This window comes from Gastrolobium bilobum, unplaced genomic scaffold (genome assembly GCF_033153095.1).
Source record: "Gastrolobium bilobum isolate Gb01-03AN ecotype WA unplaced genomic scaffold, APGP_CSIRO_Gbil_v1 utg1099, whole genome shotgun sequence".
NCBI classification, from domain to species: domain Eukaryota; kingdom Viridiplantae; phylum Streptophyta; class Magnoliopsida; order Fabales; family Fabaceae; genus Gastrolobium; species Gastrolobium bilobum.
In genome coordinates, this window is record NW_026897765.1 from 106,480 (window position 1) to 178,568 (window position 72,089).

At 33.8% G+C, this 72,089-nt stretch overlaps 4 protein-coding genes and 1 non-coding gene across 5 annotated transcripts; 2 read left to right on the plus strand and 3 right to left on the minus strand.

Moving 5' to 3' along the window:
* The first annotated feature begins 27,339 nt into the window (after positions 1 to 27,339).
* On the plus strand, positions 27,340 to 30,270 carry LOC133310016 (rop guanine nucleotide exchange factor 7-like). Its single transcript, XM_061510904.1, has 8 exons — positions 27,340 to 27,471; positions 27,577 to 27,705; positions 27,843 to 27,997; positions 28,685 to 28,759; positions 28,839 to 29,129; positions 29,215 to 29,571; positions 29,675 to 29,854; positions 29,996 to 30,270. The coding sequence occupies exons 1-8, from the start codon at positions 27,351 to 27,353 to the stop codon at positions 30,179 to 30,181; spliced, it is 1,494 nt and encodes a 497-aa protein (XP_061366888.1). The 5' UTR covers positions 27,340 to 27,350; the 3' UTR covers positions 30,182 to 30,270.
* A 1,192-nt stretch (positions 30,271 to 31,462) lies between these two features.
* Positions 31,463 to 31,534, minus strand: TRNAP-AGG (transfer RNA proline (anticodon AGG)). Its single transcript has one exon. It is a non-coding gene; the product is annotated as a tRNA-Pro (tRNA).
* A 968-nt stretch (positions 31,535 to 32,502) lies between these two features.
* LOC133310018 (non-specific lipid transfer protein GPI-anchored 5-like) lies at positions 32,503 to 33,279 on the plus strand. Its single transcript, XM_061510906.1, has 2 exons — positions 32,503 to 32,885; positions 33,144 to 33,279. Exons 1-2 carry the CDS (start codon positions 32,543 to 32,545, stop codon positions 33,158 to 33,160), a joined length of 360 nt encoding a protein of 119 aa, XP_061366890.1. The 5' UTR covers positions 32,503 to 32,542; the 3' UTR covers positions 33,161 to 33,279.
* Positions 33,280 to 34,533: 1,254 nt separating this feature from the next.
* Positions 34,534 to 38,019, minus strand: LOC133310017 (uncharacterized). Its single transcript, XM_061510905.1, has 6 exons — positions 37,437 to 38,019; positions 37,014 to 37,095; positions 36,005 to 36,180; positions 35,643 to 35,703; positions 35,484 to 35,531; positions 34,534 to 34,919 (listed from the first exon to the last, which is right to left on the minus strand). Exons 1-5 carry the CDS (start codon positions 37,557 to 37,559, stop codon positions 35,515 to 35,517), a joined length of 459 nt encoding a protein of 152 aa, XP_061366889.1. The 5' UTR covers positions 37,560 to 38,019; the 3' UTR covers positions 34,534 to 34,919; positions 35,484 to 35,514.
* Positions 38,020 to 56,943: 18,924 nt separating this feature from the next.
* On the minus strand, positions 56,944 to 66,989 carry LOC133310020 (uncharacterized). Its single transcript, XM_061510907.1, has 9 exons — positions 66,908 to 66,989; positions 66,746 to 66,805; positions 66,297 to 66,384; positions 66,032 to 66,195; positions 60,290 to 60,686; positions 59,785 to 59,968; positions 58,952 to 59,667; positions 57,811 to 58,723; positions 56,944 to 57,060 (listed from the first exon to the last, which is right to left on the minus strand). The coding sequence occupies exons 1-9, from the start codon at positions 66,987 to 66,989 to the stop codon at positions 56,944 to 56,946; spliced, it is 2,721 nt and encodes a 906-aa protein (XP_061366891.1).
* Positions 66,990 to 72,089: the final 5,100 nt, after the last annotated feature.

Below are 72,089 nucleotides of genomic sequence, written 5' to 3' on the forward strand. Positions count from 1 at the left end.
GTCATCAATGGCCCTCTGGTTTGATAACTGCCTCCAATTTGAGGCGTAACTAACTGAGAATCACTTAATACCTGGATTTTCTGCGCACTAAGCTCCCTTGCTTGTTGTAACTCGACTATAAAGGCTTCATATTCTGCCTAATTGTTTGATGTTTTAAAATTTAACTGGAGTGAGTACTCTATCGATATTCCATCAAGGCTTACAATAATTATCCCGGCTCCACTTCTCTTTGTGTTGGGGGAGCCATCAACATAGATTTTCCAAACATCTTGATTTAGCGAATCCTTCTCCTTAATAAAGGTGAGCTCTCTGAAAATTGGCTAAGGCCTGGGATTTAATTGCCTTCCGAGTTTCGAAGGCGATATCAAACTTTGATAGTTCAATTGCCTAATTCATCATTCGCCCTGCCAAATCTGGTTTATAAATAATTTGCCTAATAGGTAAATTCGTCCTTACAACCACCGTATGTCCCTGAAAGTATATTCTAAGTCTTCTAGCAGAGATCAACAAAACGAATGCTACTTTTTCCAACTTTTGATACCTAAGTTCTGGTATTTGCAATAACCAACTTGTGAAGTCGATTGATTGTTGACCTTTCTCATCTTCTTGTACTAATACAACACTGACTGCTATCTCCCCTACAGATAAATATATTATCATTGTTTCTCCTGGCCTTTGTTTTGAAAGAACCGGTGGGGAAGCAAATTGCCTTTTTATTTCTTAGAATGTTGTTTCACATTTTGAGCTTCACCTATATTGCACTTCTTTCCTTAATAATCTGAAGAAAGGCAATGTCGTTTCTGCTTATCGTGGCAAGAATCTAGTAAGGGACGCCAACCTCCCAATAAGCTGCCAAATTTCCTTCTTGTTTCTTGGTGCTTGCATATCTATCATGGCTCTACACTTATCCGGGTTTGCTTCAATACCTCTTTGGGTTAGCATAAAACCCAAGAACTTCCCCACAGGGACACCGAAGGCACATTTTATTGGGTTTAACCCGATATTATGCCTTTTCAGTTTTTCAAAGGTTTGCTCCAAATCATCTACATGTGTAGAAGGCTCCAATGACTTTACCATCATATCATCAATATACACCTCCATATTTCCTCCGAGTTGGTCTTCGAAGGCTCAGTTCGTCATCACATTATAGCAATAATTCGCCTTTTCCGAGATAAAGGCAGTCTTCTCTTGATCAACAAGATACAATGGGATTTGGTTATATCCCGAATACGCATCCATAAAGGATAACAATTTGAACCCTGAGGATTTGTCTACCAACTCATCAATGTTTGGCATAGGGTACGAATCCTTCGGACATACTTTATTTAAGTCGGTATAATCCATACATACCCTCCACTTACCATTTGGCTTTTTTACCATTACCACATTGGACAACTAGGTAGTGTATGGTATTTCTCTGATGAACCCAGCTTCCAAAAGTTCCTTGACATGATCCTCCAATACTTGCTGACGTTCTGGGCCGAGTTTTCTTTTCTTTTGAGCCACAGGCTTGGCTCCCGAGTACATTGATAACTTGTGACAGCAGAATATAGGATTTACCCTAGGAATTTCTATCGACTTCCATGCGAAGACATATTTATTATCCTTAAGGCATTTGATTATTTCAGCTTTAACCTCGGCTTCCAGATTTTTCCCAATCTTGGCTACCTGACCGAGTTCTCCTATCATTATTTCCTCAAGTTCCCTATCAGGTTTAGGTCTCGGCAACTGAGTCTTATCTCTCATGTCAAGCTCCACTATGTTAACAGAACTCTTCTACCTTTGCTATTTTATTTTTCCTACTTGATCACCATCTCTAATCCGGGTTGGGGGTGAAGGTCCATCCTCAATGGCCCTAATAGACCTAAAGTAACATTCTCGTGACTCCTTTTGATCTCCTCCAATGGTAACCACCGTATTTTGTTTACCAACCATCTTCAACTTCTGATGCTTGGTGGATACCAACATATCCCAATTATGGACAGTTGGCTTTCTCAGAATGACATTATAAGGCGAAGGGAAGTCGGCTACAATGAACCTTACCCTTTCAGACTTAATGCCTTCTTCGATCCCAGGGTTAATCTGAGGTCAATATACCCCTTAGGAGAGGTGTGATGGTCGTTGAATGCAATTAGGGTGGTTTTAAAAGGCTTCAAATCTTCTTCATCTAAATTCATCTTCTTGAATGCATCCCATTGGATTATATCACCACAGCTGCCATTATCAACAAATATCTTCTTAACTCGGTAATTAAACAGTGTTTCAGTAATCACCAGGCCATTACATGCTCTGGCATTACGTCTTCCAGCTCTTCTCTTGAGAAATATAAGAGTGGTGGTTTCGATTTACTAAGGTCTTCCTTGAATTTAGGTTGTTCTCTGACTGATAGTACCTCCCTCAAATATCTTTTTCGAGCACTTAATGTATCTCCTCCTCCTCCTAGAGTTCCACTGATCACATTACATTCAAATTCCTCTTCTACAAATTCATCTTTATCTTCAACTGGTTTCTTACCTCTGTTTTCCTCTTTTGGTTTCTTTTCTTTAGTTGGACTAAAATTATGGCCCTTTCTTTTTCTGTTGTTTCTCCATCCTTGTGTCTTAATTAGATACTAGCGTAATTTTCCATTTCTAATATACTTTTCAATTGCATCCTTTAAATCTCAGCATCCATCGATAGTATGATTTGGTCCATCATTGAATGCACAATATCTGGTTTGGTCTAAACTGCCCTTATTCATCACATGCCGAGGTCTTTCTACCATTTTCATCTCTGTTAAAGCTACCTCCCTCCATATTTGGGATCTCGGCAGGTTGAGTGGAGCATATTTCTCATATCTTCCTCTTCGTGGGGGTCTTTCCTCAGGTTTTTTACCTCGAAAATCACTTTGCCTCCCATTTCCAGATCTCTCCATTCTACCTGGGCTTCTCCTCTGATCAACATTCTCTATCTTCATTTGTTCCAACTCAAGGTACTTCTTTGACCGAGCTGTGAATTTCACCAGCGTTCTAACCGGGTCTTTATAAATGGATTTCGCTAGCCAAGAGGATCCATGCAACCCGGCTACCAATAGGTGTACATGAACGTTTTCTGACAATTCTTGGACTTGTAACGCTGCTTCTTTAAAGCGGTCCAGGTATTTCTGAAGGAATTCGTCGGGTTGCTGTCTTATTTTTCTCAGGGGAAATTTTGACTTTGGCTTCTTTTTACTAGTAGCGAAGTTTAACAAACTTCTCCCACCAAATTCCTCAAAAGACCTGATTGATCCCGCTGGTAACGAAGAGAACTACATCTGAGTTGCCCCCGTCAAAGTTGCTCCAAATAGCCGTGTAATCAACGGTTCCTCCACATCTTTGGTATACATAGCTGTATCAAAAGTATCCAAATAGAATTGAGGGTCCTGACTTCCATCATACTTTGGCAATTCAGATAAGTTAAGGTTCTCTGGAAAGGGTGCGTTAACAGTTCCATCCATGAAGGGGCTATAATTGTATTGTCCTCTGTGATATTTCCTCCTGTAGACTCCTGATACATCATTCGGATTTTTTAATTGCTTAAATTGATCATATGACCAAGTATTTGCAGCTCTTATATGCACTTCGATGTCATTTTCTCGGATGTTGACTCTTCCTCCATCTTGCAAATGGCCATCTCTATTGTTTGTGGTCTTCAGATTATTTCTTCTTTGTCGTAAGCCGGGTTGCTCATTCTGGGTTGCTCCGTTTATTGTGCTTTGGGTCTTCCATCCCGATTGCGACTCACATTATCCATCCTCCTTCGATTTCCTTCGTTGACATATCTCATTGGACCGAGGTTATTTTTTCCCGGTCATTCCTTTGCTCAGTAACCCCTCGATGAGGGCTTAATATCCTCAAATCACTCATGATATGAGTCGTAACCTGTCTAGGATCCCAGTTCCTAGTCTGCCTAGTCTTGCTTCCAAATCTCGGATACGTTGAGCGTCCTCTTCTCGTTAGAGCTAATTTCGTCTTTCCATATCCTCCATCCTTTTTAGGGCTGCAGCCACACCTAGATCAGTAACACGTTGGTCTTGATTAACTTCAGCTATGATCTGTACTATATTACAAGTGGTTGTAATCCCTGCGCATATGGAGCATTCTAATTCACCGCAGGAGTTGATGTCGAATCAGAATGCACGTCACTGATGTGAACAACATTATGATCAATCGTCTGTTGATTCTCGGGAGCTTGTTGACCCGCTGGATCTTCATGTATCATGGGAATTTGTCATGGCTCAGCATTTGGCAATGGTGGTTGTCGATGACCATTCTTGGTAATGCATGCCATGTTTTTCGCGAGATCTGAAATGCTCAGATCCCAACAGACAACGTCAATGTTCTGTCTAGGTGACAGCGATGTCTAGTCTAGGGCTAGTAGATCAATATGGAATTTTGTGCTCTCTCTAGGTATCTATGAATTAGATACCTTGGGAATAGCGAATCACCGTACACAACTATAGGCCTTAGCCAATAGGGTGGTATGTGTGCATAGTGATTGCAGAATAGTAATAGAGAGAGATAAGTCTGTACTTGTGGTTTTTACCTTCTATTTATAGCATTTACCTAAAGGTTTGAACCATTTGGGGCCCTTTCTTCAGGGCCCAAATCTCTATCTGCACGGTAATCAAATATCAACCTTTTATTGAGCCCTTAAGATATATAGGCCTCAGGTGGGTCCATAACAAAAGTGGGAGAGAGAATTAACCTAACATAAATAAAGATGAACACATATCAATCAACTATTGAATATTCCTTCATAAGGAGGAAAGGCCAAAATCCACATTTATTTTACTTGAACAACTAAAAAATAATAAAGTGGATTAGAAACTAAAGCATCAATTATTTCCTTCAATTATTGGCTTGATTATTTGCCTTCAGACTCCCTCATCTTTGGTAAGAACTATAAAAAATTATTGCATTCTATTATATATGATACATTTACAAACAAATAACTCACTATCTTTATATATTTTTATAACAATGGATGCTTTCTTAGGGAAGAAGGGTTCTACTTTGAAATTGATTAGAATGGACCAAACTCTTTCACATTCTTCTCTTGCTTTTTATCTCTTTCTATCCTTGCAAGAATGCTCAAGCTCTACATTTTCTCTTTGAATTGTCCCATTAGTTTTGTTTAGTTACCAATACAATTCAATTCTTATTTCCTTTTTCTAGCATTCGGGTAATTGACTACAAAGTTGTGAGGGGATTAATCATCATTTGTTGAAATAATAGAATATATTCTCCTACATTTTTTTAACTTCTTCTTTAACTTTTTTAAAAAAAAGGATAAAATTACATTGTTGTAATTTTACATGGTAATGAAGATCTTATTTATACTCCATAGGTAAAATGGTGTTTTGTTTGAATTAGGAATAATATATATAAAAACCAACTGATGCTATGAGTAGATCAATACGCTCATGATAACCTCAATAACATTAAATATGTCTACTTTTAATTTTTATAATTCTTTGGCTATGTTAAATATCTAGCACATGTTCTTAAGCTACATCATGTCCCTTTGCTACTCAACATTTTTTTTTTAAAAAAGGGCCATCTTATGCTAATAAAAAATTCTCTACACAATTAAGTGTTACAGTTCACACACAACACATTGTTTGATGTAGATTCGTACCTAATCCTTTCCAAAATTCAAATCGTAACGCTTTAATTAAAATTGACCAGATCTTCGTAACAGTCAAGAATACAACACACCATTAAACAAGTTACAACAAAATATAACATTGAAATACAGTATAGAGAGTTTTAGAACAACATTTCAAGTACTCTTTCTTAGAGATATCAAAATGGATCAACTCGTCCAATTAAACCCTACATCAAGCGGGTTAGGGCTAAAAATCCTATGAGTTAGCGCCAACCCATCCAAAATTAAAACTTCAAAAAACTTCATTTTTTATTGGAATCAATGCATTCAAAATTATATTAATAAATAAATATTTATAGTTTCATAAAGTATTCTATACAAATATAAATCTTTCATAATTTAATTATTTTTCCAATAGTCTTTGAACATTTGGTTTTATATTAAAATCCTCGCTTATTATTATATCCTACAATAATAATATTTATTATCAAGTAATACTCATAATAAATATTTTTATTAATCAATAAATATTTTTATTAATCAATAAAATTTTTAATATACATAAAAAATTTAACGATTTAATTTTTTTAGTAAAAATTAGTTAGACATGATCTGTATAGCTCTCTTAACATTTTTGATATAACAAATCAAGTAATGCAAAAATTTTAAATAATTTTTTTATAATTTATTTTTTTACTATACTTTTATACTATTATCCAGTGTTAATAAAATCGGACCGACCTAGCCGGATCGATCCGGGAACTGATAAATCGGTCATATAACCAATCCGGTTGAAGCAACGGACCGACCGTGCATCAGAACCGGTGCGACCCAGTCCGACCCGGCCGATTTTTATGAAAATCGATGACTCGACCCGGTCCCAAAAAAAATTTCCAAAATTTTATAAATAAAAAAATCATAATGAACATATTTGAATATTTTTTTGCTTATTGACTTACATAAGTTATAAGTTATGTACCTACAACACTAATATTATCTCAATTATGCACTATGCAGAAAATTTTGATTTGATTTATAGTTAGAGATGTCCTTTTCTGAACCTACAGCCTCATATCACAATCATTACATTTTTGTTTGATCCTTTATTGGATAATAATATGTGATTTATTATTTTTATATTAAAATATTTGAAATTTTTATCATTTTTTTTAGATATTTGAGTATGCTTGTAATTTTTTAATATAAATTATAAAATTGCATATAATTACCAGGTCATGCGATTGAACCAGTGACCTACTGGTTGGACCTGGTGACCTACTGGTTGGACCCAGTACCTCGACTGGATCAATGACCGGGCAAATTTTAATAACATTGCTTTTAATATTTTTAAAAGTATAAATGGATGTTTGTAACTGTAGAAGCTAGCTATTGTACAACTATTATAGATTTTATAAACTTAATTTTAATTTTATAATTAGTAAACATCAAATTAAAGATATAAGGTTACAACATTTAAGTTTACAACATTTCTAACTACTCCTTGACGTTACAACATTTATACAATACATATAAGTACAGTCTAATCTATAGGTATAAGTTTCTACGTTGTCCAGAAGAAATATAGTCACCGCTCCTTGAGTACCCATTACTGTATAAAATTTCTAGTGGTCTTCATAAAAGTAAATATTAATCGTCCATCCTTCGCCGGGTAAGGTTAGGCTAGGCATGATAGTTCTCCGAAAATGTTAGCACAAAACAAATAACGTGAGAAAAATTTCAGTAATATTGAGGTTTCTAACTATAACCATTTACAGCCGTAACAACGAAAAATATCATTCTCTCTAGTATGTTTCGTAAAATGAAATAATATTAGAAATAATAAATCATGTAATATTTAACTGTTAGAACCTATTTTTGTCCTATATTTTGTGGTTTATAACCAAGAGAATAAAGGGAAGAAGAAAAGGAAGAGAGGCATTTTTGGAAAGATTTGCAACATGAATTGGAAATGAGTAGGGTTTGCTCCAACTGCGATATATCATTAATCCACTGTCCGATCAAGCTGAAATTTTTTTAGTAAGATCTTGACTCATTGTACATCATATTCAACGATGGATTTGTTGATTGGATGCATGTACTATTCCCAGAAAATTCAAAACCGAAACAGGTTTCCCCGGCAATTTTTACGGCAAGCAGCCATATTGTGAGGACCATTTCTCTCAAATGAACCATCCGATCTTTTTCAAATTTGGTCAGCATGTTCCTCGCATATGATACTTCAATATGACTGGAGGGATTTTCAATCTAAGCCCTTTAGTGTGAGATATGGTGGTCGCAAAATGGTTGTTCACATTGAGGGAAAAAACCATTATTCCTAAAAAGTCCCACATTGCCTATCTCTTATCTCTTCCTCTTCCCTTCCCCCTCTATAAATACCTCTACCCCTTCCCTTAAATTAACAGAAAAAATTGGAGAAAACCAAATTAACTACATCAAATTGGAGAAAACCAAATTAAAAACACCAAATTGGAGAAAACCAAGTAAAAAAACACAAGACAAGGGCTTGGTTCAAAACTAAGGTAGTGTCATAGTACAAAATTTTAGTTACTAATTTTCCTTTTGTAGAAAAATTGGGGTGTTTCTCCACAACTTAGCTCCATACACCAAGTTTTGGTCATCTTTGAAGATAATTGGGGTGGTTCTTCACAACTTGGTTCCATGCATAATCCTCACAGCCATGAGTTTCTTCCCATTGTTTCTACCGTGCATCATGAGAGAGTTGGTGAGCCTCTCAACAATAGGACACTGGGCTTTCCTGAAACGCTTAACCGAGTACCTACCAGCAGTGTGAGGAACATAGGTTGCATGCTTGGATGGCACAACTCCAATATAATCAGCCATCAACGGTCTAAGCTTGATCCTAAGTCTCTTCAGTGTTTTGGTCATCTTTGAAGTAAGTCCATTTACTTTGCATGCTTCTATGTTCTTGATTTTATTTTATTTTTTAGGAATTTTCTTATGCTTTTCATGTTTTATTAGAAATTTTCTTATATAGCTTAGAAATTATATTGGTGATTAATTTAGGCATGATGCTTTGTTAATCTTATAACCCCTTTTTTATCTATTTTAGTCCCTGCAAAATTAATCTTAAGTTTAAAATAAATCAACACATAAACATTTTCTACAGAACGACGTAGCTTTGAGTTCCTTATTGTACCGAGGGATACGTCGGAGCGGGACCCACCCGTCAAGCACAAAAATAAATTTTCAAAAATTAGTTTCTTTTTCTTTAATTAATGTAGTTCTCAATCAACACATAAACATTTTCTACAGAACGACGTAGCTTTGAGTTCCTTATTGTACCAAGGGATACGTCGGAGCGGGACCCACCCGTCAAGCACAAAAATAAATTTTCATAAATTAGTTTCTTTTTCTTTAATTAATGTAGTTCAATTCTTTGGGGTGAAATAAATGGTTAAAATCTCATTAATAATTTGCACATTTAGTATAAGATAACCGTTTTTTTAATGGACGGTGTAGGATGCTGATACCTTCCCTACTCGTAATCGACTCCCAAATCCAATTTTGATTTCAAAGACCCTTTTTATCAAATAAAAAGGGTTTTTCCAATGTTTTCCCAAATAAACCTTGGTGGCGACTCCATTGTTTTTAATCGTTCAAATCTTTCGCTGTCACGTCGCGATTCGGTCGCGACATTAACTAAAGTTAATTAAATCTCGATTTTGTGGTCTCTCAATTTGAAAGATTTTGTATGGCAAAACTTAAGCCATGAAAAGGCATTCCATACCCTATAATTATTTGATTCCAAATTTTATGGGTCAGTTCACAGCAGTATCATTCAGTTAAAATTTACATATTTTTTTAATATTTATTTGGTACCAAATAAATTCTTGTTATTATAGCTTATTGTAGAATAATCTAAAACTAAATAAAAGATCAAGGTAAAACTACAAATATGAATAATATTAAATAAAAGAAGAATCTTAAGAAAATATTTTGGCATACTAACAGAATTACAAATTTCTAAAAGTAACTTGAAAAGAATAACTAAAAAAAATATTTTACCCTCTCAATATTTTACCTTTTTTTTTTTTTTTTTTGTTCTGTTACGCGATTCTTCTTGCTCTTTTTTTTTTTTTTTTCTTTCCTCGTCCCCTATCTCTCGGCTATTCTTATTTCTCCTCCCTCTGTTTCTTTCTCTTATTCGATCACACAGAGTGCATGAATATATATAGATGAATTCATTGACTGACTAATCATTACACATACTTGAATTTTAACCAAACTATTAAGTTCCATTAGATTCTAACTAAATTTTAAAGGAAGTAATCATGACATGTTAAAAAAAATCTTACCATTCTTATCTCTTCTTCCATGTTATCCTTCCATATGATTTTAATATTTATTTGTTAATTATTTATTTATTTTTTATACTTTATCTATTCATATATGTTATATATTTTAATTATTTTATTATTATCATATTATATATATATATATATATGAGTAATAATTTATTCATGCAATAGGAGATAATTATTATCTCCTACAGACTCATTTATGCAGGTGAGGTTCACTTTGGGAGAAAGAGAGAGAGAAAAAAAGTAGAATGAGACTAATTTTGAATTTGTGTGTGTAGGAGATAAAATCTTTCTTATCTAATATAAAAATAATAAATCCCTATACATATATATATATAGTGCTACTAGCCAATGTTACAAAAATTGGACTGACCCGGCCGGGTCGACCCGAAAACCGGTGAACCGGTCATGTATCTGGTTCGGTTTTCATATTGGACCGGCCATGTTATAGACCCGGTGCGACCCGGCCAGTTTTCGTAAAAAATCGGTGACCCGGTCGGTTCAACTGGTGACCCGGCTCGGTCTATAAAAAAAATTAATTAATTTTCATAAATTAATGTCTTCTTTTTTCTTACTCTCAAACACAAATGATTTGTTTTCTTTTGAAATATTTGAGTGATTTGTAGCTTATTAACTTACATAGATTATGTACCTACAACACTAATATTATCTTGATTATGAAATATGCAGGGAATTTTGATTTGATTTATAGTTAGAGTTGTCGTTTACTGAACCTGAAACACTAGTATCATAAATATTATATGTTTGATTAATCTTTTGTTGGACAATGATGTGTAATTTATTATTTTCATATTAAAACATTTGAAATTGGTATTTTTTTATAAGTATTTAAGTATATTTATAGTTTTTTAATATAAATTGTATATTTACATATACTTACCGAGTCATGCGTTGAACCACTGACTCATTGGTTAAATCAATGACCCAGTAACCTAGTACCTTGACTGGGTCAATAACCGGGTCGGATTTAATAACATTGCTACTAGCGCTTCATCATTTTTTTTTATTTCTTTATTTTGTTATTATTTTTTTTAACTTTAATTTGAAAATTACAAATTCTCTTAAATTCATACCACTGTAATTTTTTTTAGCACAAGTATCCACCGGTAATCTCACATGTTCGACTCTTCGAATTGCTTATGGACTAATTTGGTGTCAGAGGAAGAGAGTAGTTAAGAATTCCTCCTCCTAACAAATAGGTTATCGGGTTTCGAATTTGTGTTTTTAAATTTATGGAAGCCTTGAACTGCTACCACTCGGCCAACACCTTATTAGTCCTTTGTCATTTATATACAAAAGGATTACTTCTCTCATATAATATGAGAAAAGTTTTCTCATGTTAAGAGATAAATAAAGTGGGCTCCACCAACTTTTATAAAAAAGAAAAAGAAAAAAGACACGTTTTTCGAAGAGAGAGTGATATGAGAGATTCATCTTATGCTATATAAGAGTATGATTTCCCTATACAAAACCAAAATGAATGTTTAATCTATTACATATTACTATTCGGAGCAACTGTTACATAATCTTTCTCATTTAGCACATTTAATCACGAAAACGGTCAAGAATGTGCTGATTCAAATCCATTTTCTTCCAATCAACTCTCCTTTTATTGAGGTAATAGGGTCCACGCGGTCAACTTTAATCAAATTGTACTAGATTTTGATAAATAGTTTTAAAAGTGCAACAAATCGAGAATTTTTTTAAAAAGTATAATTATTTTGATCAGTCACCTTGGAATTAGATAGAAAAAAAATTATTTTTACATCAGACATTTTTTCATTAGCTTTTGACTAATAACTATACATATTAAAATCTAACAAATTACTGATGAAAAAATATAGGATATATACTCTTTACGTAAAATTCATTTGAAAGTGATTTTATTAATACTTAAGCATAAATACATTGAATAGAACTGTTAGTGAAGGTCAGATGCATCACACAGTATAAAATTTTACCCCGTAGAATAGTCATCTGCCATGGGAGAGATAGATAAACAAATAAACAATAAAGTTTTTATGTCATTATTACATTCATACATAGCCAATATCAATTAATTTGATCACTATTTCTAGCTGTTTGTAGTAGATGATTCTTTTGCAAGTATTATATATATATATATATATATATATATATATATATATATATATATATATATATATATGACAGGAAATGGTGTGCAATTTTGAAATTTGACACCGAATCATATCTGATTATTTTCGCCAATCAACCGTTAACATTTATTGGGAATCAAACTTATTAATTAATATTAATTTCCAATAAATGTTAACCGTTGATTGACGGAAATCAACATATAGGATTTGATGTCAAATTTCAAAGTTTGACACCGATATCAAATGATCTTGTCCTATATATATATATATATATATATATATATATATATATATATATATATATATATATATATATATATATATATACAATAGTGGACCTAGAATTTTTTTTTAATGTTTGCACACTTAGAGTAAAAGGATAAAAGAAAAAAAATTTAAAGAAAAATTTAAATATATTAAAATACAAAAGAATATAAACAAAAAAAAATGAAAAGTAATCAAGAGTCAACTAAATGGTTACTATAAGACATTTTGGGTCCTCAATAAAAATTACGGGCCTCAATTTAATCTCTTAGGAAAAAAATCTACACGTGATCCTTCAGAATTCAAAAATAGACCCAGATAATAAAAGCCAGGGTCATCTGAAATTCAAAAAGACTCACATTAATCCCTCAAAAGGACTAACATGGGTCTATTTTAAAATTTAAAAGAATCACGAGTCAACTTTTTTTTTAAGAGATTAAATTGGGTCCTGTAATTTTTGTTGATGACCCAAAATATATTTTATTTTATTTTCCCAAAAAAATTGTGTGTGCACTTGCGCACACTTGCACTCAAACAGGTCTGCCACTGTATATATATGTATATATATATATATATATGTGTGTGTGTATATATATGCCTTATCGTTTCTCAAGCTGCTTGCGATAATCTTATCTCCGACTAGTAAATCATAACCATACAAAGATAGATCAATGGTGATAAAGGAAGAGAGAGAAAAAGAGAATCATAACCATTCAAAGGTGAATCAATTAATATAAGAAAATAAATAAATAAAACGACGTAATTTTGGGGTAGCCGGAGATAAAGTTATCTCAAGTTGCTTGAGAAATGTTTTTCACACACACACACATATATATATATATGTATATATATATATATATATATATATATATATATCAAAATGATTTGTCATGTGACTGGATCTAAGGTTTAATCCAGTCAAAAAATTATAACTTTGTGCTACCGATAATACAATAGTTAAATTTTTTAAAAGAGAAAAAGAAATATAACTTTAATATTATAACTATGTACTATTCATAATACACAGTTATAATTTTATTACTGCACCAAATCTTGTATCAAGTCACATGACATCCACTTAACCCTATATATATATATATATAGGGTTCGCTTTTTATGCAGTCACTGCAGATAAATTATCTGTAATAAGCCCAATACGACGTTGTTTTGGGGCGAAAATCATGATATTTTTGTAATTTTCATTTATTTTAGGGTTATTATAGTCTTTATAATTATAATTTTTTAATATTTCAATATCAAAACGACGTCGTTTTGGGAGTAAATGCAGATAATTTATCTGCAGTAACTGCAGAAATATTTTTTTGATATATATATATATATATATATATATATATATATATATATATATATATATTGGTTTACATTTCGGCAGCTGCTGTAAGTGCAGCAGTCAAATACTTACCATATATATACGTGAAAGTATTAAATGTGAGAAATCATACCATACAAAAGGGGAAAGCAATAAATGTGGGGAATCATACGGTAGAAATATGGGGAAGGATCCATTTATAAAATATTTTTACAAATTTTTGCAAATAATACTATGTACTTCCGGAAGTACATAGTGTAACCTAGTGTACTTCCGAGAGTACATAGTGTAGTTTGTAAATAAAAAATTTGTAAATATAATCCTCCCTATATATATATATATATATATATATATATATATATATATATATATATATATAAGGAAAGTTATATTTACAACCTATTTTCGTTTTCAACTTCTTGCAACCATATCTTAACCGTTGATTTCCGTCTATGAACGGTTAAGATTTTCGCAAATCAAATTTATTAATTAATTATTAATTCACAATAAATGACAACCATTGATTGGCGGAAATCAACGGTTAAGATATGATTGTAAGAGTTTGTAAACTATTTGGGTTGTATATATAACCCCAATATATATATATATATATATATATATATATATATATATATATATATATATATGTATATATAGGGTTTATCGTTTCTCAAACTGCTTGAGATAATCTTATCTCCGGCTAATAAATCATAACCGTACAAAGATAGATCAATGGTGATAAAGGAAGAGAGAGAAAAATGGAATCATAACCATTCAAAGGTGAATCAATTGATATAAGGAAATAAATAAATAAAATGACGTAGTTTTGGAGTAGCCGGAGATAAATTTATTTCAAGCTGCTTGAGAAATATTTTTTCCATATATATATATATATATATATATATATATATATGAGATTATATTTTCTTATGCAATAGGAGATATTTATCTCATGTTGCACTCACAATTTATGTGGGTCCCATTGCACGAAAAAAGACAAAAAAAAAATTAAAGTGAGACCCATGTCTTTTTGAGTGTGTATGAGAGACTTGTTGTCTCATGTGACATGAGGTTAATATTTCTCGTAGGAGAAACTTGTTGTCTCATGTGACTTGAAGTTAATATTTTCCAATATATATATATAATTGTTAAGATTGCAATGAATTATTAAATAGCACAGTAGGGGAAGACCCGCCAATTAAGCGATGCAATGACATAAACAAACCCTGACATTACCCGGTGTGCCATGGATTAGCAAAACTCTTTTTAATTTACAAAATTATCCAAACACCAAGAGCTTTACCTCTTCCCCATATGCTGCCATTGTATTGCTGAAATCAAAACCTAAGAGCAAAATATTATGATTGTTAGGGTCTGCTTTATGAGTTATGATTAATATTTCATGGCTTTTAGAGAGTAACAAGTACTAATCTTGACAAGAACGCATATGGATTCATATTTTTCAGAACTGAGGTTGTTCTTTCTCAGTGTGGACAAAATAGAGGGATTGTTGAGGTTGGTGTGCTTTAGACCCTAAGTGGTCGTTTGGATCGCCTTCTCCACCCGTAAAAGCTGCTTTATTTTAAAAAATAGAAGTGCTTCTAAAAACTTTTTTATTATTTGGACATCAACTTTTAATAAAAGCATAAGCTAAGAAAAAAGTTAAAATGTTGCTATTTTGAAAAGTTAAAATTTGTTGATTTTGATAAAAGAAGAAGCTAAAAGCAATTGAAAAACTCTCGGGACCAAGTTTACTTCTAAGGTATCTATGGAGTAGATCTTTAAAGAAGGGAGGTAACTCTATTCAACTAATAACGGCGTGAGCCAACGTAGTGTGTATGTATAGTGACAGCATAACAGTTAGAAAGAGAGAGATTATATCATACTTGTAAACTTTACTTCCTATATATAGAGTTTTACCTGTAGGTATATGAATTCTAGGCTTTCTATTTATAAGTCCAATTATCCTCTTGCACAACTGTAATATAATTGCACTTTGTTGGGCCTTTATATATATAGGCCTTATGTAGGTACATAATAGTTTCCTTCAACACTCTTCTTGGTCTGAGCCAAAAAAAAATTTTGTTTGGATGTGTACAGTGTCTGATTTGTTTCTTCGCAGGGTTCTTGTTAAGCACGTTCCCTTTCGCTCCAACGAGGTCAAGCCGTCGCATGCAAACGCACAATTGTTTTCAGAGAATCGCGTTCTGAAGAATCACAACAAGGGTTTCATGATCGATACCGTTAGTATGAGTGGCGAGAAGCAGAGTTTGGTGGATTTTTGATAGAGACAAGTAAGTAGCAGCTGTAGAAGGAAGAACGGCTAGGATTAAGAGTTGTCCATCTTGGGCAATAGATTACATTCAATAGGAGTAGAGTACTTGTATAGGAGTTGCATATAAACGGTTGAGTCTGTTAGTAGAGCTTCCCACGTGGTTAGTTGAGCCAACGTGGCATTAGTTTGTTGAAACACATAAGTAGGACACTTTGTAACAGATGTCATTCATTGAATAATACAGAAAACACTTGTCTTTGGTTCGTATACTTGGTTCTCTCTCTGATACAGATAACTACACTGTATCATTGGTGCTTTTATTGTTGTGGATTCAACAACCATCGTCTTGCATGCAAGGAAAGATGAAGATGCAAGAGCTTGCCGATGAATTTCTGCAATATCGTGAGCAGAATAATCAAAATAATCAACGGATTGAGCAACTGTTGATTTCCATGGAGGCTAGGTTTCAAGAATTGAAGAGCAGTTTTAGGGAAATTCTACCTCAGATTTCAAGATCATCTTCTGAGAGTACTACTGCCACTGATCCACCTCCACAACATCGTGGTGTTCAGCATGCAACTTGGAACGCGGATGATCCTAGGCATGTTTTGAAGTTTGTGAAACCGGAGATACCTAAATTTGATGGTAAAGAACCAAATTCTTGGATCTTCAAGGCTGAATTATTTTTCAAAATTCAACAGGTACCATCACCGATGAAAGTGGAACTTGCGGGTTTGAGAATGGACGGCATGGCTGCAGATTGGTTCCAACGGATCTTCAATGGAGGAACCGTTCAATCTTGGGAAGAATTTGTTCGAGCAGTTCGTGAACACTTTGGACCATCAACGTACAAAGATGTTCGTGGAGTTTTAGCTAAGCTGTTGCAGAAAAGTTCACTAGCTGATTACATGGCGGAGTTTCAACGATTAATGAATCAAGTTTCCAATGTAAGTGATGAATTTTAATGACTTTCTTTGTGGCTGGATTACAACCTGATATTCAAGGAGCGGTACAACTTCGTTGGCCATCTTCGCTTCATCAAGTTATGCAATTAGCAATAGCTTATGACAGTCATCATGGGGAATTACGTTCCTCGATAACAAATCAACCGAAGAAGTTCTTTTCCAAGCCTTACACAGGGAGCATAACAGAGAAGTCAGTAGAGAAGCCTCTTGCGTTACCAGCTGCTACTAACTTGCCAATAAAGAAAATGTCTTCAGAGGATTTACAAAAAAGGAGGGATTTGGGTTTATGCTATACATGTGATGAGAAATGGAACTCCAAGCACCGTTGTAAAGCAAAAATGTTGCTGTTGATAGTTGATGAGGAAGAATCAGATGGTGAGATGGAAGAGGAAATTTTATGGCGCGCAGAGGATAATCAAGTAAATAGAGTGGATGCTGCTTTACACTCTCTCTGTGGAAAGGTTGATGCACGTTCTTTGACATTGATAGCTGTGGTTGGCAATAAAGAAGTGCAAGTATTGGTAGATTCCGGTAGCTCACACTGTTTCATTTGCAGAAATTTGGCAGAAGAGTTGCAATTGCCAATGATAAAATCCACGAGGATGAGGGTGTTTATGGGTAATGAGGAATTTTTAAGTTGTGAAAAGAAATGTCCCCAAGTGCAGCTGAATGTGCAGGGCCATTGTTTTGAGGCTGATTTGTTTGTGGTGGACTTATTTGATCTGAACATAGTTTTGGGCATGAAATGGTTGATTACCTTGGGCCGTGTTACTCACAATTATGCTGAGCAGTCAATGGAGTTTACTTGGAAGAATGAGTTGATCATGTTAGAAGGTTTGAAATCCAATGCTAGACCAAGAAGAGCCGACTCAGATGAAGGTGGTTTACATTATACAGAGGCTTCATGTCATTCACTTCCAGCTCAGGAGTTGCACAACAATGAGAATAAGGTACTTTCTGATCTTCAATTACTGCAAGACAAAATTCCTACTATTGTTTAAACTACTTTAATTAGTTGTCAGCATGTATTTGAGATTCCAAAGTCCTTGCCTCCATTTCGGGATAGAGCTCGTGCCATCCAATTGGTGGATGAGTCAAAGCCTGTTAAGGTGAAGCCTTACAAGTATCCTTATCATCACAAAATCGAAATAGAAAAGCAAATCGAGGAACTGCTATCTAATGGTTGGATTCAGCAAAGCCACAGTGCCAGAAGATGCAACTTGGGAGGATGCCACTGAGCTTCGTCGGGTGTATCCAACCCTCAACCTTGAGGACAAGGTTGCAGTCGAAGAGAGGGCAGATGATAGAGACAAGGAAGTAGCAGCTGTAGAAGGAAGAACGGCTAGGATTAAGAGTTGTCCATCTTGGGCAATAGATTACATTCAATAAGAGTAGAATACTTGTATAGGAGTTGCATACAAACGGTTGAGTCTGTTAGTAGAGCTTCCCACGTGGTTAGTTGAGCCAACGTGGCAGTAGTTTGTTGAAATGCATAAGTAGGACACTTTGTAACAGATGTCATTCATTGAATAATACAGAAAACACTTGTCTTTGGTTCGTATACTTGGTTCTCTCTCATATACAAATAACTACACTGTATCAATTTTGTGCCGAGGAAGCAGCTGATTGTGGTGACTCCCACCTACAATCGCGCTTTTCAGTCGTATTTCTTGAATAGGTTGGGTCAGGTGCTGCGGTTGGTGCCTCCTTTGATTCTGTGGGTTGTGGTGGAAATGAAATCGGCTTTTATGGAGACTGCTGAGGAAAACGAGAGTGACATATAGGCATGTGGTGCGCACTAAGAACTCCACGAATGTTAAGGACAGAGGGGTTTATGGCGTTGTTTTGTTCGAAGGGAAGCTGAATGCACCATAGTCATTTTATATTTAAAAGTGCTTTTTTATTTTAACATTCAAATATCATTTTTACTTAGAAGTACTTTTAAAATATTGCATTCAAACGTAAAATAATTATGACTTTTAAAAATAATTATTTTAAAAAAAAGCAATTCATAATTTTTTTTTTCTCAAAAGGCCATCAAACAGACCCTTGTGATAGGTAGCTTCATGGAATCCTGTATCATTACAAGGGGAGGGAATCTGTTGGAGATTGTTAGGATATCAATATTTGTTAGGATATTATACTGTTAGATATATTATACGGTTAGATTGTTATATTGCAGATTCTTTAGTTTGTTACTAGATAGTTAGATAATTTAGATAGTTGTTTTTATCTCTTATCATTTCTCTGTAACAAAGCTCTGTAACAAATCGTGTATCTGTTTTGCCAATTGCCTATTAAAAGGCTGCACACTTGAATAATATCAACAGGTTGCATTACCAAGTTTATCTTGGTATCAGAGCGCACCAAAATTAAACAACGCTTCCGCAGTGTGAGGAAAAGTGCGAAAGCTTGCCCTACGGAAGATGGCCAGCAGCAAGATGAAACCCTCGGATCCTGGATCGCCATTTCATCTGGCAGGTTCGGATAATCCGGGAATTTTGCTTACAACTGTAATGCTGCGTGGAGAAGCCAACTATGAGAATTGGGCAAAGCTCATGAAAAACGCACTAAGAGCGAAAAATAAGTTAGGTTTCGTTACTGGAACCGTAAAGAAACCAGAGGAAGATGACGGGGAAGAATGGCGAGCGTGGGAGATGTGCAATTCGATGATCAATGGTTGGATACATAATACCATTGATGCGAATTTGCAGCCATTCATCAAATGTTTTGATGAAGTAAAAGATTTGTGGGATGATTTGAAGGAGAGATATGCCGTGGAAAATTCTCCACGTCGATATCAACTCAAGACCAGTTTAGCTAATATAAAACAACTTGGAAATAGTGTGGGTGAATACTATACCAAGTTAAGAGCTGTGTGGGACGAACTTGAAGGGAGTAAAACTCGCAAGACGTGTGACTGTGGAGACAAGTGTGCTTACGCAAAGGAGATCGAAGAAGAGAAGGAACATGACCGTGTTTATCAATTTCTCATGGGACTTGATGAGGCTGTCTTTGGCAATTTACGTTCACAGATTTTGAACACCTCACCTTTGCCAAATGTCAACAAAGTGTATGCAATTGTTACGCAAGAAGAAACTCATCGTAACATTGCCCGCCATCAGGAAGGACGAGAAAATGTGGTAGGATATGTAGCTCAGGTTGGATTGAAAGACAAGATGGAAAGTCATGATCAGCACACGATCTCTGGCAAACAAGCCGAGAGAGTGCCGTGTCCTCATTGCGGGAAAACCAACCATGATCCCTCACGTTGTTTGAACGTCATTGGATTTCCAGCAAACAGATTTGGTGGACGGGGACGTCGAAGGGGACGATCAGGAGGAAGACATCAACAAGCTCATGCCATGCAGACTTGGGAAAGCTCTCAACCAGCCGTAGCATCCTATCAAGGTGATGCACTTCAACAAGCTGCAGCAGCAGCTTCTTACCAGAATAATGTGCCTCCGCAGGTCACAGCGAATTCAATGTTGACACCTGAAATTATGAACAAGCTCATTGCCTTGGTTGAATAGCCATCCAATGATAAATTGTCTGGTAAGATTACACACTTTCAATGGCTTATTGATAGCGGAGCCTCTCGCCACATGACGGGATCCTTGAATTTGTTGACTAAAATTAGAAAGATTAATCCTTTGTCCGTCACTTTACCAAACGGATCTGTTACTCTTGCAGAAAAAAAAGGAACAATGATGTTTAATGCACAATTCAAACTATCCAATGTGTTATATGTTCCCCAATTGAGATGCAATCTGATTTCTGTTTCACAGCTATTGCGAAATAATAGCAGGATGGTAACCTTTACTGATAAAAATTGCCTTTTGCAGGACCAAATACTGAAGAGGGAGATTGGTTTGGGTGAGCTCAAGGAAGGAGTGTATGTGTTTCAGCCCAAGCATGCTTCGGCTTCAGCAGTTCGAGCAGAAGAATCTATGGAGCTGTGGCATAGTAGACTAGGTCATGCATCTTATGATATGTTGTCTTTGATTACAGGAATTAATATTTCGTTGAATAAAAATGTTACTGGTGCGGCATGTGATGTTTGCCAATGTGCCAAACAAACTCGATCTGTGTTTCCTTTGAGTACTTCACGCAGTAAAGAAAGTTTTTATTTGGTTCATTGTGATACTTGGGGACCCTACAAGTCTCCTTCCTCTTCGGGTGCTTACTATTTCTTAACTATTGTCGATGATTTTAGTAGAAGTGTGTGGGTATATATGATGGCCGAGAAAAGTGAATCTTATGATCGAATGTGTAAATTTATGGCTATGGTGCAGAATCAGTTTGGGAAAAATGTCAAAATAATCCGTTCTGATAATGGAACTGAATTTAAGTCTAATAAAATGATGCAACTCTTGAGTGAAAAAGGCATTTTACAACAAACAACGTGTGTACATACTCCCGAACAAAATGGACGCGTAGAGAGGAGACATAGACACATTCTTAATGTCTCGCGTGCTTTATTATTTCATGCAGGTATGACAGCTGAGTTCTGGGAAGAAAGCATTCTAACAACTGTACATCTGATCAATAGAACACCTACAAAGGTTCTTGGAGGAAAGTCACCACATGAGATATTGCATGGAACCCCACCAGAATACACTTACTTGAGAACATTTGGATGTTTGTGCTTCGCTAACTTCAGACCCAAACCCAATGACAAATTCGCTCCACGCTCTCGACGATATCAATATTTGTTAGGATATTATACTGTTAGATATATTATACGGTTAGATTGTTATATTGCAGATTCTTTAGTTTGTTACTAGATAGTTAGATAATTTAGATAGTTGTTTTTATCTCTTATCATTTCTCTGTAACAAAGCTCTGTAACAAATCGTGTATCTATTTTGCCAATTGCCTATTAAAAGGCTGCACACTTGAATAATATCAACAGGTTGCATTACCAAGTTTATCTGAATCATTTTGCGACCCTATTTTTCTATGATCCCCAGTTATAAGGCCAGTAAAAGAAACTATAGATGAGCGTCCTTGCCCCTGCCACCTATATACAATCCAATGGACTTGATCAACTTTGGGCCTTTGCATGTTAACATCTGCAAAATCCAATAAGTTGCTTTACTGGGGATAAAAAGAAGTTGGTGGTATTGGTATAGGAGAGTTATAGGAAAATTTCTTTTATATATCGGATATATTTAAGTGGGTATATTTTTTTCGAAAAGAGAAATTTTCTTTCCATTTGATTCATATATTTTTTAAGTATTTCCCATTAAATCTTATATTTTTACTTTTTTTGAATAGATGTACAGTGCATCTGATGAAACAAAAAAGCACTGGAGTAATAGAAAATATGGTTGAATACATCATTATTGACATAAATTTTATCATTAATCAATTTCTTAAGATTAGTTTATGATTTGTTTTATCATAACATGGATGATCTAACCTTTGAATTAAACCAAGTGAATTGTATCCCATCCTATCCCCACCCCACAAAAAAAATAAAAATTATGCGAGTAATATAAATAACACATTATATAAAGAAAACATCATTAATCATGAACATACCCACATATTGAATAGCATTAAGTGTTAGCAGCAAAATTATGACGATAGCAACCCTAACAAGCAATATCAGCTACATTATAGACCAAAAAAAGGAAAGAAAGAAAGAAAGAAAAGAAAGAATCTTTATCATCTGCATGTTTATTTATGCAGGGAATTCACACCTGTAACAAAAGGAGATACTATTGCGAATTTAGTACAAAATTCTGAGAGCTCCATACCACTTTTACTTTCATATTCAAATTTCAAAATACTTTATATGAATAGCCATTGGGTCTTTTATTTTTTTTTGGTAAACAGCCATTGGGTCTTTATTCGTATGTTTCACGCCATTCTGTCAATAAACTGGCCAACTTACGCATTTAATAGAACCAAAGGCAAATTCCTGGGTAAAATCAGCACCCCTTTTAAAACTCTACATTCAAAACTTGAATTGGAGCGGGTTCAAATTAAAAAAAAAAAAAGGAACATGCTAAACGTATGACTTTGAGAACTAGTAAACTAAAGAAGAAATATCAACAAAAGGGAAAAGCAAGAAAGTTATTATAAGGTTAGCTTTGCTTTTAATGCTAACAAGAAAAACCTTGAGGCTTAAGTTTTCTTGTTCCCTCTCATGGTTTTCAAATTTTCGGTCCCCAACAACTTAGTTGTTATCTTTTTCCCTTTGCAAATTCTGTTGGAACAACCGGCATCATGAGCGAAAGAGAAAATTATGTTAGTTCTGATTCTAGGAAAAAACTTGCAAGGAAAGTAAGAAATTATGTTATTGAAGAATATAATTATGATTTGTATTGCTTTGATTTGATCATATCTCAACCGCAACTCACTTAAACTAATGTCCTTTTCACTTGGATTTACAAGTGATTTTTCTCAATTTTTTTTTTTTGTAAATAGATTTTTCTCAATTATGTATGTGCTCTCACGTGTGTTTGTATGATTTGATTGATTTTTCCACCAATATTCTATAGAAGCCCAAAATATTGGTCATAGACCATAGCGTTCTTCTCCTAATCTCAATTATGTCCATATTACGGTTAAATATTGGTCATTTTTTTAAATATTATTTTAATCGATTCATTATTTCGTGACTAGTCCGATTCGAGATGGATCTCATGATTAAGATTTTAAATCTCTCAAAAATAATAGTTGGAAGAATCGAACGTATACTTTCAATTCTATCTGCTCAATTTCATAATGCCAACTAAACTGCTATCATTTATTAATATACGGGAAAAATTAGTCTTCAGCTATAGGAGATCGGTTTAATTTTCAACACAGACATCGTTATTTGAGCTTTCTTTTTTTTCATTTTTATTTTATAATTACGTGAGTCTCATTACATGATTGTGAGAGTAATAGGTGTTGAGATATATAGTCTCACATTGATTGTGTGGGCAACTAATGTGACCTTTATAAGGCCTTGGGCACTCCCACCCTTTGAGCTAGCTTTTGGGGTGGTGTATCTCAAGGTTCTTTACATGGTATCAGAGCTTGAGTGATTACAAGGTCACAAGTTCGATCCTCACCGCCTCCTACTATAAAGTGGAATTAAAATAAAAAGCACAAAAAGGTAAACCAAAAATTGGGCCTGTGCAGTTCCACGCTTCTAGTCCAAAGGGCTCTTGCGTGAGAGGGCGTGTTGAGATATATAGTCTCACATTGATTGTGTGGGCAATTAATGTGACCTTTATAAGGCCTTGAGCACTCTCACCCTTTGAGCTAGCTTTTGGGATGGTGTATCTCAAGGTTTTTTACAATAGGAGATATCTTCTCTCCTTATTGATAGAAATTAATAAACTCCTTAAAATATTGATCATTTGTGCCGCAACGTCAATGAAAAAAAAAAAAAAGACTCCACCATTAAGAAAGTATAAGAAGATAAAAGGGAGAAAAATACAAAATAATACTACCGCTATATCTTGAAATTACCAAACTACATCCACACCTCGAAAGTCCTAAGCATAGTTCCCAATGCACCATCTTGGCAGTTTGATAATATTCCTTTTGGAACCCTAAAACATTTCTTTGCCGGTATTACCCAAAATCCTTTTACTAAATGACTTTCTAATCCTTGGGGTATGTGAGGCACTTATGGACAGAAACATCCCTTTAAAAGGTTATCCTTTGCTATTACTTAACACTGCATTCAAAGAGCCAACCAATTTCAAATCCTGCTTTTTTTACCTTTTTGCTCCTTATTAATTAATTAATAACTATTTTGTCCCTGATTCGAAACTATCTATCAATCTGTTCCTCTTTAATCGACTACCTTGCATTTTTAATTGACTAAACGGTTGTTGGGAGATTTAATCGACTAAATCTCCCTACTTAATCGATTAAAATCATACTGACTTTTTTTTTTTTTGTCAAATATGAAGATTTAGTCGACTAAATAGGGAGATTTAGTCGACTAAATCTCTCAGCAGCCATTTTTTGTCTGTTTTGGTCATTTAGTCGATTAAAAATGCAAGGTAGTCGACTAAAGAGGGGCAGATTGATAAATAGTTTCGAATCGGGGACAAAATAATTATTAATTAATTAATAAGGGACAAAAGGGTCAAAAAAACCTATCCTCCTCTTTTATTTTTAACTCTGCTTTATGATAAATCCAATTTCTCTTGGCACATTTACAATTTCACTGAATAGCCTTTTATGACTGAGACTAGTATCCGAAAGTATGATTTCTGGACACAATTTATTGAATGAAGGACATATTGGAGCGGAGGCATAATAAAGCTAAGACATTACACTAATCTGCAATAGTAATTAATAATTTCAAAAATGAGGGTGACTAATCAACTAGACTTGAATTCTACAATAATTAATGTATTACTTAACTAGTTAAGAATATAATGAAGCACAAATTTGGTAGACATCATAGCCAGATCCGTCGCTTACACGATTTCCCATGACATTCTTTATTATAATTTTCAAAAAAAAAAAAAAAAATTGATATTAATTAATAACTTTTGATTTTGGATACTTAACTTTAAGCAAAAGCGTAGAAAATGTTGAAGATTAAACTAACTTTATGGTCTGTTAAAATGTTTGTGATTGGAAATTCAGTCCTTACGTTAAATTATATCCCGATTTCAAACTTGTTTTACGTTATTCCCTTTTTCTTTTTTTTGTAACAAACGTTATTCCCTTTGTTATCTGTCATAAAGACTACCAAAAAAGAATTTGAATAATTTCAAATTTGAATCATACACCTAATTTAAATAAGGAATTAATCTGTGTGAGAGGCAGGTTTGCAAGCACCGAAATATGTACATACAGGATTGTGAAAAAAAATATTGGAACTAAGAACTAATTCGAAGAGTATTAAAAAAACATATTTTTTTTTTCAAAAGAAATAAACCATTTTCATTCAAGAATCAAATCGAACCACTTTATCAATTTAGCTCAGATTGACTTAAAAATTAAATGAGTAGCACTATACCCTTTCTTTAGAGTGTGAAAAAATTAAAGGAATTGAATCAAAATACAAACCTAACCAAACTATTCTACATTTGTTTTTGAACAAATCATTTTCTTTGAACCGATTCAAGAGCAGAACTATTTTAAAAACCAATTAGATTTTCCCCGAACCAACCTACTTTTCTGTTTATGTTGGACTCAAAATAGAAATATTAACATTTTACTGTTTGATAACTTGTAACAAGTATGAAATTGTGCATGCATGAAAAGAGAATCGCGTGTGAATAAATCAAGATTGATTTTTTTTTTATTGGGTTGAGATATATAGTCTCACATTGATTGTGTGTGCAACTAATGTGGTCTTTATAAGACCTTGGACACTCTCACCCTTTGAGCTATCTTTTGGAGAGGTGTATTCCAAGATTCTTTACATGGTATCAGAGCCTCGTGTCCTGAGTTCGATCCTCTCGTCGTCTCCACTTTCTTTAAGTGAAATTTCTTTGTTCGCATAAGTAGTTGGGTCTGTGCATTGTACACTCTTCAAACCCAGTGGGCTCTCGTGTGAGGGGGCATGTTGAGATATATAGTCCATATTTGATTGTGTATGCAACTAATGTGACCTTTATAAGACTTTGGACACTCACATCCTTTGAGCTAGCTTTTGGATGGTGTATCCCAAGTTTCTTTACGATTTGAATTCATACGATTTGATTTAAAATTTAAACTTTATATTTAGACTTCATCATAAGATTTTGGAAATTAAATTGTTTTTTCTCTCTCTCTCTCACTCTCTCTCACATCATGTGCTTGTAGCAAAACTTGAAAAATCATGACAAGCTTCACCCTTGACATATAAGTAAGCAATACGAGGTAGCCCACAAATTGTGCACCACACTCTCTGCCCTTTCACTACCAGACATGGTTTAACAACTTATGGATTGTACTTTCACCCAACAAGAAGTAAGAGAACAAACCCAACAACAACAGCATCAGCAACTGAAGCATTGTGCCCCTTTGGTGAGGCTTAGAAGGTCTTCTACTAATCTGAACCCATTTTCCATTCTAGTGTTCTGGGTGTCTAAATCTCTTCGAAGTTTGTGTTTCAGAGTTCAACTTTCACAAGGGTTTTGCTTGAGAAGGATTCAATGTCATGGCATGGTGATTAACAACTCCGTTTTCTGTGCTTCATCTGGTTTTCTTCAAGAAGGGAAAGCTGCTGCTATGGAGAGTTTGAGTTTGAGTTTGAGTTTGGCTGAGAAGAATGAAGTTGTTGAAGAAAATAAGGGAACTGAAAATGGTGGTAAAAAAGAAACTTTTGCTGATTTGATTGAAGAAAAGGGTCGTGAGAGCAGTTTCAGTTCTGAGTTTTTGTCATCTGAGACCACTACTGGTCATGAAGAACATAGTCAGAGTAGCACTGAAGACTCATCTTCATCACCTTCAATGGGATGGCCGGTACAGGAAATTGTTGCATCAGATTGTACCAGTCCTCATGGAAGTGAAGATGGTGAGAAAAAGCACTTAAAGAATAAGGAATTTGAGAAACAAGTTTCAGCATTACCAGGTATTCAATGTGTGTTTTATGCACACAATCTCCTTTCTAATTTCTACTGTGAATTATTCTCACTGATGATATCAGCCTGATATGTTCTTGTGATTTGATTTTGATTCCCATTGGTAGAGATTGAGATGATGAAGGAGAGGTTTGCAAAATTGCTACTTGGAGAAGATATGTCAGGTTGTGGAAATGGGGTCCCTACAGCCTTGGCTGTCTCAAACGCCATAACTAATCTATGTGGTATGCACTAGAAGCAGTTTCTTTGTTCTTATTTGGTTTTTGTGTTTATTAATTGATGCAAGTTGGTTGTGGTGAATTTTAATGACTGCAATTCTTGCCTTTGATGGTTATTGCTCATCCCTTTGCTGAATATGTAGCTACCATCTTCGGGCAACTTTGGAGATTAGAGCCTATGCGTACAGAGAAGAAAGCAATGTGGCGAAGAGAGATGGAGTGGCTTCTTTCTGTCAGTGATCATATAGTTGAATTGGTACCTAATTGGCAGACTTTTCCGGATGGAAGCAAGCTTGAGGTACAACTGTAGAAATAATTTTAATGTGGGCTTATGTAGCTGTTTGATGCACTTTTTGGTTAAGAATATGTGTTTGTTTTGCCCTGTCAACCTTGACATAACTCTTTTTTGGCATTTGAAAGGCATGACTTACAGAAAAATATTCCCCCTTTTCTCTCTCAAATAGTTTGTGCTTGACTGAATGTCCCGCCATGATAAAATTGAAATTGTACTGTCAGCTGTATGTAAATCATAAACTTAATGATTGTAAATTGAATGTGAAATCTTTGTAGTAATTTATGCTGCTAGATGTAATGCAAAATGACTCAGTGTGATGCGACTTGGTCAAGTTAATTGACATCGATTAATTTTGAAGTGTCTTATGGTTACATTTACTTGTGCTTGAAATGTGTTGAATGCATACTTTAGGTTAATAGGTTAGTCTTGTTACAGAAGTTTGCTTTATTGATTTATATGCTATAAGCCTATAACCAGATCTTTGGAATGCATTTAGTACTGATCCTTCATTTGACTGTGTATTTCATGTCACCATTCAAGTGAAGGACTTTTGTGTGATGTGAAAGAAAAAATCTAATATTTTATTTCCTCAATGCTTTCTGCTTTCTTTCTTGGTTAGCATTGCTACAGAATAGGGGGATGAACAGATAGTTTGTTGATGATTAACAATGATTTTGAAATGTGAATCAGGTCATGACTTGTAGACCGCGCTCAGATCTCTATGTCAACCTTCCAGCTCTGCGTAAATTAGATAACATGCTTCTTGTAAGATTTTCAGCACTGAGTGTACACCATTAGTCAAGTTTCAAGAAGTAGGCCATTCTAAATTTTGTTCTTTTCTCAGGAAATTCTTGACAGTTTTGTCAATACAGAGTTCTGGTATGTAGACCAAGGGGTTCTGGCCACAGATGCTGATGGTCCATCTTCTTTTCGACAAGCACTTCAGCGCCAAGAGGAAAAATGGTGGCTTCCTGTACCCCGAGTCCCTCCGTGTGGCCTCCATGAAAATTCAAGGAAGCAGTTGCAGCATAAGCGTGATTGCACAAACCAAATATTAAAAGCTGCAATGGCCATTAACAGTATTACTTTAGCTGAAATGGACATTCCTGAGTCTTATTTGGAATCTCTTCAAAAGGTATGAATGATCCCTATCTATTAAAAAATTTTAAACATAGAGCAAAAGATATAATGGTCAAATTGCTAATCCAACTTTCTTTCAGAATGCTAGAGTGAGCTTGGGGGATGTTATTTATCGTTATATCACATCAGATCATTTTTCTCCTGAGTGTTTGCTAGCTTGCCTTGATTTATCTTCTGAACATCAAGCTATAGAGATTGCGAACCGAGCCGAGGCTTCCATGTATATTTGGCGTAAAAAGACCAATTCAAAGCCATCAAGTATCAGTGCCAGATCTAGCTCAAGATCATCATGGGAAATGGTCAAGGATATGATGGTTGATGGAGACAAAAGGGAATTGCTTGCAGAGAGAGCAGAAAGCCTTCTGCTTTCCTTGAAGCACCGTTTTCCTGGTCTCCCTCAAACAGCCTTGGATATGAGCAAAATCCAATACAACAAGGTTCGAGTTTTATTATGTTCAAACTTTAAACTCAAAAATAAATCTTTTGCTTCTTGAATATTAACAAGTTTGATCTTAGCCCTTCAAATTTTCTCTTGTCTAGGATGTTGGGAAAGCCATTCTGGAGAGCTACTCTAGAGTACTAGAGAGTTTGGCATTTAACATGGTAGCGCGGATTGATGATGTTCTCTATGTAGATGACTTGACCAAACATTCTGACCAATTCTCATCTCTCCCAAGAGTTGGTGTAGTTACTCACAAGAGTGTTTCAGTTCCATATTCAGTGCCTGTCCCTAGCACTCCATATAAATCAGCTTTTGGGACACCAAACCTTTCTCCTGCACATGGGATTAGCCCTGCAAAGGGAGGAAAATCCCCACTCATCAATAGCAGCAACCTTCCCCAAAGAGGGGCAGGGGTGAAGAAAGCTTTGACTGATTTTCTTAGCATTGATACAAAAGGGAAGGCCTATAGCAGTCCAATTGAGAAACAAGTTCCACAATCAAAAACACTTGATGAAGTGCCAGCATTTGAAACAGATGTGGACTCCAGTGACTTCACAGAAGAAGCTGTCAGCCCAAATATCATGGACCAGGCATGGCAAGTGTGAAAGGCTATTGATCTTTTATAGCTGAGACATTTGTCAACTGACTTTTCTTTTTTCTTTTTCGTTTTCCTTTTGTTGAGTCTTCATATGTATATTACATACGCAGAAGGTTTCAAATATTTAGAGTGGATAGTATTTTACATCATTTACTTTAATGAGGTGCCTCTAATAGGGGTTTTTTGTATGCCAATTCTTGCTAAACCATTCATTTACTTGTGGTGGTAATGAGTTGCCTGTAATAAGGATTTTCTATATGCCAATTCTCTAACTCAACTTCACTAAACCATTAATTGAAGGATACTCAAATAAAAAGCTGAAGTTAAATTATCCTTTTAGGAGGGGTACAGTAGAGGAAAAATTTATTTTTTATTCGAGAATTACGATTTCTGGAAATATGGTGAAAAAATAAAATTTTTCGAGAATATTACCAAAAAGTCATTTGGTAGGTTAAAATATTATCAGGGTTTTTGTCAGAAATTTTGTATCTAACTTTTTATTTTGTCAGGAAAGTGAGAATATCACCCTTTGGTTTACATTGTATACAGACTGAAAAAAAATCTTGAGAAAATTGTATTCCGCAAATTTTTTTAGAAATCTTCTATTAAACATGGATAAATTGGATTACTACTCTCACTTTTTAGGGAATTTGAAAATAAACTATCTATCAAACACTCCCTTAAGAATTGAAATTTTGAGGGAAAAGAAGATTTCCCCAAATGCAAGTGGAAATTAGGAATTACATGGCTGGCATAGCAAGTGGTAAACAATTAAAAATTAAGTATATTATTCTAGAGTTGATAGTGTATTTTTTTTTCTTTTTGATAGTATTTTATATTATTTGCTTGTAGTCAATATTCTCAAAATCGGACCGGTTGGTCTGGCAACCCGATTATTGAATACTATTGTAAAATATTTACAAAAATACAGACTTGGGGCTCAAACCTTTCACATTATAGGAAGAAGATATTGTGTTTACCATTAAGCCAATGGCTTATAATGGTATACATTGCTGACTTAATGACCGGTGTGAGGTGTGAGATTAATAACATTGTTTGTGGTAATGATGAAGTGTCTCGGGGCTTTTTATATGCCAATTCTCACTTACTCAACTTCACTAGACGACTGTGAAGGATACACAAAATAAAATAAAATAAAGTGGAAGTTGAATTATCTTTGCAGATTAGAAATTTTGTGAGAAAGGAAGATTACCTCAAATGCCTGTTTCGTACGAAATGGCTAGAGAGCAAGTGGTAAGAAAACTGAAAAATAAAATACGCTACATTTGGGGCATTCCGAGAATTGAACTCGGGACCTCTCGCACCCTAAGCGAGAATCATACCACTAGACCAAATGCCCAATTTATGCAATCTTGTTTTATCGAATTTTAAATAAAATAGTATCACTCTTCTAAGAATATTTCAGTGAACATACAAAACGAGGATTATTTTAAAATGTTTCATTATTATAAAAACGTTAAATAGAAATATTAATTGACATTTTAAATTCAAATTAAACATAATATTTGTGTTTAGTATCAGTGAGTTTCAGTTACAATCAACATGAAAGTTTGAATTATTTTATAATACTTTTAAGCAATAAATATAGGGAAAATTGTTTTATCATATTAAAAAATGCAACTTTGTGTCAATTTAATTGAAATATAATGTTTTGGTGGGACAAAATCAGGAGGAGAGATAAAAAGAGAATATTGTAGAAGAGAGAAGATAAAAACTCACCAAAACATATTAGTTTCACTTAAAATATAATATAAAATTATATCTTTTAAAATAACAATTATTTTTCCCATTACATATGATGATGACTTTATAGGCTGAATGTGCATTTTGATGAAGGGATGAAATTTGTTATGTTACTGAATAAATACTTCAGCATGGGGCATGAAGGTGGAGTGTGTGAGTGTTAGCTAGTGTGTTGAAGGGCGGTGGTAGTTGGCTTAAAAGTTGATCACAAGCTTTCGAAAAGGGGATTGGTGCTTCACTTGATTGAGGATGAGGTGGCAGCATAACATGCTCTCTTTATTTGCAAACTGTTAGTAATGGCTACATCTGGAAGTACGAAAAACTAAAAAAAATTGTCTTAACAAAGATTCACCTACCTTGATAGGACAAGGGAAGGAACCAAATTATGTTTACACCAGCTAAGTGTTGCAAAGTGGTGCAATACAAAACTCACCCATTTGTTCTAGTGCAAGCTCCATTAATCTTAGGTGGGTGACTGGACCAAGCACTTTTTTTTTTTCACAACATGTTAGGCTATAAAACCCCATTAGAGGCATGTGATTGTTGCATTGTGAGATAGAGAAGCAGTTTCATTGATTGAAAAAAAAAAAACATATATTAAGAAATGGAGGGTCCTATCAAGTTCCTATGCCTTCTTGGATTTGTATTCCTTGTTAGCATTGCAATGATTCATAGAGTTGAGGGTGCTGGTGAATGTGGGAAGAATACCACCCCAGATAATGAAGCTATAAAGCTTGTTCCTTGTGCCACTGCAGCACAAGATGAAAAGGCTAGTGTTTCTCAAAGTTGCTGTGCTCAGGTCAAGAAATTTGCGCAGAACCCAAGTTGCCTCTGTGCAGTTCTGCTCTCTGACACAGCCAAAATGTCTGGAGTCAACCCTCAAATTGCCATAACCATCCCCAAGCGTTGCAACTTTGCAAATCGCCCTGTTGGTTACAAGTGTGGACGTAAGTATAATTCTCCCTTTTCTTTTATAAAATTTGATATCAACACAACTTTTGACATTTTGTTGGTAACACTTTCTTTGCTGTTAGAGTGAAATCTCATATTGACTCCTCTAATAGAGTGAAGTTAAGTTTTTGGAGTCAGTATGTCACTTCACTCAGTATAAGAGTGTTAAAAAAATGTTACTAACATTTCTTTTGTTTATCAGTTTTCTTGATCTAACACTGTTAATTCCTCATATAAAATCGTAATTTTTGCAGCTTACACTCTGCCTTAGAAGAGTTATGGTCGTTGCTGAAAACAAGATAATACGTACTGTGACTACTGCTTTGTTGTATTGTCTTGTAACTCTATAGTTTCTAGCGAATAAGAGCTAGCATCTCGCTAGTGTCCACTCTGAATAAAACATGCACTTTCACTGTATAATATGCATATCAAAACTTTATAACTGATGTTTGTACATTATCTTTCAATCACCGTTACCATTTACTAAAGTTAGAGTATAATAATAATTATCTATTAATAACTTGTTTGTTCTAAATTACCCCAAATAAACACAAACCAATTTAGCAACATTTAGAGGAAGAATAATTCCTTGCTCCCCCCTCAAACGCTTTTTGGTGTTGGCAGTGAGAAGAATCTAATATAAAGAAAGTCATGTGCCAAGCTCTTTTACTGATATAGTAACGTGAAAATGTATGATAGCCTAAAAAATTTGTATACCTTATAATAGATCAAAATTAAATCTATCTTTTTTCTTTAACCTGTACCATGAAACAGCCGAATATTGGAATTTAAATGCCATAGTGGTATATTTGTTAAGAACTAAATATCTCAACACAGCACCAAGAAAAAAAAAAAAACCAAACATAAAAATCTTATTAATTGATAAGGATAGATGAAGGGTGATTTTTTGGACGGATACATAACCTGAGACTCGAAATCTTTTGGAACTAGGATAAGAAATCGAGTGGATAAGTTCGTTAAAGAACTGTTGTACAATGTTTCCAAATAATTATGCTTGCTAGGTGGACCACACCCCACCTTTGAAAGGTGTTTGAACTTATAGCAGTGCGTGGCGATTTCATGGTTCTCATGGAATACAAAGATGGTTCATGAACCTATGGCTTTCCACTCTCTTCAATAATTTTTATTATTCCCAGTACTGCAACATTTACAACCCATCAACGTGCAGCAACAATGACATAGGAATCTAAAACATACTCTGGACGTTTGGTAGAGGAGAAATTTTTATTTGTCCGGGAATCTCGATTTTTAAAAATATGATTTTTACATTCAATTTATGATAATATCTGAAAATTTAAAATTTTTAAAATTTCAGTTTCTTAGAAATCCGGAAAAAATCCGTGTACCAAACGGCCCCTAAGTGTGACCAAAAGATGCTACTAGCGAGGACCATAAATCAAAATTCAAATGTGAGTGAATTTTATAATGAGTAAAAATGAACAAGCGAGAACCGTATAAGTAAAAAGACTCATAAATTCATTGATTTAATATTTTGGGTTAAGATGTAGTATTTAAATAGACATGTCAGGTGTTTGGCCAGAGCCGAATATTTGCATCCTCTCGCATCTAACACCATGCTAAGCTCCCATGTAATTATATAAGCAGTAGAGGGGATTTCAATCATAAAGTAAATTATTTCAGTTCAGCCACATAAGAGAAGGCTAATGATAAATCCATATTCATCAAACCATCACATCTGAAATACAAAGTAGAGGGGGGAAACCAGTAAAAGAGAGTTTCTACAATGAAACTAAAAACTTCAAAGCTTCAGCCACATAAGAGAAGAGCTGATCATTCACGTAGTTCCTATAACATGCAACTTTTACATTACGATCGCTGAGTACGATATTCTTTGAAAATAGAAAGAAATGCGTATGAATACAGCTTCATATTGTGATTCTGTTGTTTGGCTGGAGAAAGCAACTAGCCATCCACAACGTTCTCACTAGAGTATAACACTTCCATGTAACAAAAGATGAACTGCAGTGCTAAACTATCCTCCTATTTACCTGCAAATACGCATGCAACTGATGAAAAACAAATAATAAAATCAAAAGATAAAACCGGAAAGGAAAAAAAAATAAAAAAAAATTAAAATTGGCCTATTTGAATTCTGTTTTCAAAAACAGTTTTTCGTTCAGAACAAAAAAAAAAACACGTTTAATAAGGTCTGTTTTGTAAAATTAGTTCTAAAAATTATACCTATTTTTTTATTTTTATAATCAAATTTAAAGAATATGTCTGAGTTGTTTTTCTTTTCTATTATAACTTTTAATTTTCAAAATGAAAAAAAAAAAAAAAAAACACGTAAAACACCTATTTTATAAACTATTCTACAAAACAGTATTAAGAACAAAAGAAAGAACAAAATCAAACAGGCCCGTAATAGCAGGCTAGAAGCATGGTTAGATGTAGTTGAGTAGGCTGGGGTAAGTTCCATGTTAGTTCTTCCATTTACTGATTCAGCCTAGTTGATTTCAAACCCTTTACAATCCTCTCGTTTATTTTCTACGACTTCTTAGTTTTCAAATAAACTATGTCTACCATTGGATATGGCTATCAGAAAATAATACCTTGAGGAGCATACTCTTGGCAAGTGTGATCTTAATAATATAGAGATCCTGTGGATAGACATTTACACGACAGAAAATGAATGAGAAATTTATGACAGAACGGTAGAAGCCAATTGCAAAATTTACACAGAAAATCTATTACACAGATATATGTCTTACCTTGCCACCAGTTTCCTCTAGAAGCACTTCCTGAATCATCTTCTCCCCCATCTTTCTTGTACTGATGAATGAAAAATCATGTTAGGAATTCCTAACAGTAGAAATAAGTATCAAACAAATAAAGTACAACAAACCCAAATAATGACTAATTCTTGATTTGATCTCTGCAGAATTCTATCTAGTAACTCATATTTCCATTAAAAAATATTTACATTTTATTTGAGTTAGCAAGGATTATAGTATAAAGTATAAACCAGCACCCTGAATGATGTTTATAAACACACACATGACACATCTACCCTGGTGTTTTGGTTATGCTCTTAAAATATATTATAACAACGAATAATAATAAATGCAATCACCAAAGAGTTTAGTCCCGAATCCTGTGTACTCTGAGGATGAGAATATATGTCCTGGCCACCATAATAGATTGATGAGCTAAGGTGACATGGTTGAACTCTTTGCTCCTGATAAATAGAACTCATGTCCTTATTTTCTGTGCTTTGAGTTTCACCATCACTGACCTTACTGATGTAATCTGTATTGACAGCAAGGATAAGGAAGGGAGACACGGCATAAAAGAAAAATTGAAAAGATAGATTATTTTTTTCTCCACAAATTAATCTAAAGTTATTCAGAAATAGAATTTTAAACAGAAAGATATCCATTACATTTCATTCCATTCATATATAATCTTAACAAGCTAAGTTTTACTTGAAACAAATTATCAATATTAATAAGAAGTTTTAATATGTAGTAATAACTAGCCGTCAGGACTCAAGAGTATAGTAAGTTGGCGAATTTAATCAAGGACACTTTAAGGATGCAAATGATGGAGACATAATAAAGGAAAATAAAGCCAGTAGGAATCGTGCTACTATGTGATTTTGCTAATATTATATCACATTTTTATAAACCGAGCAAGATTATATTTGCAACCTATTTTCGTTCATAATCTATTACAAACGCATATTAACCGTTGATTTTCATCAATCTACAAATTATAATTTATTGAGTCACATTTATTAATTAATTAATTATTAATTTTCAATAAATTATAACCATCAGATTAACGAAAATCAACAGTTAAGATATGATTGTAAAGGAAGATTATACTTATAACATATTTTCGTTTACAACTTATTATAACACATCTTAACCGTTGATTTCTGTCACTCTAATGATTATAATTTATTGAGTCACATTTATTAATTAATTATTAGTTCAAAAAATGAACAATTAAAATGTAATCGTAAAAGGTTATAATAAAAATAGGTCGCAACTATATCCTTTCTCTTGTAAACATTACCTAAAATAAAATGACACTAACCAAAACTTGTAAGTACAGAGATTAAAACAGAGTATGCCAACCTGGAGTACTGATTTTGGTGTTCCATCCCTCCCTGGCTGTTTTCCCAATCACTTCAGAGCGCAGAGACTCTCTCCCAAACACCTGAATCATCATAATCCAGAAAAACCTCAGAGCTGTTTCAACATGAGTCCATATGCAAAGATAATAACGATAATGAAATTGCAATATGATCAAGATGCTCATTGTTTGTTCTGTTCTTCAATTAGACTCTCTGAAAACCCGAAAGGCTGAAATTGAATTCCAACTTGCTAAAAGACAGCGCAGAAAATATCACAGAGAAGAACATAACCAATATAATATATAGCAGAAATCTTCATATCAACCAAGAAAAGCAGAGAAATACAAAGAGAATGAATTGAACTTCCCAAAATCAAACCAAACAAACGCATGAAAAACAAGCTGCAGAAAAGAAAACATCACACCTTAGACGATGGAGAAAATATAGATTCAAAAACTCCAGAAGCAGATGATGGGTGGGACTCATTGGATCCAAAAAGCTCAGAAGTGAAAGAAGAAGAAGAACCAACTTGTTTTCTTCCTTCCATTTCTCTCCTACCACTCTTAAACCTCTGTATCAAAAACTCTGCTTCAACCCTTCAAACAAAGTGAGATTTTTTATGTGAAGACAGTCCCACAAAGAAACACCAACCACCGCCTAAGAACAACCTTAAAATGAGATGAAGATAAAGAATCAAAGAAACCCAATTGAAGTTTTTCTTTTCCTAGGAAACAAACAGAGTGAATGAAGAAGGACAGAAAAGAACAGAGGAGAGACACGGGAAAAGGGAGTAGTTAACAGAGAGAGAGAGAAAGAGAGAGAGAGAAAGAAAATGTTTCCAATGAAACTTTTGGTCACACCCATTTATTTATAAGGCAGAAAAGAAGGGTTCTGAGGTGAAAAGTTTCAAACTTTAATAGATTTTCCTTCCTTTCTCTCAACGGAAAATCCATGTCCCCAGAAAAACAAAGAAGGGAGTCTCTCTCTCTCTCTCTCTCTCTCGTCGGCTGGTTCTTTTAAGTTTGATCATCTTTCTTTCATTCACACTGTCAAGAGGTTAAACATATTATTGCCACGTGGATGGTGGGTCCATGGGGTGGGGCCTATATGCAAAATCTCAACCCATTACTGTGCATAGTGGATAATAACAACCCTACCCTTTTGTTCATTATTCTCTAGGGGTAAACGTTTCGGATGAACCCAAGTTTCCAAGTTCAAACCCGGTCAATCCATTTATAAAGATTGATTTGTTAAGATTCTACTAGACGATGTTTGGTTCATAATTTTTAAATAGTTATTTGTAACATTCCGTTGTACACCGATATGTTAACATTAATTATGATATTAAGCGCAGTTACAATCACATCAATTCATTTATAAAAAATGCGAGTAAACTTTTTCTGTTATTATGCGAGCATTTAAAACAATAAAAAGCGTAATAATTAAAAGTTATGACCGTAACTATAAATTATTTTCGGAATACTTAATTAAACTACATTTGTAACTTATTTTACTTATTACAAGTCATTTACGTTTTCTACCTTTTACGTTTTCTACCCTCCCGAGCATGGTTCGGTTATTATTTTTCTGTGGACACACCATACAAGACCAGACCTTCATCTTTAGCTATCTTTTTTTCTTACTTAATTACCTTTCTAATGAGTCATCATCACACGAGTCATTTCGATCTCGTTTGCTCCGGATATCGCCGTTTAAAGTTGGACAAGCAAAATTGTCATCCAACCCCAAAACAGCTCTAAACATCCTTCACTCCATGAATTACTGCAGAAAAACCACTCACTCAAATGCTCTTAAATTTTTATACCATAAACTAGACACCTCAAGCTTCAATTTGACATATCATACACTTAATTTGGCCAAGAAAAGAAGCGGGAATAAAATTTCCAAAAACTGCCAGAAACAACCCCTGCACAGGTGCATTCTAGACAATCCATTTTCATAGGCTTCTACCGGGCTGCGTGCAACCCAGAATTTCCTCATACTTTAACGTAATGTAGGGGACATCTCAAGCTTTAAAATGGCATATGGAACGTCCCTATCGGACCTCTGTGGAGGGAGATATGCTCTCTCGAAGTTTGCCTAAATTCTACCAATTCTACAGAAAATTCGCCAAAGTTTCTTTTGTTTTTCCTAAAATTCCCAAATTTGCAAATGCTCTCTAGTACCTCAAATGTACCTAATAACCAATGGGTGGAACACAGAAGGACCAACAATGCCTTGGGCACTTACAACCCAACTCAGTTTATATTTATTACACAGTTCATACCATAGGCTCACTTTATAATTCCTTAACTTGTTTCAATCACCAAAGTCCATTTACATGCAAATTCTCAACATACAATGAATCATAAACCTAAAATAGGCCTAAAGCCCTTCCATCATAGTACATCATTTATCAATTGTACAATTACAACATTTAACTTACATATTACAACTTACAACTTCAAACTTTAAATTACAACTTGAAACATAAACTTCAAATGACATATACAACTAACTAGACTTAGGCAAAATGACATGAACAAATATGACTACGAAACTCATCCTACATACATATGAGATGTTCATGCCCTAAGTCTAGCCTAGGCCAAATGGCCATCAAAATACAAAAAAATGAAAGTCCTCCAATGACTCATCCTACGGGCTTCTTGCCCGCCGCTCCCGTACCACTGCTACCTCCTGAAATAAAGCCCCCAAGACGGGGTGAGATATACGAATATATCTCAGTAACCCAGAGGTTCTGGAGAAAACTCCGCCTAATGGCTCACTTCGATGCATATAAATAATATGAAATAACCACTTTTCAAAACAGGATAAAGCAAGGGATTTAGAGAAACTGGGGAATATAGGAATACAAAATACGACGAAGCGGGAATGGTAGCTACCAATACCACGCAACGACCTCGTCATATAAGCCTATGGGTCTCATCCAAGGCGTGTTCCTAGAACATCAACCAAGGTACCCCTCCCATCCGCATACACCCGAGACTTCCTAGTGTGCTCCTATCCGGATCACACACCACGACCCTGGGTCAACTGGAACTCCCTCTCGGAGACCTATCCAGTGGAAGTCCGAAACGCCCGAAGGAAAAAACTATCTACTGGCCAGAGCCTCGGTACATAAGTACCCTCATAATTACTACATGCATGCTCATGTTATTCTACACTACTCATATACATTTCTTACCATCACCCTCAACGGGTATGGTGGAACACACAAGGGGAACAAGCCCCAATACCAAGAGGTTACCTCAATATGTTCCTCCACTTAGCTCCACAGCAGCTTATTTTCCAAACTTGTTACTCAATAGAATGCCTACACAGAGGACATTCTTAATTACTTAAAACTCATACGAATACATGCAATTTATAACTATACAAGCATGATTCAACCACTTACCTCAATCCCACTTGGTCCAAGACCAAGGGCAATCCACCGACTCACGGTTCGGGGTTCAAATCGAAGTACGACAACCTACAATATCCATGTACGAATCGTCAGTACACGACAATTCTATCAAAACGCGAAAAACGTCAAATTTCCACTCCTACACCTTGTAGGTTCGACCTTCTTAGGATTAATTCAAAATTTATTTTTCTAGATTTTCTTTCTCATTTTATTATACATTTTTAGGTTGCCAAAAGGCTAAATCAAGTGTCGTTTTTCCATTTTACGCCTTTTAAGCATCGTTTTGCTTAATAATTCACTCTAGGATCCTTTATGACCCTTAACACCATTTATTATTTTTCATTGATTCTTCCATTTTCCAACCACCACACAACACATTTAAATACCACTTAACAATTGAAACATCATCCAAGCAGTGTAAACAACTTCAATTCCCCAAACTTTCCTAAATGGCCGAATTGTTACCTATGTAATTCCAAGGGATTTCATTCAATTTTCAACCCTTCCACACTTCACACAATACCATTATATCAACATATAATCATCCAACTACTCACCAATAAAATCCTAACGCATTTTCAAAATTCAAGTCATGACACCTCAGAATATTCTGAGTTACAAAATCATATTTTTCACCTAAAATTTTCATGGCATTTCTAACTCTAACACCCCATTCTAAGACATTATCATCTAATACACATTTTCCATTTGAGCTCTCTAACATGACACATCAACAATTCAAGGTTTAGGGTTTATAAATGTGATCCACAAATAAACCATGGAAATGGTGTAGAAACATACTCACAATCAAGGCTTGATACTCCTCTAAGACTTATCCAAGCAATGGAAGGCCAAATGACTCCATGAACATCAACTTTTCTCAACAAATTCGCAACTGATTTTGGCTTGGATCTCACCAAGGAGACGGTTTCAAGGCCAAAGAGTACTACCAATGGCTTTAGGAGGTGTTTTTCATCAAGTTTCAAGACAAAAATCGATGGATTCAGTGGAGAAATGACCAAGTTATGGTGAATTGAAAATTTTGCACAAAGATGGTGGTGGAGGGGCTGTTGGCACGGGTTTGAAAGGGGAAAGTGGAGAGAAGATGATGATGAATAGTGAGGGGATGATGTGGCTTAAGTGGATTTGAGTGGGGTGGGTCCCACCGCCACCTCACGCGATCTAAAACTAACCCGAATTTCCCTCTGATTCCATTAAACGTCCACAAATTCAAAACCTATTTAGAAACTCTAATTTTTAACATTAACCATTCTCCTTTAATGATACTTGATCAGATGAATCCTGAGTTTTCCGGTCGTTCGGGGAAAATGTTGTTTTAAGCTGTTGCGCGCGCCGTTGGCACGCTTCCCCAAACTAACTTATTTTCAAACCTAGAGCTCAAAACTCAATCGGCACGTTTTACGGTGCAATCGTACCGCGGTATTTTACCCAGTAAAAATACTATTCACTGATTTTTCTGAAACTTGCCTAACCACTCAATTTTTCGTTCTGAATCCATTTCCAGGGTTATTTTTACCATCTGAGACCTTCTACTCAACTTTTTATCTTCCTAGGGTTGCGTGTTGGCTAATTACCGTTTTGTCTTTTCTTTGTATTTTGGCCTAATTTTCAGGATTTTCTCTAATCCTTCTCTTTAATTCTCATTTAATATATTAATATTTCAACTTTAGAAATGCGAGGTGTTATAATACCTATGCAAATCAAATTGGAAAAGTAAGACGTCCATGTTTGGTAGACAGTTTTGAAAAATTTCCCCAGCTATTCTATTTGCATAGCAATTGAGATTTGGTCGTAGAAAGCAAGCAAAAGTCACTATTCAGAAAGACAACTTGAAAATGGTGTTTTGTGGTTAGCCGGCTAAATGGCAAGAAGGGCAAGTCAAAGCAGACTAAAATACCCTCAACTTTGGCGGTAAGGACCACCACACCACAACCCCTTCTTGATCGAAGACCCCTCACTGCCACCCACCTCTCTCACATCCACCACATCTCATTCCCTGATCCATTCTCCAACCGCAGCCCACAACCGTTCAGCCATCTCCACCACCGTCCCTCCTCTTGCCACCTACAGCCCCTTCCCCCTTCATCGCCACCCACCTCTCTCACACCACATCTCCTTCCCCGACCCATTCTCCAACCGCAGCCCACAATCATTCAGCCATCTTCATCACCGTCCCTCCTGCTGCCACCCACAACCCCTTCCCCTTTTCATATATATATTTTTTATTCCAAGCTTCCGAAACCAAACGAACCACATCGAACAAGTGACCCATCTCCACCATTTTAGAAGATGTGGTATATCATGTTTAGTTGATACCCTGTATGATCTCTTGTCTAATGTTTATCTCATCGGGTAATAAATGTGTGCACCAAACCTTGCGGACCCACTTCTGAATTGAGCATCATTATATCGTATAGAATATAATATTGTAAAGGGTCCATTTTGTAATTTAATCTTGGTTTTCTATCAATATTTTATCTTCAACCAAACATGGATTCAAGAATTTTCACTCAATTTGCCCGGTAAAATTTTGCCCAAACAAATAACTTTTTTTTAACTTTTTTACCTAACTTACTTTTCTTGCAGATCCCTGGTAATTACATTTCCCTAGTAAAAAAAAATTCACATGTACCAAACGCCTCCTAGAGGTAAACATGTTTCTCTCTTTCTCTTTTTTTAATGGGTCCTATTTAATTTTTAGTGAGTTGCGTTAAAATAAATTATGTCATGCAATATAAGAAATATATTTTTCCTTTATTAAATTTAATTTCAAAAATTGATATTAAAGAAAGTGGTTTATGTTTGAGGAAAATGTATTAAAAATTAATTTTTAATAAATATTACTTAACATTTTTTTAGTTTAAATGTTAGCATAATTGATTTTAAAAAAGAATAATATTGAAAGAATTAATGTCCAAATGATTTTTTTATATTTTCTTTATAATGGTGTTTTAAAAGTTTGTTAGGAAAAATTATTTTTGTTTCTAACTACAAAAGGGATTATTTTTGTTTCTAACTAGAAAAGGGAATATTTTATTTGGATATAAATAAAAAAAATTTAAAAGCTTTAACAAAAGGAAACATGATATTATTATAAATAATATATGTGAATGTCTATAATCCCCAAAGAATTAATACGTAACTTCTCTAACTCGTATGAGTTAATAATATGCAATTAGGAGCATTCAATTTTATCATCTATTTCATTTTAACGGAGATATATCATAATAGAATTATTACTCTCCCATATTCCTTATTTTCTCAGTTATATTAAGTATCTTTCTTCTAGTTATCCTTTAGTTTTATAACACGTTATTTTTTTTTACAATGTTGGTGAGTTTATATCTTAGGTTTTTAATAATTATTGTATGTCAATTGGAATCACATTCAAACAACCTGTTGCCTATGAAGCATCGACACTTGAAAAACCCTAACGTGTCGCGTCCGACACTTCCCGACACTCTCCGACACTCTGACACTCCCGACACTCTAACACGCGTTATAAAAATTCAAAAAAAGTTCAAAGGTTGTGTTGTGTTGAGTTTTTAGTTTCAACTATTAGATTCGTTGGATTACGATTACCATTTTATTGAGTTTAATATAAATATTTGAGAGATCTTATGTTTTTTTTCAAAATTGATGAATATTATAAGTTTAGTTTCATTTTTTTGTTAAATTATTGAATATTAAATATAATACACACTACATAAATTAAAAATGTTATTTAATATCAAAACGTGTCCTAACGTGTCGAAATCTAATATTTTTTAAAATTAACGTGTCGGAGTGTCGTATCGTGTCGTGTCACGTGTCCCGTGTCGGTATCGGTGCTACATAGCATGTTGCTCATGATTGTACCCGAAATGATTTAGCAGAATTATTTATTAAACATCTCCAATTAATAGTTATACTATTGCTTATGAGAACAAAGCTCCTTGGTTCAGCATGGGGATAAGCTATTTTTTATATAGTATCACTTGTATGTATCAAGCCAAAAAATTATCATAAAATCTCTCCATTACAATTGGCTTATGGTCAGGAGTCAAATTTTTCTAATTTCATAATTTTCGGATGTATGGTTTATATTCCAATTACACTACCACAACACACAAAGATGACTCCCCAAAGAAAATTGAGATTATATGTTGGATATGAATCTCCTATAATATCTTGAACTAATGACTGAAGATTTAGTTAAATCAATATTTGCTCATTGGGGAAGGGAAGGAAGGGGATTTAAGGAGGAGGGAAGGGAAGGAAGGGAAGAAAATTAAGAGTATTACCTTTCCCTTGTTTGGGAGTTAAGGGTGTGTTTAGGAGTTTGGAGGCAAAGGGAAGGAAGGGAATCCAAGGGGAAGGAAGGGAGAGAAACTTCAGTACAGCCGTTGTATGTTATTGGGTACTCATTTTTTCCAATTTTGGAAAAATTCTTTCCATTCTACTCTTCTTCTTTATTTTTATTCCCATGTATGTCCCCAAAATCTTTCTTTTCTTAGACAGATGTACCATACATCGGATTTATGGAAGATTTTTCTGAAGGAAGGGAAGAAAAATGAAGGGTATTCTCTTTCCCTTGTTTGGGAGTTAAAAATTTATCTCATACCCTTAAATTGGGGGAACTTTAATTTTAAAGGTAAGAAGAATTTTTGGAAATTTTACAAAAATCCTCAACTCCCTTCTTCCATTTTTTTAAACTCATAAATAAGGGTAAGACATAAGTAAAACATTCCCCTTCCTTCCCTTCCCCTCTTAATAGTGACTCTCAAACACAACCTAAAAATATGATAAGGGAGAAAATGAAGAGTTAATGAGATATTTTTAGAATTTAACCCTTTCTTAAAAAACTAATATAATTATTATATTTTAAAAATTAAATTAAATTCAAAATTTCTAAAAAAATTATTTATGACATTTCCACATTTAAAAAAATGGTTTTCCATCTAAAAAATTATTTTCTCTCTCCAAACATTATTTTTTCTCTCTCTAAAATTATCTATTTCACATTATAACTAAGTTAAAATTATTAAAAAAATTATAAATCACTTTTATAAAAGTAAGTTACTTAGTTTATCAAAAAAAATAATTACTTATCTCAAAATATGCAATTGGAAACAACCAAAAAATAGTTTCATCAAATAAATTCAAATAGTTTTAAGAAAGAGAGAAAATAAAAAAAAATTGAGAAAAAAGTAAAGACACATAAGTAATTTACTATATTTTCCCTCCCAAACCCCCGAAATTACGATATCTCTAATTTTAAGGATGAGAAAGGTATTGGAGGGTTTTACAAAAATCCCTTATTCTCTTTCCTTATTTTCAAAAACTCACATATAAGAGGAAGGTATAAGCAAAACCTTCATCTTCCTTCCATTTCTCTCTTAATATTGACTCACAAACACACCCTAAGGGGAGATAATAAACAATTGGAAAAAGATATTGATTTGTATGCATTAACATTATCTTATATAGATTCTCGCACAAAGAAATTATGAGGAAAAAAAAAGATATTATACCTTAATTGTCAGATGGTTTTACTGACGTACAAATCTTACATTCCACTTGTAAATGCTCCAATTCATATTGATGTCCTAGTAGGACAATTTATTCACACAAATAAAACTAAACCACATTTAAAACATGGAAAACCAATCGGTTCCAAGGATAAAAATCCTCAAAAATAAGGAAGGAGTAAATGATCAAGAAGGTCATAATATAAGACAATTGTTAATCCTTAGACATAACTTTTATTAAACCTCAAGAGGGGTTTAAGTACCTGAAAATAATAAAAATGAAGAGATCTTTATTAGTTATGTCATTACAAGAAAGAGTTGTAACCATAAAGATATAGTTGTCAGCAACTTTTTTGCAAAAAAAAAAAAAATGAAATAACAAAACAAGATGAGGATCTTGAAGCTAAATTTGTGGATGAAGGTAAAAATAAAAAATGACTGACCAAAATAGAAAGACGCAATTCAAGCAAAATCAAATCCACTTTAAAAAAGTAAAAATTTTGGACCTATAGTCCAAACACATGAAGATGTAAAGCTAATGGGGTACAAATGTGTAAAAGGATATAAAACATGACTTGTAGCACAAAGATTTCCACAAAATCGAGCATTTATTATTTGGAAATATATTCTCTTGTGGTGGGTGCAATCACCTTCAGATATATTATCAGTCTGACAGTACATGAAAAAGTTGACCTGCGTCAAATGAATGTTGTTATAGTCTATTTATGTGGCTCATTCGATCGATGGAGAAATTTGTATGAAAATCTCAATAGGATTCAAAATATTTGAAGCATATAAGCTCTTGAGAAATCTATTCAATAAAACTTCAAATATCAGTAAATGAATTTCCAATAATAATAATAAATAGATTAAAGCAATAAAGGCTTATGTGGTATAATTGCCTTAATATATAATATTTTAAAGAGATTTTACATAGATAAAGCACATCCATTGAGTATGCCAAAGTAATATTACATGACAATTTTTATCCAACTGAGTTTTTCTTGGAAAGATTTATAATGAGGCCATTTCATAGCGTATGATAAAAGGTGAACATCCAAGAGAGAGTTATGAAAAAAATTAATAAAGTGAATGTCTGATTTCTCCCCCTTATCCCTACATATTATTTTCTTATCTATAAGTGCTTAATCTTGTGGATCGAGATGTCTAATCAGAGATTAATGAGTTTTTGTAGGATCTATGAGATTTTACATGGATAAAGCACATCCATTGAGTATGCCAAAGTAATATTACTTGACAATTTTTATCTAACTGAGTTTTTCTTGGAAAGATTTATAATGAGGCAATCTCATCAGCGTATAATAAAATGTGAACATCTAAGGGAGAGTTATGAAAAAATTAATGAAGTGAATGTCTGATTTCTCCCCCTTATCTTTACATATAATTTTCTTATCTGTAAGTGTTTGATCCTGTGGATTGAGATGTCTAATCAGAGACTAGTGAGTTTTTGTAGGATCTATGAGCTCTCTCAGGTATTTATGAGGGAGATACCTTCAAAGATAAGCATGTCATTGTGCACTACAGTAACGACTTTGCCAAAATATGGGGTGTGTCCACAGTGATAACTAATAGAGAAAGAGAGTAAGTATGCGTACTTGTAGGCTTTGCCTCATATTTATAAAGTTTATCTATGGGTAGTGAAATTTTGGATCTTTTGTGAATTTTTGGGGTCCAATACATGATCTGCTCATGACACACTGGGATTGGTATCTTTTTGGAAATCTTTCCTTATTTCTATCTTAGCTATTTTTCCCTTATTGGGCCTTCTAGAATATAGTCCATTGGATTGGGTCTGTAGCAGTTTCCCCCCAGCCTGATAGTCTAGGTGTCCGGGCTTCCATGTTGTAGGTGGTGTCGTGTCTGTGATGCTAGAGTTATTCTTCTTCTGGCAGTCTCTTTCTGGGTTGGGTCCCATCTTGCTTGGCCAGTCCAGTCAAAACTTTCGGTCGAGGCCTTCGATTGTGTCCGAGGTCAAGCTTGCCCAACTCTGCTCTTTTGGGACCCGGTTACATTTTCATTCGTGCTAAGTAGATTTTTTGCATTGCATGATTCAAGCTCTAACTCAACTTTTGAATCTTCTATGTCGAGTTTTTTGTGCCAGGTTTCCTGCACCAGGTACCAGGATGCTGCTCCAGTATTCCTCGGTCGACCTTTTTGGTCAGGGTCCCAATTGGGTTTCGCTAATCTTTCTTAAGATCTCCTTATCTAGGTTCTCATTCCTGTTTTACCGGGTTCTGCGCTCATTCTAGAATTTTTGTGAGTTCGCGTTGGTTCGTGTTCTAGATTTGGTTGTTGGGGTCAAGTCGGGTGATGTCCTTTGGCCTACCTTATTTCGTCTTGCGGTTATGCCTTTACGCATGTCTTAATCTAATTCGTTGGATGTGCCTTGGGGGAGCTGACTTCACGCTTTGTGCGTAATGATGACCTTTTGTGAATGTCACTGTCAGTCGCGTTTGTCCCCTGGGAAATGTCTATTTTACCCCTGACTCTTCGAATTCGCTCCTAAAACCCTTAATCTTTCTCTTATCTTCCTTATTCCTCACATTTGCTTCCTTCTCGTGTTTTCCTTTGTAAACACTTCTCTCGCACTTCGAGTTTCCTAATTCCTCTTATTTCCTTTGGGGTTTCAGCATTTGGGAAAATTATAGCTTTCTCTACTCTTGTCTTCATGGGTTTTGGCTTGGGAGACACCTTCGTTCTTTTCTTTATCCTTCAAGAAGCTCTATTTTGCTTCTCTCGTCTGTTTTTCGATAGGTATTCCCTTAAACACTTTTTCATTTTATGGTTTTTCTTTGTAGTACTTGGTGTTTTGTTGCGACTTCGGCAAGTGCACCGCTCGTAAATGTAATAAAGTGTACTAAGTACGAGATCATTCTCACGAGAATTAAAATTTGAATCACTAATTCACTATTTACGCTTAAGTTGGACAACAATCAAGATAGTTGAATGAAATTTGATCACGAATATTGTATGAAAATCAAACTAAACTACAAAGTAAGAAGGTAAAATTTGGATTACTGATCAATCAAGAAACGCACTTAGGGACTTGACCCCCCAGTTTTCCCTTTATGTTTTGAATTAAAACCTTAAATAATCTCCCTTTTTATATTGCCCATTAATTTTTCTAAATTAATTAAAACTTAATCTCTTAGCATTCTAACCCTTTACTCCCTTAAGAGAGTCCTAATCCATTGTTGTTACTCAAAAGGATTTAAGTATTAATATCATGAATCATAAAAATGGCACAATTCATATGTCTATTCCTAGAGTCACACAAATTAATATGAATGAGTCAAACCAAATTCATATACCAACATCCCTATTGTCATATACGAATCCTAATTCAATCTACAAGAACAAATCATAGAAGACATTAAGCAAAGACACATTCATTCAATATAAAAAGGGAAAATTACATTAAAGATTAATTCAGAAACATAAAGATTCAATTGAGTTCCATCTAACCCTAACTACAAAAAAAATCTAGCATAACATGGTGAAATCAAGAACACAAGAAAACAAGAAAGCTTCCCCAAACTCCATTGATGTGATGACGCGGTGAATCTTCAAGGTTTCCAGCATAATCCCGACTCCAACCATTCTTTGGCTCTCAAAAACATGAAAGACCCGCTCCTCCGATGAAAAATATGCCTCCGGTGTCAAGTTACATCAAAGACTTATGAAGAATAGTTTAAATAGGTGTAGGAATCCTTGTTTTAGGTGAAAACCACATAATGGGCCTTAATTGGGTCATAACTGGTTGTTAAAACGGAATGGAGCGCGTTAAAACGTGCTAATTTGATAGCAAAAATATGGTTTCGTATTTTGCCCATAACTTGAGCTATACTCATCCAATTGATATGATCTTGGTCTCATTGGAAAGATAAAAGAGAGATATGCATATGAAGAACAAGAATCCAAATCCATCATTATGGATACAAAAAATTGGTTGAAAGACAACTTTAGGGAGATTTTCACTAAATGGTTGCTCCTCATTTATAGCCTTAAGTCCTTCAAACTTAACCATTGCTCCAATGCTCCAATTCAACTCAATTTTTCTATAAAACAAACAAAAAGCATTCACATAAGTCAATAATTCAAAGTTAATGCCTTTTAGCCACATAACTCTAAGTTTTCATTCTTTTGACTAGTTATAAGACTAATTTTAGTCCTTAAAAATATGATAAACTATGGGTTTATCATGTTTGCTTGTTGCTTGCATTTTCTGGAAAAGTTATTTCATTTTTTGGTGATTTGGACATTTAGCCTTGGCTGGATATTTGGTCTGCATTTTTTTGTTGTGTGAGTGGGTATGAAGTGAGAAAGTGAGAAAAAACTGATTCTCATTATGTGCCCTAGAACGAAGAAGCAAAAAAAATTTGATTCTTTTTTTATGCCCCAACACAAAAATTAGATCGGTTCATCCCGGGAACAAAAAAATAAACTGATTTTTACCAAAAGCTGTTTCTACCCATTTCTGTTTCCTGGAACAATTTTTTTTTTTTTTAAAAAAAACTAATTCTGGAAAGGTTGTCATACACACCCTAAAAGATAAATATATCCTTTCTAACAATTTTCAAGAATACAAAATTTGAACAAGGGTCACAGCTTCAAGAGATCAACCAATCAAGATGGAAATTCTTTCATCTCAAATTACAAAACATGGTCATCTCATTTAATAATGCTAATCACGCAAAATGGTCTCTCAAGGGATGCTCTCAATCAATCTCTCAGGTGTATGTGATAAGCAAGTGTATCAATCAAATTCCACTTAAGAAAATTGTCCTATCATAGGCTTGCTCAAATTCTATTTCTCCATTACTCATAACACATGCATGCACAAATCAAGAGGACTTATTATTCAAGGTTGTAATGGGGCTAGGGTGAATGTATGGATAAGTATGGAAATGAGAAGCTAAGCACCCAATAAATTTAAAAGAGCTCTAGTTAAGAATTAAAATAAAAAACAAAACTAAAACAAAATATGTGCACTATAGTAACAACGTTACCAGAGCATGGGGTGTGTACAATTATAGCTAATATAGAAAGAGTAAGTGTGCATACCTGTAGACTTTATATCTTATTTATAGAGTTTACTTTTATGTAGCGAAACTTAAGACCTTTTGTAAATTTTGGGGGTCCACTACATGATCTGCTAATGACGCACTAGGATTGATATCTTTTTGGAAATATTTTCTTATTTCTCTCTTAGCTATTTTGCCCTTATTAGGCCTTCTAGAATATGGGCCCATAACACTAAGTCTATTAGCAGGATTTAATTCTTCCCCAACACAAAGATACTAGATAATGAATGATGTTTACTTGATCCACACAAGACTAGATCCCAAACAAGATTTTGTTCACAAGCGGAAGCATAACTATTTCATGGCATTCAGCAAATTTGTTCAAGAGAGAATTTGACAAATTTATTTACTAAAATGTCGCATACTTCAAGTTTTGAGAAGCTGGTATATAAGATTGAGATTCGTAGACTTAAAGATGTCAAATGATGTTATCATCAAGGGAGTAAAATATGTTGCACTCTTTTTTCCTTTACCAAAGTTTTGTCCCATTGAGTTCTTCTTATAAGATTTTTAATGAGTCAGCTTACGATACATATTGCTAGAAATGTATACTCTTTAACCACGTGGGTGGGCGTGATGGTTCAGTATTTCGTCCCTTAAGCAAGTGGTTGGGGGGTTCGAACCCCAACTCTTGTGAATGGAAAGCATTCTGTGGCCAGCTCTTTACCGCTTTGTGCGCTGACCCAGGGCGAGAGATTAGTCTCATGGCTATCGGCTGTGGGGATACACGGATGTAATCTAAAAAAAAAAAAGAAAAAAAGAAATGTATACTCTCTTTTTTTCACTAGGATTTTTTCTCATAGGATTTTTTTTCTAAGTATGGTTTTAATGAGATATTATCTTAATCGAAATCCAATCGGTAGTATTATAAAAAATATTAATGTAGATGTCCATAACCTTCAAAGAAATAATGTGTAACTTCTATAATTCCTATAAGTTAATAATATGCAATTATGAGGATTTAGCTTTATCATCTATTTCATTGTAAGTGATTGATAGTTTATAAATAGAGCTCATATATACTAAAGCTTGTCAGGTGCATCACAATAAAATAGAAATATTACTCTCCTCTTTTCCTTATTTTTTCTGTTATATTTACTATCTTTCTTTTAATTATTTTTTATTTTCATAATAAATATAAATTTAAAGAAAATTAAAGAAAAAAAAATAAATGAAGGTAATGCAGTGATTTACCAATTCACATTCAAACAATGCAGAAGCAACATCACTAAAATTGATTTTACTTAATGTCAGCTTCACTTTTAAATACAATGTTACACAATTATAACAAGGGAATATTACTGTCATTTTATTTGAGAGTAATTCTCTCATGTTACAGAGAGAAGTCACATTGAGCCCACTATTAAAGGATAAAAAAAAAGTGAGTGAGATTTTCGAAGTGAGATAACATGAGATAATTATCTCATGTAAAATGAGAGTAGTACTTTTCTTATAACAATCATCCTAACATAATTTTTTTTATATATGGACTTTTGAAGTTTTTTTTTTTTTTTTTTTTTTTCATTTCTCCGTCAATTTATCAATTGCGCCATCTCATTTAATTCCGGTAAAGGGGATTAAAAAAGCAACTAAATTCTCCTTATAAAAATTTTAAATTGATCTCGATGTGGACTTTTGAATCTTCCTGAATAAAAAACAAATGGCCAAATAGTTGTTGAGCGGAAGAGGCCTAGGTAGCATATAGGCTTTACTCGTTTTATTTTTATTAATAGAAACTTTAATTACACTAGCCATTGTTAAAGCTGAAAAGCTCATCTAGGCTACATCAAATCCAAATTCCGTACATATATTTTTTTCGGAAACCAAATTCCGTATATTTAAATAAGTATAAAGCACAATTACTTTTAAGTATGAAATTACTAAAAGGATCCTGGGCAAAGCCACCTTATCAATTTGTTTTCTGTAATTGTGAAAAGAACCCAAGTACTTGTTCACATTCAAAAGACACAATCTCTATTTCTTCCTCTGCTTTTTGCCTCTTGTGTAAGTGATCCATTTTCTCTTGTTGGGCTGGCAAGCGAGCATATGGAAGGAAGAGACCGTTATCGATGAATTAAGTGAGTAGTGAAGTTAAGTAACTTTATACATCATAATCAAATTCAAAACTTTTAAAACATTAGGTGTATGAGTCACTTGTATAGCGCTCATTCAATCAATTCTTAACCAATGTGAGATTTTATCTATTCACACTTGGATTTTTCAAATACTCGGATCATAAAATCAAAAATCAATTCACCATTGGCTTTGATATCACTTGTTGGGTCGGCAGGGAAGCTCATGGCAGGAGACACCGACGGTTATAACAGAAACGCAATCAACTAAGAGAATTTGTTCAAGCGCGGAAGCATAACTATTTCATGGCATTCAGCAAATTTGTTCAAGAGAGAATTTGACAAATTTACTTACTAAAATGTCGCATACTTCAAGTTTTGAGAAGCTGGTATATAAGATTGAGATTCGTAGACTCAAAGATGTCAAATGATGTTATCATCAAGGGAGTAAAATATGTTGCACTCTTTTTTCCTTTACCAAAGTTTTGTCCCATTGAGTTTTTCTTATAAGGTTTTTAATGAGTCGGCTTACGATACATATTGCTAGAAATATATACTCTTTTTCTTCACTAGGATTTTTTCTCATAGTATTTTTTTCCCAAGTATGGTTTTAATGAGATATTATCTCAATCGAAATCCAATCGGTAGTATTATAAAAAATATTAATGTAGATGTCCATAACCTTCAAAGAAATAATGTGTAACTTCTATAATTCGTATAAGTTAATAATCTGCAATTATGGGGATTTAGCTTTATCATCTGATCCAGATATAATATAGGCATAACCAGAGCCCAATAAACACATGAAAGCCCAAGCCCATATAGGACCCAGAATAAAGGCATAAAGGGCAGACACAGACGCGATAACCCTGTCGCGGTACACCAGCGCGATAACCCTATCGCGGCACACCAGCACGATGACCCTATTGCGTCCTACACGGCGCAATACCTCCTCACGACATGCAGGATGTACTTGTTCCCCACGCAACAGGATACCTTCTACAGACAGTAAACTTAAGGGCCAAGGCAACACCACCGCGCCCTCACACCAGTAAACTACGGACAACTCCAGCTCGCTATGACTCTACTACTAGACACCATGGCGGCAAGCACCTCAACATTTAAACACTGACAGCCACACTACGTTGGTACCAAGGAACCTTTGCCTTCACTATGAAGAAAGGCATCCTACAAGCATACATCTCGACTACTATATAAACATACGTTGTACCACCAAGGTACGATCATCCTTTACTTTAACAATATAAAAACCTGCCTCTGATACTGACTTAAGCATCAGAGTGTCTTCGCAGGTACCCCCCATCTGGAGCAACGTGAAGGACGAAGGACAAAGAGCTCAAGCTCATCCCCCAACAGCAATACCAGGCCCAAGCCAGTAATGTAACAACCTCTTAATAAATAAATATATTTAGAAATAATAATAAATAACTAAAAAGATGAGAAAATAAATCTAGAAAGATTAACCGAAAACACTAACATCCTTCATTTATTACACATGGATGTAAGTTAGTACAGATATCTTACATTCTAAATATTTTACATCGGTTCCACACATATATATTACACTCATTCTACATCAGGTTACACTTTTATTCATTACATATTTCTCAATCTAGTCTAGCCTATAGGTATAGGACTCCACACTGTCTGCATGGAATATAGCTGCTGCTCCTTGGTTTCCAACTGTTATGTAAAATTCCCAACAATCGTCATAAAAGTAAACATTCACAGTCCATCCTTCTCCAGAAAAAGATAAGTTAGGCATGATGACTTTCTGAAAAGGTTAGCACAAAATAAAACAATGTGAGATAATTCTCAGTAATATTGAGATGTTTGAACTATAACCATTTCCAGCCATAATAATGGAAAATATCAATCTCCTAAGTTAGTTTATAACTGAAATAATAATAATAGTAATAAATAGTGTAATATTTAACTGAAGCCAATTTAATTTCCAATTTTGTGGGTCTCCTACTTGTGAAAAGTTATGATATGGCGGAGCTAAAGCCATGATAAGGCGTCCCTTATCCTAACTATCTGATCCCAAACTTTTGAGGGTCAGTTCACAGTAGTAACATACAGTTAAAATTTACACTTCCTTTTATTATTTATTTGGTACCAAATAATTTGTTAAATCTTACTACTAAGGAAAATTTAAAATTTAATGAATATCCTAATAACATAAGAGGTAAAACAGAATTAAAAGAAAGATTAAGATAAGAATATAGATGCAAATAATATTTAAAAAGAGAAGAAATAAAAATTATATTTTGGCAGAATAACAACATTACAATATTCTAAAAAAAAAAATATATAACTAAAAGGAAGAAAATAGAGAGAAAGTTTTACTCTCTCAATACTACCTTTCAATTTTTCTATCCGTGTCTTCTTCCTCTATTGTTGCTCTATGTAAAATTTTCTCACTTTTTCTTACTTTTTTTTCTAACAGCCGCACAATTTCTCAATCTTTCTTTCTTTTTTTAACCACATGAAAGACAAGACTACCTATATATATAGTTACGATAAGAAGCTGATTCATTCCCCCTTTTTTTTTTTTTTTATACATCATTTTACTACCTCACCAAATTGACATCATCATATTCCTCACATTCTAGTAAGTTGTCATTGTGGCTTGGAGGGGGGTGTTCCACGTGGCCCCCTCCTTGCCATATATATCTAATAGTTATCCTATGTATTAATTTAAATTAATAATATTTATTTAATTCTTAATAAATAGTAACTATATTATTATTATTTATTAGTATTCGGAGGGTGTAGTAATATATTTAACTAAAAATAATTTACTGATTATAAAAAAATAAATAAATAAAGTATACATAATTTAATATATATTTATTTATTACTAATACTAATTTATTTATTTACGACAAACATATTAATATTAATAATACTAATTTATTTATTCATTATTATTACTATTATTATTATTATTATTATTATTATTATTTTATACATTATTACTTTGATAATTATTATTATATATATATATATATTTTTTTTTTTGGTTATTACATTTCTCCTATCTTAAATAAAATTTTGCCCGCAAAATTTAGACATACCTTCTAAAAAAATTCTGGATAACTCTGTCGTAACTCTTCTTCTTTTTCCATGTGACTTCGTGTGGTGAAAGTCCTTCCCAACGTACTTTAATTAACGGGATTAACCTATTTCGCAGTTGCTTTAAATTTTTTTCAAGGATTTGAGCTGGTCTGGTACTAATAGTTAGATTCTCTTTAACTTGTACTGAGTCTATATCGAGAATGTGAGAAGGATCTGGGACATACTTTCTAAGTTGAGAAACGTGAAAAACACTGTGAAGATTGGAAAGATGAGGCGGAAGAGCAAGTTGATAAGCAACTGGCCCTATTTTTCGGAGTATTTGAAACAGACCAATATATCTAGGTCTCAATTTTCTAACTTTGAGGGTTCTGCCTACACCTGTGGTAGGAGAAAGTTTAAGAAAGACATGTTCTCCTTCTTCAAAAGACAAAGGTTTTCGCCTGTTATCAACATAATTTTTCTGTCTGCTTTGTGCCTTTTCAAGGTTTTCCTTTATCATTTGAATTTGTCTCGAGGTTTCTTGGACTAATTCCGGACCCAATAACTGTTTTTCCCCTTTTTCATACCAACACACTGGAGATCTACACTTTCTTCCATAGAGCGCTTCATATGGAGCCATTCCAATACTAGAGTGGTAACTATTATTATAAGCAAACTCTATTAATGGCATATATCTAACCCAACTACCTCCTTATTCAAGGATGCAAGCTCTTAGCATATCCTCTAAAGTCTGAATGGTTCTCTCAGTTTGACCATCAGTCTGAGGATGATATGTTGTACTAAGTCTTAACTTAGTTCCAAAGGCTTGCTGTAAACATCCCCAAAATCTAGAAGTAAATCTAGGGTCTTTATCTGACACAATACTTAGAGGTACCCCATGAAGTTTGACAATTTCTTTTATATATAGTTGGGCTAACCTCTCAATAGAATATTGAGCCCTAATTGGTAGAAAATGAGCAGATTTGGTTAATCGATCAATGATTACCCAAATTGCATCGTATCCCTCTTGGGTTTTTGGTAAACCCATCACAAAATCAGTGGCTACACTTTTCCACTTCGATTCTGGTATGTCTAATGGTTGAAGTAATCCTGAAGGCTTTTGATGTTCAATTTTTACTTTTTGACAAACTAGACATTTTGAAACGTACTCAGCAATATCCTTTTTCATTCCTGGCCACCAAAATAACTTTTTCAAATCTTGATACATTTTGGTGGAGCCAGGGTGAACTGTAAACTTACTGCTATGTGCCTCATTCAAAACTTCTTTCATTAATTCTTCCTTCTTAGGTACAACAATCCTTCCTTGAAATTTCACCAAATCATCCTCCCCTTTGGTAAATCCTTAATGTTTCAAAGATTTTTCTAAACTAGAATCTTCCTGTTGAGCTATTCTAATTTTATCTATCAACTCATTATCTATTTTTATTTCACTAATACCTAAACTTCGAGGCAATACAGTCACAGATAATTTCATATCTCTAAATTTTTCCAACAACTCCATTTCTTTGATCATTAAATGTGACATGTGAAGAGATTTTATGCTTAAAGCATCAGCTACCACATTAGCTTTTCCTGGATGGTATTTAAGTTCAAAATCATAGTCTTTCAAAAATTCCATCCACCTTCTTTGCCTCATATTCAATTCTTTTTGGTCAAATAAATATTTAAGACTCTTATGATCACTAAAAACCTCAAACTTGACTCCATATAAATAATGCCTCCAAATTTTAAGGGCAAAAACTACTGCGGCTAATTCTAAATCATGAGTTGGATAATTTTCCTCATATGGTCTCAATTGTCTTGATGCATAAGCTACAACTTTTCTTTCTTGCATTAAGACACATCCTAATCCCTTCTTAGATGCATCACTGTAAATTTCAAATTTTCCTAAAGGATCAAGGATTATTAAAATTGGTGCAGATGTTAATTTATTCTTCAAATCTTGAAAACAATCTTCACATTCTTGTGTCCAAACAAAAGGAACTCCTTTTCTAGTTAACCTAGTTAAAGGTAACACTAGTTGTGAAAATCCCTTAATAAATCTTCTGTAATATCCTGCCAATCCTAGAAAACTCCTAATCTCAATGATAGTCTTAGGTCTCTCCCAGTGTATTACAGCCTCAATTTTACTAGGATCAACTGTCACTTCTTCTTTTGAAATAACATGCCCTAAAAACTTAACTTCTTCCATCCAGAATTCACATTTTGAAAGTTTGGCATACAATTGCTTATCTTTCAAAATTTGTAATACTATCCTTAAATGCTCCTTATGCTCTTCTTTATTCCTAGAATATATTAAAATATCATCTATAAACACCACTACAAATTGATCTAGGTAAGGTCTAAAAATTCTATTCATATAATCCATAAATACTGCTGGAGCATTTGTCAACCCGAAAGGCATTATCAGATATTCATAATGTCCATACCTAGTCCTAAAGGCTGTTTTTGGAATATCTTCAGTCTTAATTCTAATCTGGTGATATCCTGACCTCAAATCTATTTTAGAAAATATTGTGGCTCTTCTCAGTTGATCTAAAAGGTCAACTACCCGAGGCAAAGGATATTTATTTTTTATGGTAACTTTGATTAGTTGCCTATAATCCACACACAACCTCATACTTCCATCCTTTTTCTTGACAAAGAGTACTGGTGCTCCCCAAGGAGACACACTTGGTCTGATGAATTGTTTTGATAGCAGTTTCTCTAATTGTTTCTTTAGTTCAACAAGCTCTATAGGTGACATCCTATAGGGTGCAATAGAAATTGGCCCTACTCCAGGTATTAGGTCAATGGAAAATTCAATTTCTCTATTTGGGGGTAAACTTGGAATTTCATCCGAAAAAACCTCTGAGTATTCAGAGACAATAGGGATACTGTTTGCATCAGGTTTAGCCTTTGCTTCTGAAAGATTAAAGAGAACATACCCTTGTGCTCCATCTAACAAATTTTTCCTAAGTTGGGAAGTTGACAAGAATAAAAATTCATTTGGTAATTCTGACTCTTTTGTGAAAATTATCTTTTTATTATGACAATCAATGACCACACAGTTTGCAGACAACCAATTCATACGAAGGACTACATCAATGCCAATCATAGGCAAACAAACTAAATCTATTTTAAACTCTTTCCCTTCAATTTGAAGAGGACAATTTTTACAGACTTGAAATGTGGTAATTTTCTCTCCAGTAGGAAGAAAGATTTCAAGATAAGAGGATAAAATGGATATTGGTAACTTTAACTTTTGAGTAGAAGATAAAGATATGAAAGAATGAGTAGCCCCATAATCAAACAGTACAGTTATAAGAGAATCTTGTATTAGACCAACCCCTTGAACCAAATTTGAAGTTTGAGCCGCTTCCTGACCACCAAGAGTGAAAACTCTTCCTCTGGTTGCAGGTTGAGTTGATGAATTCTGACCTTAATTCTGAGGACACTGCCTCAGCATATGTCCAGGCTTTCCACACTTAAAGCATACACCTCTTCCTGCTAGGCATTCTCCAGCATGATTCTTTTTGCATTTTGGACATACCTGAATCTGAGAATTCATCTGTCCTATATTCTTCCTTCCTCTGTTGTTAACAAAGTTATTCCCTGAGTTTTGTGCGTGTGAAAATCTCCCTTTGTTGTTGTCATCGTTCTTTCTCCGGCTTGAAACTCTGTCTTTCTCTCTTCCCTCCTCAGCTTCCTTCATGCTTGCTTCAATGTCTCTGCACCTATTTATTAATGATGAGAAATTCCTGATTTGATGTCCTATTATCATACTTTTTAGTTCAGGTTTTAGTCCATATGCAAATTTAGTTGTCAGCCATTCTTCATTAGGTTGATTTTGTATATAATTAGAATATCTGGATAATTCCTCAAATTTTGCCACATATTCTCCAACAGTTATGTTCCCTTGTTTCAGTTCAAGGAATTCTATTTCTTTTCTGTTTCTTATACTCTGAGGAAATTATTTTTCTAAAAAGGCATCTTTAAAGATTGTCCAAGTAATCTCTGTTCCTTGGCTTTGGAAATATCTTTTGGTATTTGTCCACCAATGCTCTGCTTCTCCAATCAACAAGTATGTGGAAAAATTTACACGATGAGTATTAGGACAGTCCATTACTAGGAATATTTTCTCAAGTTCTTTCACCCATTCCATGGCTGCCTCAGGGTTATAGTCTCCACAAAAAGTGGAAGGTTTATGCTTACGAAATTCAATGAGTCCTTTATAATCAGAATTAAGTCCTCCCTGAGTATCTGCAGTTCTAGGTCCATTCTCACTTTCAGAGTTATGGGTGTGTTTTCGGATCACACGATCCTCCCTCAACTCCTGAATAATTTGTTGATTAGTCACCGTTTGTTCTCTAAGAGCTTCTGCCACTCGTGTAAATGCATCTGTTACTGGGTTAATTTCTGGTTCAGAAGTTGAAGAAGATACTTGCCTTGTACCTGCCGTAGATCTACATATATTGTTTTATGATAGTAAGTTGATCAGGCTCATTAAAATAACTCAAAATATGCATGATCTATGACAAAATACCAAGCAACTATAATAGTTTAGGTCTTTTATTTATCTGAACCGTTGCTCTGATACCATAAAATGTAATATCCTCTTAGTAAATAAATATATTTAGAAATAATAATAAATAACCAAAATAAATGAGAAAATAAATCTAGAAAGATTAACTGGAAACACTAACATCCTTCATTTATTACACATGGATGTAAGTTAGTACAAATATCTTACATTCCAAATATTTTACATCGGTTCCACACATATGTTACACTCCTACTACATCATGTTACACTGTTTATTCATCACATACTTCTCAATCTAGTCTAGCCTATAGGTATAGGACTCCACACTGTCTGCATGGAGTATAGCTGCTGCTCCTTGGTTTCCAACTGTTATGTAAAATTCTCAATGATCGTCATAAAAATAAATATTCACAGTCCATCCTTCTCCAGAAAAAGATAAGTTAGGCATGATGATTTTCTGGAAAGGTTAGCACAAAATAAAACAATGTGAGATAATTCTCAGTAATATTGTGATGTTTGAACTATAACCATTTCCAGCCATAATAATGGAAAATATCAATCTCCCAAGTTAGTTTATAACTGAAATAATAATAATAATAATAATAATAAATAATGTAATATTTAACTGAAGCCAATTTAATTCCCAATTTTGTGGGTCTCCTACTTGTGAAAAAAATTATGATATGGCGGAGCTCAAGCCATGATAAGGCGTCCCTTATCCTAACTATCTGATCCCAAACTTTTGAGAATCAATTCACAGTAGTAGCGTACAGTTAAAATTTACACATCCTTTTATTATTTATTTGGTACCAAATAATTTGTTGTATCTTACTACTAAGAAAAATTTAAAATTTAATGAATATCCTAGTAACATAAGAGGTAAAACAGAATTAAAAGAAAGATTAAGGTAAGAATATAGATGCAATAACATTTAATAAGAGAAGAAATAAAAATATTTTGGCAGAATAACAGCATTACAATTTTCTAAAGATAAATAAATAAAAATATAACTAAAAGGAAGAAAATAGAGAGAAAGTTTTACTCTCTCAATACTACCTTTTCTCTATTATGCCTTCGTCTTCTCCTTCTTCTTCTTTTTTCGTATACTCTCCTCTCTCTATAATTTCTCCTCTTCGTAACTTTTCTTCTTTACTGACCAAATGAAAATAACATTGGATGGCTACCTTTATATATATCCATATTGCAGGCTGAGTCATTAGATTCTCTTTTTTTTCATTTATTTATTTTTTTAATTCTCTTACATCATTAACCTTGCATCAGGGAAGTTACATCATCTTTATTGAAAATTTTTGCAATTGTGGCTTGGAGGGGGTGTTCCACGTGGCCCCCTCCTTGCCATGTACTATTCTTTTTTTTTTTTTTAAATATACATTAATAAAAATATTATACATAAAATATACAATTATTTTAACTTGTCTTAAACACTTTTATTTTATTATATTTTATTTTAGTTTATTTTATTTTTAAGATACATAAGATATAGTATACATATAAATATTATAATTCAAGAATAATATACACCCTAAAGTTATTTTAATTTAGTTTTAAATTGTTTGTGACCTAATAAAAATATTTGTTCTTAGTAGCTCATAGATTGTTCCAAAAATAATTAATTTATTATTATTATTATTATTTTATTTTATGTTATTTTATTTTATTATTTTTTACTTATTTATTTTATTCGATTATTACATTTTTCCTGAATGAGAATTGACATTTTCCAAATTAAACATCTAATTTAGCTCTTAACCCCCCATCCTCCCCTAAGCAAGAAAAGGGAAAAACTATATCAATAAGAGTCTCGAGGCCAGTTTTGGTTCCCTGAAAATGCTTGCGGTATATGTCAACGGCCATGGCATGTGACAATATCATGTTGTGCATAGCAATAAGAGGTTCAATGTTGCGATCTTGGCAAGTATACTAATCGTTTCAAGTAATAAAAATGTGAGTAGAGTATCGTCTCACGAGGATTAAGGCACCAAGTACTATTATAATTATTCCCTTTAATTTGGACAATTCAATTTGGTTGTTGAAAATAATTGTTGATTTAAAATAAAAGAAGAACGAAAAGTAATTGCAAGAACAATCTAAAACATGCAAGAACGATTGAAGAACAATATACGAATTATAATAAAGAACTATAGCTAGGGCACACTTCACCTTTGATCCCCCTTATTAATCTGAATTAATTCTTATAATGAATTATCTCAATGGTTCAGACAATTCATCTTCTTTAAATTAATTGGTTAAACCCTAATGTCTTAGGGCCTCTTTGGTGTGACGTATAAGGCATGATAGTATAAGCTTATACTATACGTTATGACATTTTCAGTTATTTGGTGTGACTACCGTATAGTATAAACTTATACAGCATAATCCCTTAATACATCAAAATGATGTATAACTTAATCCGGCCTAAAGGTGAGGGATAAGACCTGATAAGAGATTGATGTATTAACATCGTTGACCAATGCAATTCTCAAAAATTAATATATTATTTTAATATTAATCTATTAAAATAAAATTTATTTTTCAATATATTAATTTTTAAAATATTGAATATTTTTAATTTTATAAAAATTAATTTATATTTTGGACCCACTGATCAATAAATTTTTATAAAAATTAATATCATATGACATTTTTTGAAGAATTATATAAATTCTTTATATTTTTATTAAAAATATTTATTTTTATCATATATAGTTATACAATGCATTACCAAATACTAGATGATATTATCTTATACAATATATTATTTTATACAATACTGTGCCAAACGCTTAATAGTATTAAAATTCAATCAGGTCTTATACAATCAGGCCTTATACTATCAGGTCTTATACTATCAGGGCTTATCCTATAATATGCACCAAACATGCCCTTAGTGTATTTAACCCTTAAACCCAATTAAAATTCTAATGTCTTAATAATCCTTATTGAATTAAGCATTAAGTTCAATGAATTACGAAGTCTGCGATTCTTACAAGCCTATGTCTAGATCATGCATAAATTGTTATTTTACCCCAGTCAGAATTAAAACCTCAATATGTCTATTGTGAGCTCTAACCAATGATGCACGGACACGGACACGGGACACGAGACACGACACGACACGACACGTTAATTCTAAAAAATGCTAAATTCTGACACGTTGGGACACGTTTTGATATTAAATAATATTTTTAATATATATAATATAGTTTACATTTAATACATATAACAACTGACAATAACTCATATACTAATCAAATATTCAAATTTCATAACATAATTATAAAAAAAAATAGAACATCCCAAGAGTGTAAAATGTAGAAAAATAGAAAAATTATTTTACTTATGATTACACAGTTCAATTAATTTTTATTTTTTTTGTATTAAGTAATTGAATTACTTTTAATTATTAAAGTTTTAGCGAAAATTCATGCATGTTCCCACAACAAAATTTTATTTGAATAATACGTTTAGTGATCTTCATTAGCTGAGAGAAGGTAATATTTACAAACTTTTTTATTATAAATATTATATCTATATATATTTATATTTATTAAAAATGCATTTTAAAAAAGTCCTTTTTTTTAGACAACTCCCTTATTCTTTTAAATTAAGTGTTATGCTCTCGAAATAGTGCAGGATAATTATTTATCGTGCAACTAGTGAATAACCTTTCAGATTTTAGCTGACCTTTGATTTCTAAAATAATAGCTGGTGGGCTTTGATTTCTAAAATAAAAAAACCAAAACCAGATCTTTTCCTCTCTTCAACTTATTTATCGGTACCTCTCTCTCTCCAACTTCCCAAAACCAGATCCGAACACCACCACCTTTTCCTCTTCCATTTCCCTTTCATTTTCTCTCCATCTTCAACGTGAAGAAGCGTTCTTTTCTTTGCTGATGAGATCTTCCACAATGGCCAGATCCGACCCTTCTTCTCAGTTTTCCTTCATAATAGCGACGCCGTTTCACTTCTTCCACCGACGCTGAAGAAGATTCCGGCAAGAGCTGAACCCGCGAAGCAACCGCAGTGACAGCACTTGAGCCAGTACTGAGGTCCGACGACGAAGAGAAGAACAGTGTTCGAACTCGTCCTTATGTAGTTTTTAATTTTTATTAAATATTTTTTTAATTGTAATTTTATTTTTATTTTACAAAAAAAAATCAAAACGTGTCCACATCGTTGACTGCGTGTCGGATTCGGTCAAATTCGCGTGTCCCACTAGTCAACGTCTCCCAAAAAGTTGACTGTGTGTCGCACGCGTGTCCTAGCGTGTCCGAACGTGTCGGTGTCCGACACGTGTCAGACACGCAAATTTCTTCAAGAATCGTGTGTCCGTGTTTCAGAGGCTCTAACTCTTAAAACCCTATACGAGTGATCAGTTCTAATAAGGATATAGAATTTTCATTCAAGGTAAAATAAAACTAATTGAAATAAAAGAATTATAGACACAATTCAAATACCAAAGGGGTTCACATCAGATCTGTTACCCTAACTACAAAAGAAAACTAGCCAGACATAGCTGGCTTAAACAAAATAAAGAAGTAAAAAGAATTCATTAAGACGAAGAAAAAGAAGGAGAAGAAGAAGAATCAAAGGTCTTCAGTCTACAATTTCTCTGAAATCTTGATCTCCAGCATATGCCTCCAAGAATTCCCTTAATTTCTTGATCTCTCCAAAAGTCTCCGGTCAAAGATTACCAATAAGGGTTTACATTCATTTTTTATAACTAAATGTCAAATTGCCCAAATCTTCATCAAATCTTGGTGTAGAATCCTCCTTAAAATATAATTTGATATCTATTTAAAATAGTCACGTGCTTCCCGCACTACTACGCAGGAAATATAACAAAGACATCTGAATCTCGCACTACTAGTGCGGAACTCAGGCTTGTAGCGCACAACACTGTGTTTTGAGGGACTTCTCGTGCTACTAGCGCGAATCTCGCGCTTGTAGCGCGACATTTCTATGTTGAAAAACTTTCTGGCGCTGATAGCGTCATTCTCGCACTTGTAGCGCGGAAACACTACCCTTTGCTTTCTTTTGTGCTTTTGAATGAATTCTTTCCTAGTACTTTTTTCTACAAAAACACCAGAAATTCAGTGAGAGAAGATCTGAGCATGGTTTCTTAACTTTATAACAAATATAAGCTTTTTTCTTTCAAAATGGATTAAATGCTTGCTCTTTTTAATTTAGAAAACTATATATGCAGGAGGAATAACATTCAACATCAAAGTTACCTGCATAACAATTTCCAAAAGGTGGTGAACAATGACCTGGTGGGAATTTTCCCCTTAAATATGATGTATCTGCTTCTATGTTTGGCTGATTGTTGGTAGTCCAGTACTTAACCTTGTCTCCGAAGCTCTTAAAATAAATCTCAGAGAAATGAACAAAATCTCTCCTAAAAAGAAAGCATAAAGCTTGTCTTAAAATTTCACAACTCAGAATAATCGAAAGGACAATTCATTCGAAATACTCAAAGGATAAGAGCAGAGGATTTACTGTATTAGGGGACTAAGCCAACCACCATATTTGTCTTCAAGTTCTTGTGGGATGTCATGATGCTTTATGGTCACAAAAGGCTGAATCCCTGGATTATGCACACCATGTCAAAAAGTTAAATCCATGAATAATCATGTCATCATGTGTGAATTCCACACATATTATATTACAACATTTGGCTTTCTTCAAATCAGAATTAAATGTAGAATGTCACTTAACATTTCCTTAAGATATTGTCTATAATATTATTGTAGAACATAATCCCATTTGTATTAACGTCCGCAAATATTCCACCTGTGTTACAGTTCATAAAGACAATGTTAAGCAGAAAATTAGAAGGATATATTACTCCAAGAGAATGCATCAACTCTATGTCTTCCTGTTCAAGTCAATAATTAAGATAGTGAACAACAACAAATTTTTGGAACAACTAATATAGTTTTTTGAACCATAGTAGCGGTGATAATGGTCGTCTGCTATGTCTCCATTCTCATTATTTCTGATATTTCCTGAAAATTTTTCAACATAATATAGTTTTCTTGCTACATGTTTCCCAAACAAGTGTATTTTAACAGAACAAGTTAGTTGCAATGAAATCACCATATATATACCTAGTATATGACTGAAGACATCCCAGTTGGTTAGACCCTTACCATCTTCAAGCCACGCACCTTCAATCTTTTCATAAACCATTAAGCAGAAACAACACATGAAAAAATTTGAGATGGGATTAACTCTTATATATATACCTGGTATATGACTGAAGACATCCCAGTTGGTTAGATTCGTGACACTGATGTTGTCACGTTAGTGCTATATTTAGTATTTTTTTTCAGTACACGCTATATTTCGTTTTTCGTTGCTAATGTGCGTGAATCACGGATTTGTTACTCACGGGTTTTGTTACTGTTTTCACTTCACAATTGCTTTCTGTGAATGGTCGACTTTAGGGAATTTCACATTTGGAATTATTAAAGACAATTTCACTTTCCTATGTTTTGATTTTCGTGAAATTGGTAAATTACATGAAGTGTGCTACTGTTATTACTGTAATTCCATCTTAGCGTGATTTTAGCGTTACTTTTATTAGTTAAGATTGGGCCTCAGATTTTAGAATCTGGACCCTTGTGTCATTTGAAATTTTATTGGTAATCAAAATTTGCAATGGGAATTGAACCCATAATCAACTATATAACTAGATTGTATTTTGCCAACTAAACTAATAACAATTTTATGTTATGTATTTGAATGATTTATTATTATATATATTAATTCATGCCACCTTATATATGTAATATTAAGATGATTAATATTAATATTGGTTAATTATTTAATATTATTATTTATGGTTATGCAATAATATAATAGAGAATATTTAGTGATTTATATTATTTAATTAATTAAAGCTTATTCACGGCAATTTTAATTATTTAAATTATAGGTTAAAAACTTCTAGATCACGCAAGGTAGATAATATTATCTGTAATTAGTCATATATAATAATATAATAACTATCATTTCACATGAATTTCTATTATAATTTTATATGATTAATTAGGATAAAATATTAAATTATATTTTTGATTTACTAACAAGGATTAGAAAATATAATTTGACAAATAGATAATATTGAATTTGTATGAAAAATAGAAAAGATCCAACTGACTCTGTGTGATAAAAATATCATGGTATTAGGGGTAGGTGGAAAACAGGAAAGTATGATAATATGAGAGTGTTTATAAAGTTCATTATTGAATAATTTGAAATTTCAAGAAAGACATTAGCCAGTGAATTAGTCATCGACTTGTTTCTGATACTAAATCAATAAATCACTTTGAATTATTAATTCAATGGATTAACCTAAATTTATATAAAAATATATAATATATAGAAATGGAAGTGATAAGACAAATATAGTATTATAGTTTAATGATTAGCATAGATAAAAATTGGAGAAGTTCAATTGATATTTTTGAACAGAAATTCACGTCCCTCTTGGTCTAACAAAAATTAGCTTAGTTTAACTTCCGAAAATTGTGCCTGGGCCTAATTAATGACTCACGCCAAGTTGACTTATGAGGGGTTTTTTCCTTCCCAGTGCATGCACAATTGAACATGCATAGCTTAACCGTGTGTACATTGTTGATTTCTGAAATCCATCTTGCTTATTGTTATGACTTCGGTAAATGCACCGATCATAATTGTAATAAAAGTGTACGTGAGTATGAGATTGTTTCCACAAGAATTAAGTTTTAATCACTAGTTCACTATTCGCGCTTTATTTGAACAAACAATTATAAGAAACTTTGAATTTAAAATAAAGATTGATCAAGAGCATAAGAATTCAGAAATAAAATACAAGCAATTAAAAAGAAAAGTGTTTTCGATAATTAAGAAAAAACATAGTTAGAGTTTCGATTTTCTCTAATCTCCTCTTTACGCTATGAATTAAACAATCAAGAACCCGCTCCTAATATAATGCCAATCAATTCTTTCTAATTTAATTAAGGCTCAATCCCTTATTACCCTATTCTATGTGATCTTGAAAGAATCCTAGTTCCCCGGTTGTTCCTAAAGAAAACATGCATTAAGATCAAAAATCTAAAGATTGCACAATTACCTTATGTCTATTCATAGATCACAAGGATTATGATGAATTTATCCGATCAGGGTTTGTAACACCCTGTAGTACTCCGGTTGTTAACATCATGATATTATAGCTTACACAACGCAAGATTTTATTTAAAGATTAATAAAACGTCTCGTAAAAATACGAATAAACTTTTTCCAAAATATTTTCTGAAAACATTTCTAAAAAACGTTCACATGAAATACTGTGAAAGCGTAAATCTAAACATACAACTACTAATTAATCCCATTAACTAGTATTAGTGGTCATTGATTAACCGGATATGACAACAAGTGTCATTCCTGCCAGAGTCTCACGGATAGCATAACGGCTGTTTAACGGATAACTGAGAGATAAGAATCTCACACACAAGTACACCTGATAGACATAATTATATAACAGACAGCTTGCAAGTCCCACACGGATTGCAATCCGCATCTAGGGTCAGTACATACATAATGGCTCTGTGCCCAAATTAATAAATCCATGCATCATGTCTATATGTCCTCATCATATGCATCTAACATAACTTGTAACAATTACAGACATAATCCAGAAGCTCAATTAATAACAATCTTGAGCATTATTGCATACAGCATATAGTCTCAAAATAAACTAACTAGGCATGTCTAAACACTACACATGCCACATAACAATGAAACCACATAAAATAAACATCAGTCACAATCCACTAATCCATAGCTCGGCCCTTGCCCTTAGACTGCACACTGCTACCATGGGTACCTGAAATGATGTCCTCAAAAAGAGGTGAGATAACAACATCTCAGTAAGCTCAAGGTTATTAGAGAATCCTCTAATCCCCTGAGCTCACTTCCTGCATGACAAGTCAGATATAAAGCATATAATACAGGCATACAACATAAACATAGCATCATCATATCATCCTTATGTAACCCCAGGGTCAAAGCCATAGACGGTTACACATGTGTGACTCCAGGGTCAAGCCATAGACAGTCAACACAACCTTAGTATGAAATAGCTCTCAGAGTCAAGTCATAGGCAGCCTACATACCATGATCACTGGCCAGGATTCTCATAACATATATCATCAGTGCATCATCATAACATCAAGAATCATATAACATCTATATGAATGTGAAAGAATGCACATATACGTTATACCACATACTTTCATACAATACAACTATAATGCCCACCATCATGGTGGGGCCACAAGAGAGAGGAGCAACCAGAACTAGGAGCTTACCTCACTGAACTTATCACAAGCCCAACTCCAACAGTAAAACACGTATGCTCCAATAAATCCTCAAGTGCCAAGTCCTTTAGGCAAACCTAGAGCAGGAATCATTTACATCATTAATACTCAATCACTTAATGATTCCACATTTCATTCTTACATGCAAATAATATGCTCATTACAAGTCTAGACCATTTATTACTTAATTACATGTTTTTAGTGAATAATGAATTGTTCCCTAAACTCACAAACAACACAATCACAATATGTTTGTACAATAAATACTCATTAATATTCATTGTCTAAGGTTCCATTAAGTGATTAGGGCTTTCCAACTTGTTTTAGGTGATTTCATGCAATTTCTGCAGGAGGTATTCGAATACTCCTCGATGAGTATTCGAATACTCCAAGTCTTCAGAAAGTATCCGAATACTTTCACTTAAGTATCCAAATACCACAAGGTATCCGAATACTTTTCACACTGTATCCGAATATATACCACAAGGTATTTGAATACAATACCCTCAGTATCCGAATACTATACAGTATTCGAATACTTCCTCACTGGTATCCGAATACTTTTCTTCCCAGAAAAGTATCCCAATAGTCCTTCAAGGAGTATTCGATTACTGCTGGTGAGTATTCGAATACTACACGAAAAGTATTCGAATACTTATCAGACAGAATGTAGAAATTCGAGCTGTCTTCTGCATAAATCCGTTTTTAAGGGTCCTAAAGCGATTTGGAGTCCAATGACTCCGTAAACAGATGTTCATTAACATATTTTAGACTTAGATTCTCAGTCCTTAACTCAAATGGTTCAAGTTTCACTTTTTAATGGATTAAACAAGCTAAAATCATGAAAATACAAAAGAGGTGGTCATAGTATACCTCCAAGGCTCAAAACTCTGAAAATGGAACACACTAGGAGTCCTCTACACAGCACTATGATTCTGCCACTTCAAAGCTACGAAAACGCACTTCAAGCTTGGACCTTTCTCTACCAAAATGACACCTTGAAGTACCAAAGTGCCAAGAATATGACTCCCTTCCCTAAACTCAGAAACACATCACTAAAACCCCACAAACAGCAGCTTGCCTTCTCAGAAAAGTGATCTTCCTCACACCCCCAAGGTTGCTCTCAAGTGTCTATGAGGCTAGAAGTGAAGAATTCATCATAAAAATGATGTCTTGAGGGATTTTATGAAGAAAAGGAAATGGCTTGGTGAAGGAGAAGGTGCCTGCCTCAAGAAGCTCAGAAAACTCATGCAAGGTGTATGATTTCTGACCTAGGATCATGTGCAAATGAGTATTTATAGTCTCATTAACTCAAACGACACTGTATTAGCATTAATAACTACGCTTATCATTTTAATCTCAAAATTGGGATTCTGAACCTAGTCATTTTTCTAAGATTTATCATATTTTTATTTTATTTTTCGCAGCATTTTGCCGGTACGCTCTTTTATGTAGCCAATATCAGTTTTAACACCAGTTCTCATTATTTTGACCTGAAACTTGTTATGCTAGTCCTATATATTATTCTAGTGACATATACATACTTTTCATAATTTTTCGGGACACTTCATCGATACGCATTTATACCTTGGAGCAGAATCGGTATCTGCACTTTTCGTCAGAAAAGTGACTTTCCACATTATTAATCACTTACTATAATTATTTAAGCCTTCTCATAATTATTAGGGTCAATTATGAAATTATCTCATTAATCTAACAATTTATTAATTAAATTCCTAAATTACCGGTGCGGGTTCTTACAGCTCCGATTCGAGAACAGTTAGGAGCCCTACAAATCGAGAATGAGGAAACTTTAAAGCAATATGCTCAAAGATGGAGGACTCTCGCAGCACAAGTTCGACAACCATTGATAATATCAGAAGTATGTTCTTACTTCATAGGGACTTTGGGGCCTCTTCATGTTGAG

Excerpts from the sequence above, each read along its gene's own strand:
- LOC133310020 (XM_061510907.1), bottom strand. The coding sequence starts at position 66,989 with ATGGTTTATGAAAAGATTGAAGGTGCGTGGCTTGAAGATGGTAAGGGT. Across the intron at positions 59,668-59,784 it reads AGATGAATTCTCAGATTCAG|AATTCATCAACTCAACCTGC; the intron begins GTATGTCCAAAA and ends AATTAAGGTCAG. Across the intron at positions 58,724-58,951 it reads AAGAAACAATTAGAGAAACT|AATTAAGACTGAAGATATTC; the intron begins GCTATCAAAACA and ends TCACCAGATTAG.
- LOC133310016 (XM_061510904.1), top strand. The coding sequence starts at position 27,351 with ATGGGATGGCCGGTACAGGAAATTGTTGCATCAGATTGTACCAGTCCT. Across the intron at positions 29,130-29,214 it reads ATTTGGAATCTCTTCAAAAG|AATGCTAGAGTGAGCTTGGG; the intron begins GTATGAATGATC and ends ACTTTCTTTCAG. Across the intron at positions 29,572-29,674 it reads GCAAAATCCAATACAACAAG|GATGTTGGGAAAGCCATTCT; the intron begins GTTCGAGTTTTA and ends TCTCTTGTCTAG.
- LOC133310017 (XM_061510905.1), bottom strand. The coding sequence starts at position 37,559 with ATGGAAGGAAGAAAACAAGTTGGTTCTTCTTCTTCTTTCACTTCTGAG. Across the intron at positions 36,181-37,013 it reads CACCAAAATCAGTACTCCAG|ATTACATCAGTAAGGTCAGT; the intron begins GTTGGCATACTC and ends CTGTCAATACAG. Across the intron at positions 35,704-36,004 it reads ATTCGGGACTAAACTCTTTG|TACAAGAAAGATGGGGGAGA; the intron begins GTGATTGCATTT and ends TTCATTCATCAG.
- LOC133310018 (XM_061510906.1), top strand. The coding sequence starts at position 32,543 with ATGGAGGGTCCTATCAAGTTCCTATGCCTTCTTGGATTTGTATTCCTT.